Source organism: Equus asinus, chromosome 16 (assembly GCF_041296235.1).
Source record: "Equus asinus isolate D_3611 breed Donkey chromosome 16, EquAss-T2T_v2, whole genome shotgun sequence".
Classification (NCBI taxonomy): Eukaryota; Metazoa; Chordata; class Mammalia; order Perissodactyla; family Equidae; genus Equus; species Equus asinus.
This window is the reverse complement of record NC_091805.1, coordinates 26,086,809-26,158,897: the sequence shown is the minus strand read 5'-3', so window position 1 is coordinate 26,158,897 and position 72,089 is coordinate 26,086,809. Positions and strand designations below refer to the sequence as shown.

Below are 72,089 nucleotides of genomic sequence, written 5' to 3'. Positions count from 1 at the left end.
TGTCCTCAGCTCCTAGCATTAGTGCCTGGCACATAGTAAGCTCTCAGTATATTTTAGCCAAATAAATAATGCTTTATGAAAATAGAGTTTCACAGGCTTATAAAAATTAAAGGGACAACACAAAGCAAAATCAACTAGCTGGACACAACTATTTTTTAAAAGGTCTGTACATTTATAGACATATACTTCCAAGAGAAAAATAACTCTAACATTCATTCTTCCAACCAGTTCATTTTTTGAGCATCTACCATATGCCATGCACTGTGTCAGAAGCTAGAGGTAGAAAAAGAAGAGTAAGACACAGACCTTCCTGGGAAGCAGAAACTATAGCATAGAGTGGAGAAAGAAACATCTACAGCATGGTTTATTGGTGAGTAGAGGGAGAAAAGGTCAAGAAAGCCCAGGAATGCTTCCCAGAACAGCTGAGTCTAAGGCGGCTTTTCTTTTATAATCCTAATATCTTCAAGAAGAACGTTTAGAGTTCAAATCCCACACCCAATCGCTTTTACTAGATCTAGACCAGTGCTTCTCAACCAGGGGAGATTTCGCCTCCAAAGGGACATTTGCCAATGTCTATAAACATTTTTGATTGGCATGACTGGGGGTATGCTACTGCAATCTATTAAGCAGAGGCCAGGAATGTAGCTGAACATCCTATAATGCACAGGACAGCCTCCCACAACAAAGAATTATCCAGTCCAAAATATCAGCAGTACCAAGACTGAGAATCTCTGATCTAGAATGAGAGAAGAATTAGGAAATACTATGCAAATAAAAACACAAGAACATCATTTAGTCAAGGTCTCTCTAATGCAATTAATGTGATAATAGGAGTTATTTAACTCGCTGCCTCAACTGTAAGTCAATAAAGTACAAATAATAAAACAGTTAAATTTTTGTAATGACTATGAATAAAGTACTTAAGTCTCATGATATATACAATTCAAATATTTATATTAATGAGTCATATTCCTAGCATTATATATTAAACCCAGGGCCTCAGGAAAACATTGTTCAATTAGAATTCCAGATTGAAGAATGTTATACTTAAATAGAAATTGTGGGTTCTTTTATAGCTTTCAGCTTCTAGGATGGAAAAGGCTTAGCCAATTCCTTTGAGTTTAAAATTACATAGTCATATGTTCAGCATCCTTTAGCTGGATATGTTTGTTCCCTGTAGGAAGTTTATAACTTGTAAAAGGAGTTTCATGCAGAATACAAATTGGGAGTATTACACATCTACCTCTTGAGGACACTGACTTGTGCAAACAACATCACTTTATCTGACGTAGCAGCTTTGGATTGGTCTATCTGTCTACCCTAGGGTTGTCTGGAATTATAGTTCAGGGACATCACTGTCATACCCCAGCTGCTGCAGAAAGCTACTGAAAGAAAAGGAGATTTATGAGTATTTTGGTTTTACTGAACCAAGGATATAGGAGCTACACAACAGGGAGCTTGGTGGCTCTAAATTGTAGGCATTATGCAAAAAGAAAATGCAGAGTTTGGTATCAAGGGAGTCCTCCAGGAGCAATAGGACATCTTTGTAAAGTCTCTAAAGAATAAATTTAACAGTTATTAAAGAACACCACCCTGTTGTTGCAGGCACTGAACTTTATATCACAGAAAGAGATACAAGGGATTTTCAGGAAAACATCTGTCATTTAACAGTGATAGTGACCTCAGCACTGACAAGCAATTCAAATCTCAGTTGAGGAGAGTTATTTAACTCTTTGTGGGTGACCATGTTTGGAGCTCTAACATTTGCAGGTTATTAATATCCTTGTCAGTTGAGGAAAAAGTTATTGGCGATAACTATGATTCGTTCTGTTATATGAGACAGTCATGAATTATTTCCCTTCAATTATATCAATTTATTGTGTCATGACTTTGTTAATTTTGACCAAAGGCCTGTGCAAATCTTATGGAGAAACGAGTAGATACAATGTAATCTTGAAAACTTCAAAAGCTATTAAAGATCAAAAATACGTTAAAATCAATTTGAAAAAACCTAAATTTCTATATTAATTTTACATAAAGATTTACCAAGCCAATACTTTCTTTTGTCTCTTTTCTCTCAATAAAAGTAAATAAATAAATGAGCTCCACTATTTAGAAAACAGTAGGAAATCTAAAATTTTGAGAGCCAACTATGCACCCTAGACAGTGCTGGGTGTTTGTTTACACTCAATTAATCTTTGCAATAGTAGTGTAAGGAAGGTAAAATTATCTTCATTTTATAGATGAGAAAACTGAGGCTTGTCTTAATTTAAATGGTTTCCCCAAGATGGACAGAACTAGAAAATAGTACACTGGGTTAAGGGGTGGGGAACAGCAGGGAAGGAAGATCTGTTGAATCCCAAGACTAATAAGCTGTGTTACACTGTGCTGCCACCAGAAATTACATTTTTATTTGTATCAGACATGTGAATATTAAAATTCATCACTTGAAAGAGAAAGCATTAATACTATAAGTTGATCATGAGCTCCCCTAAGCTCCACGTGCATAGATCCAGTTGCTTACTTGATATCACCATTTCAGTGTCCCTCAGGCAACACGAACTTAACATGCCCGCAAATTGATTTATCATCCTCCTGACCTAAACCTGCCCCTCTTCCTGTTTCTCCTACCTCAAGGAACAGTATCAACATCTACCTAGTTACAAAGAAAAATGGATTAGAAGGAAACACACAGGTGGCTGGCCCCGTGGCCAAGTAGTTAAGTTCGTGCGCTCTGCTTCAGCGGCCCTGGGTTTCACTGGTTTGGATCCTGGGCACGGACATGGCACAGCTCATTAGGCCATGTTGAGGCGGCGTCCCACATGCCACAACTAGAAGGACACACAACTTAAAAATATGCAACTATGTACTGGGGGGCTTTGGGGAGAAAAAGCAGGAAAAAAAAGGAAATACACAAAAACTGTTAATAGTGCTATTATCTGGGCGGTTGGATTCCAGCTGTTTTTTATCTTATTCTTTATACTGCTGTTTTCCAGATTTTTAAAAACATTTACATTATAAACATGACACATGATTATATCTTTATTGTTTAAAAAGTAAAAAACAGAAATAGGTAGAGTTACAAAAAAATCACTGCTTTCCCAATGAAACTTCCCTCCTCACGTGTAAATGTTGTGTATCCTTTCAGACTTTTTTTCTACGTATACATATATTACTTTTATTTTTATGCATTTCTATACAAATATATAGTTTGACATATATTTAAATATATGCACATATAATTTTTCTAAATAAAACTCTAATACATACATTATATTGTAACTTGCTTTTTCCTCTTAACAATACATCTTGGAGATTTTTCCATGTCAAAACATACAGATCTGTCTCGTTCTTTCTAATGGCTACGGAGTATTTAATTCTTATGATTATACCATAATTTAGTTATTCCCCCTAATGCTGAATATTTAGGTTGTTTCCAATTTCTCATTATTACAAATAATGCTGCAAAGACTATTCTTTTAGATATGCTCTGTGTCAGCAATTCTTAGACATATCCCGCCCCCCCCACCCCATATTTTATCATGTCTGGTGCTGGAATACGTCTTACAATTGATGGCATCTTACCATTGCTGTCAGCCAGATGGTATTCGTTGTATAGAAACCTTTTTGTGACACCCTCTCGTAATAGTAAAAAAGCATTAGCCTCTATACACTTTAGATTAGATGAAATAAGTTATCTTTGAATTCATGTGCATTTCAGGCATTGTGATTCCAGACAAATGAATAGCTATTTAAAGTTGGGATGACTGGATCAAATAGTATGGACATTTTAAATTTTGCTAGTTACTTCCAAATTGCCCTCCAAATAAGGTGAAACAATTTATTCAGCCGTTGACCGTCTAGGAGAGGGCCTGTTTTCCTCACCAAAGGACCTATCATAAATCTTTGAGTATTTATCAGTATAATGGTTGATAAATTGGAGCTCTCTATTGACTTAATCCTTGGCCTCTTATACATATTGCAAATATTTTCTCCCCTTCTGTTACTCTTCTTTCAACCCTGTTTAGAGTGTCTTGCACCCTGCAATAGTTTATGTATCAAACTTGTCAGTATTTTTCCTTATGTCTTCTGGGATTTCTATCTTGTTTAAAAAGACTTCTAACCCAAAATTATAAATGATTTTCCTACATCTTATTTTGGTATTTGTGTTGGGTTTTTCTTTTACCTTTAATCTCTTTAATCTACTTGAAATTTATTTTTGTGTATAATGTGACATAAGCATCTGTCTTCCCACAGTGTGACTATTCTACTGTCTGCAAATCATTCATAGGCTATTTTATCTTCTACCCATTATTCAAAATGATATCTTTACCATCTACTATATATCTAAATAGTACATGAGTCTATTTCTTTAAGCTGTTTCACTGATCTATTTATCTCTGATATGTCATTGTAGTTTTGTTATTCATTTCTAGTAAAACACATAAGCCAAATTTTCCTCATCATTCTTTTTTAAAGTTGTTTTTCTTCATTATTTACTTTGCATATGAATTTATGAATTAGTTTAAATGGCATATACTACTAGTAGTACCCTAATATTCATTGTCTACAATAGAACCCCTGCTTTTTAGCTAGAAACACGGCCACATAGAAGAAATACAATTCCCAGCCTTCTTGGCTGGTATGTTCATGGGGTTGTTTTGAGCAATGGAATTAATGTAGAAACGTAAGTGCAATTTCTGAGACCTGTGTGACTTTCTTCTCTTCTTCAACTCCACTGACTAGAATATAGACAGAATGATTTCGAGATTAGAGGTTTTGAAGATGGCAGAACAACATAGAGGGAGCCTCAGTCTCTGGCACCCAGATTACCCACCTGAACTTTTATAAGAGAAAAAGACACTTCAATCTTAAGCCACTATTATTAACTTTCTGTCACAGCCAACACTAATTCTAAATAACAATATCCAACTAGAACTGTAATTAATTTATGGAATCATTTGAAGATAACTGAGATCTGGACAATATTGAGTTTTCACAGAAACATATAATGTTTACCTGATTATTCAAGTATTGTATACCCTTCATTAAAATGTAGTTTTCCTTCTGTGGATCTTGCACTTTTCTCATAAAGTTTATTTCTAGATAGTATATAGTTCAGATTTTTATTGCAAACAGGATTATAAAATTACATGTCCAATTAGCCGATACTAGTCTATAGAAAGTTACAGATTTTTATATGTTGAGCTATTAAACAAAACTACCTTTTACTTAAAATTTCGAAGTTTTTCAATGGATTCTCCTGGATGTACTATCTCCATAATCACACTGCCTGAAATAATGACTGCCTTGTTTGTTTCTCCCTAACATTTCTATTTCTTGTGGTAAAATGATTGTTGTATAGCCAGCAGGCTTCATCCTGACCTAATGTGGATGCTTGTTGAAGGTTTCTGGTAGACATTCTTAGCCAAGTTAAAAGGTTTCTTTCTATTCCTAGACAGACAAGATTTAAATCTGAAACGAGTGTTAAATTTTAGGAAATGTTTCTCCAGCATCTGTCGAGATTATTATGTGATTTTTTTCTCTTTTAATCCATCTTTTTTAAGTTACAGTAATAGATTTCCTAATGTATTGAGTTCCATTAATAGATTATCTTGTATTCTTTGGATAAATCCTATTTTGCCATGGCCCATATTCTTTTGCATTTAATTTGCTAATTTTTTTCAATGATTACATTTGTTCCTAAGTGAGATTGGTCCATAGTTATCTTTGATGGACAATATTCTGAAATAAGGGTTATGCTAGCCAAAGAGACCAAATTGAATGTTGTTTCAGATTTGTGTATAATCTGGGACAGTTTAAACAAAATAGAAATGCTCTTTCTTACAATTTTGTTGTTTCTTTTTATTTTCTTTTTTTCATTATTTTATTTTAATTTTTTTATTGCAGTAACATTGGATTATAACATTATATAACTTTCAAATGTACATCATAATGTATACTTCGAAGTCTGTGTAGATTACATCATGTTCACCACTCAAAGAATAATTACAGTTCATCACCACACACGTGTGCCTAATCACCCATTTTGCCTTCCTCCATTTCCCTTTCCCCTCTGGTAACCATTAATCCAATCTATGTTGCTATGTGTTTGTTTGTCCTTGTTTTTATCTTCTACTTATGAGTGAGATCATATGGCATTTGACTTTCTCCCTTTGACTTATTTCACTTAGCATAATACCCACGAAGCCCATCCATGTTGTCACAAATGGCGAGATTTCATCTTTTGTTATGGCTGAGTAGTATTCCACTGCGTATATATATCACATCTTCTTTATCCATTCGTCCCTTGATGAGCACCTAGGTTACTTCCAAGTCTTGGATATTGTGAATAAGGCTGTGATGAACATAAAGGGTGCGTGTATCTTTATGCATTTGTGTTTTCAAGTTCTTTGGATAAATACCCAGCAGAGGAATAGCTGGATTATAGGGTAGATCTATTAATTTTCTGAGGAAACTCCATACGGTTTTCCACAGTGGCTTGTACCAGTTTGCACTCCCACCAGCAGTGTACGAGGGTTCCCTTCTCCCCACATCCTCTCAAACATTTGTTGTTTCCTGTCTTGTTAATTATAGCTGTTCTGACCAGAGTGAGGTGATACCTCATTGTAGTTTTGATTTGCATTTCCCTGATAGCTAATGATGTTGAACATCTTTTCATGTGCCTGTTGCCCATCCATATAGCTTCTTTGGAGAAATCTCTGTTCAAATCTTTTGCCTATTTTTTAATTGGGTGGTTGTTTTTTGTTGTTGTTGAGACATATGAGTTCTTTGTATATTTTAGATAGTAACCCTTTATCTGATGTATGGTTTGCAAATATCTTCTCCCAATTTTAGGTTGTCTTTTTGTTTTGTTGATGGTTTTCTTTGCTGTGCAGAAGCTTTTTAGTTTAATGTAGTCTCATTTGCTTATTTTTTTCTGTTGTTTCCCTCGCCTGATCCAACATGGTATTTGAAAAAATGCTACTAAGACCAATGTCAAAGAGCATACTGCCTATGTTTTCTTCTAGATGTTTTATGGTTTCGGGTCTTACATTCAAGTCTTTAATCCATTTTGAGTTGATTTTTGTGCATGGTGTAAGGTAATGGTCTAGCTTCATTCTTTAACATGTGGCTGTCCAGTTTGCCCAACACCATTTATTGAAGAGACTCGCCTTTCTCCATTGTATGTTCTTGGATCCCTTGTTGAAAATTAGCTGTCCATAGATGTGTGTGTTTATTTCTGGGCTCTCAATTCTGTTCCATTGAATTGTGTGTCTGTTTTTGTGCCAGTACCATGCTGTTTTTGTTACTATAGCTTTGCAGTATATTTTGAAATTAGGGAGTGATACCTCCAGCTTTGTTCCTTTTCCTCAGGATCCCTTTGGCTATTTGGGGTCTTTTGTTGTTCCACATAAATTTTAGGATTCCTTGTTCTATTTATGTGAAAAATGTTGTTGGAACTTTGATAGGGATTGCATTGTATCTATAGATTGCTTTAGGAAGTATGGACATTTTAACTATGTGAATTCTTCCAAGCCAAGAGTACAGAATATCTTTCCATTTCTTTGTGTCTTCTTCAATTTCTTTCAACAATGTTTTATACTTTTTGGTGTACAGATCTTTCACCTCTTTGGTTAAGTTTATTCCTAGGTATTTTATTCTTTTTCTTGCAATTGTAAATTGGATTGTATTAATTTCTCTTTCTGCTACTTCGTTGTTAGTGTATAGAAACACAACTGATTTTTGCATGTTGATTTTGTACCCTGCAACTTGACTGTATTCATTTATTATTTCTAAAAGTTTTCTGGTGGATTCTTTAGGGTTTTCTATATATAAAATCATGTAGTCTGCAAATAGTGAGTTTCACTTCTTTTCAAATTTGGATCCCTTTTATTTCTTTTTCTTGCCTGATTGCTCTGGCTAAGACTTCCAATACTATGTTAAATAAGAGCAGTGAAAGTGGGCATCCTTGTCTGGTTCCTGTTCTTAGAGGGATAGCTTTCAGTTTTTCTCCATTGAGAATGATATTAGCTGTGGGTTTGTCATATATGGCCTTTATTATGTTGGGGTATTTTCCTTCTGTACCCATTTTACTTAGAGTTTTTATCATAAATAGATGCTGTATCTTCTCAAATGCTTTCTCTGCATCTATTGAGATAATCATGTGATTTTTATTCTTTATTTTGTTAATGTGGTGTATCACATTGATTGATTTGCAGATGTTGAACCACCCCTGCATCCCTGGAATAAAACCCATTTGATCATGACGTATGATCTTTTTACTATATTGTTATATTCAATTTGCTAGAATTTTGTTGAGGATTTTTGCATCAATGTTCATCAGTGATATTGGCCTGTAATTTTCTTTTTTTATGTTGTCCTTGTCTGGTTTTGATATCAGTACAATGTTGGCTTCGTAGAATGAGTTAGGAAGCCTCCCCTCCTCTTCAATTTTTTGGAACAGTTTGAGAAGGATAGGTATTAAGTCTCCTTTGAATATTTGGTAGAATTTACCAGGGAAGCCATCTGGTCCTGGACTTTTATTTTTTGGGAGGTTTTTGATTACTGCTCCGATCTCCTTACTGGTGACTGGTCTATTCAAATTTCTACTTCTTGATTCCGTTTTGGAAGGTTGTATGATTCTAAGAATTTATTCATTTCTTCTAGATTATCCAATTTGTTGGCATATAACTTTTTATAGTATTCTCTTACACTCTTTTGTATTTCTGAGGTGCCATTGTAATTTCTCCTCTTTCATTTCTGATTTTCTTTATTTGAGTCTTCTCTCCTTTTTTCTTGGTGAGTCTAGCTAAAGTATTGCCAATTTTGTTTATCTTTTCAAAGAACCAGCTCTTGGTTTCATTAATTTTTTCTATTTTTTTTTTTTTAGTCTCTCATTTATTTCTGCTCTGATTTTTATTATTTCCTTTCTTCTGCTGTATTGGGCCTTTGTTTGTTCTTCTTTTTCCAGTTCCTTTAGGTGCACTGTTAGATTGTTTACTTGGGATTTTTCTTCTTTGTTGAGGTAGGCCTGAATTGCTATAAACGTCCCTCTTAGAACTGCTTTTTCTGTATCCCACAGAATTGGCATGTCATATTTTCATTTTCATTTGTCTCCAGGTATTTTTTTATTTCTCCATTGACCAATCGTCATTCAATAGCATTTTGTTTAATCTCCACATTTTTGTGTCTTTTCTGATTTTCTTCCTGTAGTTGATTTCTAGTTTCATGCCTTTGTGGTCAGAAAAGATACTTGGTATTCTTTCAATCTTCTTAAATTTTTTGAGACTTGCTTTGTAGCCTAATATGTGATCAATCTTGGAGGATGTTCCACGTGCATTTGAAAACAATGTGTATTCTGTGGTTCTTGGATGGAATGTTCTATGTATATCTACTAAGTCCATCTGGTCTAATGTGTTGTTTAAGGCCAGTGTTTGCTTATTGATCTTCTGTTTGGATGATCTATCTATTGGTGTAAGTGGAATGTTAAAGTCTCCTAGTATTATTGTGTTACTCTCTATTTCTCCTTTTATGTCCATTAATAATTGCTTTATATAATTAGCTGCTCCTATGTTGAGTGAATAGATATTTACAAGTGTTATATCCTTTCACTGGATTGTTCCCTTTATCATTATGTAGTGCCCATCTTTGTCTCTTGCTACAGTTTTGTTTTAAAGTCTATTTTGTCTGATATAAGTATTGCTATTTCCACTTTCTTTTCTTTGCCATTTGCATGGAGTATCTTTTTCCATCCTTTCACTTTCAGTTTGTGAGTGTCTTTAGGTCTGAAGTGTGTCTCTTGTATGCAGCATATATATGGGTCTTGTTTTTTATCCAGTCAGCTAACCTATGCCTTTTGACTGGAGCATTTAGACCATTGACATTTAAAGTAGCTATTGATAAATATGTATTTGTCATTTTTTTACTTTTTTTCTGGGTGTTTTAGTAGTTCTTCTCTGTTCCTTTCTTCTTCTCTTGCTCTCTTTCCTTGTGGTTTGATGGCTTTCTTTAGTAATGTTTGACGTCTTTCCTCTGACTTGTTTATTGATTATAGGTTTGTAGTTTGTGATTACCATGAAGTTCCTATATAATATGCTATGTATATAGCAATCTATATTGAGTTGATAGTCTTTTTAGCTTGACCTCTTTCTAAAAGCTCTAGTCTTTTACTCCCTTCCTCCATGTTGTTTTTGAAATCATAGCTAATCTCTTATTTTGTGTGTGCCTATCCATCACCCTATCATTGAATAGGTAATTTTAGTACTTTTGTCTTTTAACCTTCATATTATCTTCATAGTGGTTGATCTGCTACCTTTACTATATTTTTTGCCTTTACCAGTGATTTTATTGTGTTTGACTTTGGAGGGTTTTTTTTTTTTTTTTTGATAATTTTCTTATCCCTATTTGTGGTCTTCTCTTTCCCACTTAAATAAGTCCCTTCAGCATTTCTTGTACAACTGGTTTCTGGTGATAAACTCCTTTAATTTTTGCTTGTCTGGGAAGCTTTTTATCTCTCTTTCCATTCTTAATGATAACCTTGCTGGCTCGAGTATTCTTGGCTGTAGGTTTTTTTCCTTTCAGCACTTTAAATAAGTCATGCTACTCTCTTCTAGCCTGTAGGGTTTCAGCTGAGAAGTCTGCTAATAGCCTTAGGTGCTTTCCTTTGTATGTCACTTGTTGCCTTTCTCTTACCACTTTTAGGATTCTCTCTTTATCTTTTTTTTCTTTTCCCTGCTTTATCTCCTCCAACCCTCCCCCCCCCCCCCCCCCGTACACAGTTGTATATCTTAGTTGCAGGTCCTTCTAGTTGTGGGATGTGGGATGCCACCTCAACGTGACCTGACAAGCGGTGCCATGTCCGCGCCCAGGATCCAAACCCTGGGCCGCTGCAGCAGAGCGCGCGAACTTAACCACTCAGCCACGGAGCCAGCCCCTCTCTCTTTATCTTTAATTTTGGACATTTTAAGTATAATGTGTCTTGGCATGGGCCTCTTTGGGTTTGTCTTGTTTGGCGCTCTCTGTGCTTCCTGTACCCGGATGTCTGTTTTCTTCCTTAGGTGAGGAAAGTTTTCAGCTATTATTTCTTCAAATAGATCTCTGCCCCTTTGTCTCTCTCTTTTCCTTCTGGGACACCTATAATATGAATGTTAGTGAGCTTGATATTGTCCAGAGTTCCCTTAGACTACTCTCATTCTTTTTAATTGTTTTTTCTTTTATCTGTTCAGCATGGGTGATTTGCTCTAATCTTTTGTCTAGCTTGCTGATCCATTCTTCTGTATCATCTGCTCTGCTATTGAGTCCCTCTAGTGAATTTTTTATTTCCAGTATTGTATCCTCATTTCTGATTGGTTCTTTTTTATATTTTCCAATTCTTTGTTGATGTTCTCACTGTGTTTATCCAGTCTTCTCCCAGTATCAGTGAGCATCCTATAACTTTGAACTCTTTGTCAGGTAGATTGTTTACTTCTGTTTCATTTAGTTCTTTTTCTGGGGTTTTGTCCTATTCCCTTGCTTGTAATGTATTGCTTTGCCTCCTCATTATGCCTCTTTCTCTGTGCTATATCTATGTATTAGGTGAGTCAGCTGTGTCTCCTGATCTTGGAGAAGTGGCCTTATGCAAGAGACACCTTGTAAGGCCCAGAACTGTGCTTCCCTCTCATCACCGATCCAAATGATTCAGGAGTGACCCCTGTATGGGCTACTTGTGTCCTGCTGTGACAGGGTTGCTCTTACTGCAGGTACCCATGGAGTCTAGTCTTTCACTCCCTAGCCAGCTATTTGTAAATTGGGTTTGGGAAGCCCCAGCACCATTGGCTACAAGGTCTAATAGCACACTCCTGTTGCAGTCTTCCTGTTAATTGAGCAGGTACTGAGTGTAGCTGGTTGTTAGGTTCAGGGGCTTACAGTTGCTGTAGGCCTCAGCCCTGCAAAGCTGTTGTCAGCTCTCTTAGGACTACAGCTGAGTGGGGCTGGCCTTAGGCACAGGGGCACCCAATTGTTTCAGGCTTTGGAAGGTAGGGCCAATCCCCTTTGTGGCTATTTGTGAAGCACAGGTCTTCTGCCACTGATAAGCCCCACCCCCCACAGGCCCACACACACCATCACACACAGTCCTGGCCTGTGCACACTTCCCAATGCCCTGGAGTGTACCCTTTCACCCCACTGCAGAGGCCCCCACCTCTCCACCAACACCCTCCCACACTTCACCTGGTCCTCACACAGGCCATGCCCCACAGAGGTGGACACACTTGCCTGCCTGTAGAGGATCAGGGCACCCAGTCTATGTAGGCGAACAAGTAGCCTAAGGGTTGCTGTTGGGTGGGGCCAGTCCCTAGGGCAGGCTGCCTGCCCTGGCTGAACTGTATTAAACCTGCACTCAAGTGGGTATGGCAAACCCCTGGGCACAGACGCTGGCAGATCCCATTGAAGTTCTTCCCGCTAACAGGCTAGGGGAAGAACTTCAATGGGATCTGCCAGCGTCTGTGTCAGCACTCCTGTACTAGGTGACAATGACTGCCACCAACGTCTCAGTCTCCAGAGAGGTCTCACCTCTCACCAAGATGCACCCAGAACCTACCAGGTGAGTCTCTTTTCACTAAAGGACTGTGGAGCATTCTTTCTGGTGATTTTTGGTTGCTCTCTGAGATGGGTGAATTTGTATATGGGCCCTTTAAGAGCCCAGTTTTTTTCGGCTTTCATCCGATAGCTTTTCTGGCAGTATTCCCCACTGCAGTTAATAGCCAGTGAAACCAGAGAGTATGACACTCGTCTCTGTTGTGTTGAGTCTGAAGGATGCTTATAGTGGTAATGTGCCCCTGCTAAGGTCCCCACTTCTCCAGGGAGGCTGTATACTTTAGGGTGGCTCCCACCCAGCTGGGTGTGAAGATCTGCCACTCATGAAGGTGGCTTTTTCTCTCTCCAGAAGGAATTTCTGCATCTTCCGCCTCAGTCAGGACTGTCCCTTGTTGCGAGGGGTTCTTTTAATCCAGTTTTCAGTTTTCTCTCTGGGGTAATTTTTCCAGGAATAGTTGTAACCTGGTTGTGTTCGTGGGAAGAGGTGAGTTCAGAGTCTGCCTACGCCACCATCTTGATGAGATCTACTTCTTTTTAAATCCAAGCACTACAAGGACAGTGTTTTCTCTCACATTTGATTAGATTTGAACCCCTTAAACCCCGGCCACCAAAGCAGAGCACACAAACTTAACCATTACACCACCAGGCTGGCCTCAGAAGCTCTTGGGGTTTTTTGTTTGTTTTGGGGGTCTTTTTGGTGATGAAGATTGGCCCTGAGCTAACATCTGTTGCCAATCTTCCTCTTTTATCTTGAGGAAGATCATCCCTGAGCTAATATCTGTGCCAATCTTCCTCTATTTCGTATGTGGGATGCTGCCACAGCATGGCTTAATAAGTGGTGCATAGGTCTGCACCCGGGATCCGAGCCTGCAAACCCCAAGCCACCAAAGCAGAGCACACAAACTTAACCATTACACCACCAGGCCAGCCCCCAGAACCACGTTTTGATATGGGAGTTGTAGGCACCAGAAATTTGAGGGCACTATAAATGTTCTCAAAATGCAATCTTGACCACTACCATCAGAATCACCTGGGATACTTATGAAAAATACACGATCTTCAAAGAATACGATCTAATAAATCTGCGGTAAAGTGGTCTCAAATCCTCACTTTTACAAAAATAAAAGTACTGCCCTTATGTTTCCTCAGAAAAGCCTCTTCTAACATTTAAGGTGACCTGAACGATGAACAGTACTCCAAGGAAAGCTGACAGGTTACACAAAAATGCAAAGGTGTAAAGATAGGAAAGAGCTCCATTAAAAAAACTGAAAGAAGGCCATCATGGTTGGTGAGAATGGTCTGACATAAACATGGAAAGATAGGCCAGGCCTGACTGCCAAGGTAAGGAGTTTGGATTGTATAGGAACAAAAAGAAGCAGGAAACTCGCATTATCTGAATGACATTTTTAAAAGACTATAGTTCTATGTGGAAAACTGAATCTTGCAGGGTATAAGAGTGGAAGCAAGATTAGTTAACAAGCTACTTCAACAGTCCAGGAAAGAGATGATGGTGACTTGAACTGGGCTGGTAGCAGCAGAGGTGGAAGACTGGGCAGATAAATTTTAGAAACAAAAAACACAGACTTTCTGATAGACTAGAGATAGGAGGTGATAAAAAGAGAAGAATTTAGGACAGTCCCTAGGCATCTGGCTTAAACAACTGTGTAGGCTGTAAATAAATTTCTTTGGTTATTACAACTACATGCTTAGCTTTGTAATAAAGAAAACAAATAATACTTGGATAATAGAACTTGAAAAGTTATTACAGATATTACATAAATCCTTATCACAAAAGTACTGAAAATATAAACACTAAGGATTACAAAATTTAATCTGCCTGCAAACTAAACTGCCTATCTACAAATTATCCAATGTGATATACATAAATCTGAATCTCTGAATTAAGCACAGTAACAAAATACACTTTGTTAATACCTCGCAAATAAGCTAGTCTGAATAAAAGTTTTTATATGTTTCCCACAAAAATCACTAGAGTCATGCATTGCTTAATGACAGGGGTTCTGAGAAATGGGTCATTAAGCAATTTTGTTCTTGTGTAAACATCAGAGTGTACTTACACAAACCTAGATGGCACAGCCTACTACAAACTTAGGCTATATGGTACTAACCTTATGGGACCACCATCATTTATGTGGTCCAACGTTGACTAAACATCATCTCTCATTCTAAAATATTTACTTAGAAGTTGTTACACAGACTCTGATTAAACAGGATTCTTTCCAAAAGTTTCACATCTCAATCAAACTACTAGTGCGCTCTTTAAGAAAGCACCCTACTTAGTGCCAAAAGAATCCACTAATTCTACCCCAAACGGATCTATTCTCCTTTTACCTCAGCCCTTCCACAAATATTTTAAAATAAAGAAGAAACAAGAGGGTTCATCAAGTCCTATTAGCCTTAAAATTTGAATTTCTGAGCAAAAAGGCTTTCTGAAGCCTATTTAAGTAATTACAGACTCCCAGATAGGATCCAAATTTCTCCAGTCTTCAACTGAACCTTCTATTATTTGGCTCCAAAACCCTGAAAGTGGATATAAATGCCTACTGGGTTTTCCCAGCTTAAAGATAAGCAAATATAGCCCACAACAATAAACTTATATTGGCAAAAATATATATATATATATATTTTTTTTTTTAAAAGCTTTGTTGTATGCAAAAAAGAAATTATCTGTGAAATTCTACAAATGCTATTCACCCACTTAATGCCTTAAAATTACTTAATGTACCCATATATTCATCCATTCAATGCCTCAGAATTTTGAGAGGCTAATTTCACTGAAAGAGTCCCCTTCTCAAAAGAGGCCAGAGTAAACATTCAAAGAAAGGAGAGCACTGCTTTTCAGTGACATAGATAGTCATTTGAACATAGATCATCTATCAATCTTGTCTTCTCTTTTTGAGGATGCAAGCATATGAGCTTTAAAAAGTAAAAAAAAAAAAAAAAAAAAAAGGAGAGAAATACTCAAGGGAAAAATAAGCCTTTTTTTAAAAAGGTGATAGTTAGCTTCTTGGTCCTTAACCAAACACAGACATGACAAAATAACAAACACAACTATGAAAAATTATTTGTATTCAAATGTATTGTCAAGATTTCAAGATTTGACACAGGCACAGATAAAAGGAATGAATTAAAACAAATATACACAGGTCAGTTATAGACTTACCTCTATTTGAAATATGTTAAAAAAAATATGTTAGTCATACTTTTTAAAAATATGATGATTGAGGTAAATTTTTTCTGTAATTCAAGTCTTCTCAATCATCTTGAAATACTTGTGAGCTGAACCCATACTTTAAGGCAAGTCCTGATTTTAAATACTCATTTAATTAATGAACTCTGTTTCATTTAAAATTGCTAATTCAGGGAGAGAGTTTTTCTAAAAAACATTTTATTGCTACAAAGGGAAACATGGTCACAAAAAGCTTTTAAGCGTGTCTTAACGCAAATTACTATTTAATGTCCAATGCAGTAAAAAAATACACAGAGCACAAAATACTTGCCCAATTTATCTCTTCTAGGGTAAGTATTCAAAACATTAATGCACACTTGAATATATACTCCCAAGAGCAGCATTTAAGTTCAAATGATTAGAATAGATATACTAACAATACACATCTGTTATCCTTAACACCAACAAAGTAATAAAAATTAAGCTTAAAAATTATACAAACAATTTATCGAATCTAGGTTTGGTAACTATAAAAACTAAACTAAAATAGTCTTACCTTCATTTTATTAAACAAATGCCAAACATTTAGAAATTATATAAAATAAATTTTAATGTGTGGAGTGCATGCAACATGGGTGTTAACTCTCATATTTTAAACTATTAAAATTCTTACCCTTTTCCACATTAGGACAAAAATTTAAAGCTTCTTTTAAATCTGACTAATACCTCATATTTAATTTTCTTCAGATTGGTCGACAGGGAGGCTGATAGGCTCTTCCTTTGCTGCTTCTTCCTCTACTCCCTCTCCTTCCCCCAGTGCCTCTCCTTCCCCCAGTGCCTCTCCTTCCCCCAGTGCCTCTCCTTCCCCCAGTGTCTCTCCTTCCCCCACTTCCTCTATGTCTCCCCCTTCCTCTACTCCTCCACCTTCTCCCACTTCCTCTACTTCCTCCACTTCTTCTACTTCCCCCACTTCCTCCTCTTCTTCCTCCTCTTCCTCCTCCTCTTCTTCAATAGTTTCATCAATCTTTTCTTCCTCTTCCTCATCTCCTTCTATTTGTTGATCTTGAGAATGATCTTGATTTTCAAAAGGATTCTCACCCTAAAAACACGAGAAGAAATAGCTCTGAAAATCAGCACATTCATTTTTGTATCAGTGAAATTCGTATTTGATATATCATTAAAAATAAACACTATTTGAAGCTTTTTATTTTAACTTATGACAAATCTATTAAATATTCATTGAGTACCTATTCATACCAACATGAGTATATAAATTACTGATGTCATTACTTTATACTCCATAAACTAGAATGCTTAAAGTCCACATTTTCTTAACTGAATTTCTAAAATCATATATATATACACACATATATATACAAACACACATATTTATATATGTGGGTTTTGGTAGGAAAAAAACAGATGAAGCAAAGATTTCTGTTCTACCTAATTAAACTAGTATTCAATGTACTCCTGTTGCAGGATCTCTTTAAAAAACTCAAATGAAAATCAAGCACTTTTTAAAACTCAAATGAAAATCAGGTACCTATTAGATATCATGCCCTACTTCTACTTTAAAGAAGTAGATAAATCTTTACTTCACTAAACATTCACAAATATAATTTTATTTTAATATCTTAGTTTATTTAAATACTTGAATTATGTATCTGGATAAAGTCTCAAAAACTGGACCATATCAGAAGGCTATATTAATATAGTAAGAAATGAAGAGGCAATGAATGTTATTAACCAGGGAAGTGTAAGGCTCGTGCTATACTTCCAGACAAACCAGGTAGGAATGTGCGGGATGAACTGGAGTAGCAAGAGCAGAAATGCTAGTGAGGGTACTACTCTAATAGCTTAGGAAAAGAAAGTGTAAAAGATGCAGCAACACCACTAACAGAACAGGTAAAGTAGGATGGGGAAAGGGGAAAAAGCAGGTATACGCTATATATAGTTAGAATTTCAGATGTCTAAATGTCTAATAATAGGCAGCTATAAATTTGCAACTCAAAAGAGAAGAGAGTTCAAAGTTAGACATTTAGATTTGTGCACTGCTAGCAGAAAGTGAATAGTGAAGCCAAGGTCTTAAATAGGATAGCCTGGGGGGGAGGAGGAAAAAAGGGCTGAGAATAAAACCCTATGAAAATGCCTATACATGGGGGCAGAAGTTTGAAAAGGAACACTCAATGCAGGAGGAAAGCCAGGACAGTAAAATATTATCTGGCAAAACAAAGTTTCAAGAATAAGTGATAGATCAACAGTGTCAAGTGATGCAAACAAGTAACAGTAGCAAAGAATTGAAAAAGGTCACTAGACTTTATTATTATTAATGCTGAGTGAGGGTACTTGATGGATTTATTATTCTACCCCTTTACTTTGGTACATTTAAAACAATAAAATGTTAAAATTTTTTATTTGAAAATTAGGTGACTGGTACTCTTAGAGCAGTTTCAAAAGTATGATGTAAGTGGAAGTTAGACAACAATGACTGCCCAAGAACGAATCGTCACAATTTGCTGGGCAGCTCGCAAAACACACAGGCCCATGGGGCCTGCCCTGTGGTGTAGTGGTTAAGTTCGGCACACTCTGCTTCGGCAGCCCAGATTCACAGGTTTAGATCCCAGGTGTGGACCTATACCACTCGTCAGCTATGCAGCAACCCACATAAAGAGTGGAGGAAGACTAACACAGACGTTAGCTCAGGGCTGACCTTCCTCAAGCAAAAAAAGATTGGCAACAGATGATAGCTCAGGGTTAATCTTCCTCAGCAAAAAAAACACAGGCCCAGGTCCTACACTCTAGGATTTTTATTTAGTCAAGTACTGGAGCTCTCGCTAAAAACACAAATTTCTGAATCAATTTCAAATCTCCTGAATCAAAATTTCCAGGGGAGAAGTCTGATAATCTGCACATTTAAGAAGTACTTTGAGAGATATTTATCAGAGAAACCTGAGACCCTAATTCAGAAGGTCTTAAAAAGGGCCTAGGCAGCTTCTTATTTGATTTTAGCCTCACAAGTGATTATAATTACATACAGTCATCCCTCGGTATCCCCAGGGGGATTGGTTCCAGAACCCCTGCAGATACCAAAATCTGCAGATGCCCAAGTCCCTTACATAAAATGGCACAGTATTTGCTTATAATATATACACATCCCCCATATTCTTTAAAGCATCTCTAGATTACTTCTAATACGTAACACAATGCAAATATTATGTAAATAGTTGTTATATTGTATCGTGTAGGAAATAATGACACGGAAAAAAGTCGCTACATGTTCAGTACAGATACAACCATCACAGGTCTTTTGATACAGGAATGGCTGAATCTGCGGTTGGTTGAATCTGCAGATGAGGAATCCATGGATACTTGCGGTTGGTTGAATCTGCAGATGAGGAATCCATGGATACTGAAAGTCAACTGTATCTTCAACTGAGAACTATTAGGTTAAAGAGTGAATAATACACAGGAAGTAAAGAGCACAGGGCAGGGTAACCCACCTTTTCCAGTATGGTGGTAAGAGAAAAGATAATAGGATGGGGAGGGCCAGAGTCTGGGAAAAGTTAAATCATTTTTAGTTTAGGGAACTCATAAGCATGTCTGTTTGGGGAAGAACAGTAAAATAATAAAGAGGAAAAAAAATCAGATACAAGTAAGGAAAGAGATAACTGATGAAACAATAACACAGATAAAGGGCAAAAAAGGGTATTCTCCTTCATAGATAACAATAAAGGTGAGGGAAAGACACACAAATCTAAGGCAGAAAGGAGAAAACTTACAGAGTTCATATCTTACGGTCTCAATCTCCCTAAGACAAGAGAGAATCTGTGAAGTGAGGGGAGTGAGGATGAAATCTGGATAAGTGAAGAGTAGAAAAGGTTTGAAATAGTCACTAAAGCAAGCATATTGAATTGAGTGGTAATAAGTAAAATTATGGTGAACTGCAGTGAAAATGTGGCAAACATAGCACTAGCACAATTCCACAATAGTTTTAGTAAGACAGACAGTTAATAACACCAACCAGAGACGGCACAGTGCTGGGATCTGGTAATAGGTGGAAGAACAAACGAGTAAGGAATTATAGAAGGGCAGCACTGCACTGTTCCAAGCACGTCCAGGCCAGGGAGTGAAGGCAGAACAAGATGATACAGTTGAAGAATTGGGAGAAATTGATGAACTGCTTAGTTTCATGGGACAAAGATTAAAAAGGATATTTTGTCAGAATGAGAGCACTTGGAAGTGAAAGTTTTAAGCCATGACCAGAGCTCACCATGAGCAGAGGATATTCTGGGGGATGACAGCAGGGAACAGAGCAGACAGGAATGCCAAACGAAGGGAAATCACACTAAGTAACGTGACATCAGTGCTTCTTGAATTTTAAGATGCATATGAATCAACTGGAATGTTGTCAAAATGAAGATTCTTATTCACCAGGCCTGGACATGAACTGAAACTCTGCATTTTTAATGAGCTTCAAAATGACACCTTTACTGCTGGTTCATGGATCACATTTAGAGTAACAAGGTCCTACAGAAGTTCTCCTCAGTTCAGGTACTTTCTCCACAATATGCACATAAGCAAGCCAGTCCCACCAGTGATGTCTCTCATTCCATGAAGTGACTCTAAAGAGTAGCCTGAAACTCCTATGTAGAAATTCTAACTTGTATTCTTCTCTCATTAAAAATTACTTTCATACATCAATAGCAATCATTAACTTCTCAAAAGTTTGTGATACAGCAAGGAGAAAAATCTATTTTTTTCTACTTGAGGTATAATGCTGTTATCTTTTTGATGCCTTCTCTCTCATAAAATTGGATTTCTCTCTTTTTTTTCTTTTTTTTTTGGTGAGGAAAATTAGCCCTGAGCTAACATCTGTTGCCAATCCTCCTCTTTTTGCTTGAGGAAGACTGGCCCTCAGCTAACATATGTGCCAATCTTCCTCTATTTTGTATGTGGGACGTTGCCACAGCATGGGTTGATGAGCTGTGTGCAGGTCTGTGCCTGGGATCCAAACCCACAAAGCCCACGCCACCGAAGTAGAGCACGTGAACTTAACCACTGTGCTACTGAACTGGCCCCTGCATTCACTTTTTAAAAGTAGTGTCAAGAATGTAGTAAATAGTGACAAATACGATTAACAAAGCAGAAACTAGGCCCCTAAGGAACAAGTGGAAAGAACTGATATTTATTTAGCTTGGAAGTCACTTGGTTGAGAGATAATTTAAATGGTGATTAAATACATATCAGGCTTCTTCACAGAGTACCTGTTAATCATCACGATAGCCAAAATAAACAAAACCCCTCAAATCTATACAACAGTTATATAAAAATTGAGTTACTGATGTAAATACTGTCGTGCACCACATAACAACCTTTCAGTCAACAACAAACCACATATAGACAGTGGTCCCCTAAGATTAGTATCATACAGCCTAGACGTGTAGCAGACTATACCATCGAGGTTTGTGTGAGCACACAGTGTGATGTTCAGACAACAACAAAATCACCTAACACGCATTTCTCAGAAGGTCCTGTCATCGAGCAACACACGACTATAACAAACTTCTGTAAATCTTCAACATAACATCTCTCTCCAGTGTAGGATGATTTTAAATGAGGTACTGTTTCATAAAGACTCACACACTAACCTCTAAAATTTATTTCTATTAATTTCCTGAATAATAGTTAAGTTCGTCTTTGTACGATAAGTGTTCATAATATTTAAAAAATGATTTTATGCAAAGGATTACCTAAATAATATATGGTAAAAATTCTGAGAAGCAATGGGTCAGGTATACCTAATTTTTCACATCTTTCACTCTATGAGTTTCCTAACATTAGGGGCAAACTTCCTTTCTCCTGGCCTCCTGATTCCACGAGGGAGCTTTTTCTGAAGCAACATATCTGATCTCCTGCTTTCCCCCTAAATTTTTTATCCAAGGAAGAGGAACGCCTTATCAATTAGTAGGCTTGGAAGAAGAAATGGACGTGCACAACTCCATCTCTCCTGAGTCCCCTTCTTTTGGGTCTTCCTAGTAACAGAAAGGATACATTCTAGTCTGTTCTATGTCATGTGGTACACTAGGGGAAGCCTGTTGCTGCTTAGCTGAACCAGTAACAGGCTGGGGGTATGTAAGGCTATCTGACTTGGGAGTGAAATATATTAGAAGGTCCAGATTAACTACACATCTAAGACATATCCTTCAAGTCATCCTTTTTTTAAAAAATCAAGAATAAAGCTGACATTCTGATCTTCTATCAGATGACTGTGTATCTCTCAAATGATCCAGAGCTAGAAAGAGGATGAAAGAGGAATGGCTTATTGCTTTCTCCCATCACAAATCCCAATAACTGGGAAAAAAGATGTTTTATCTATGTGCAAGATACGATGTAAAATTATTCGCAATGTTGTACTATATTTAAATATCACAAAGAGTTACTATGTCACCATTTAATTATTACAATACTACAATATAACCTAAGAAGTAAGTTTTTGTCCTAAAATCTTACCTTAACAAAACGTTCATATCGTGCCTTCACTATTGGATTATTTAAAATGCTTGTAGCAGTCAAGACACTCTCTCTTTTTATTTGTTCCTTATAAGCCTATGAAAAATAGAACACAAGGAGGTATGCACTTGAAAACCATGCCATGAAATATATTTCCATAATTAAAAAACACTGTATGCTCAATTCTTTAGATTTAAATGATTTACTTTCTGGCAAATTAAGCTATAAAGCAACAGCAGCTACTGTGACCATAATCTAAATCACCTATGGATTAAAACAATGAAGATTCAATAAGCCGACCTGCTGCAACGAAATCACTCAGTCACCAAATACTATAAGTCTAGGTCTACTAGACAGTTGCTTTCTCTCCTCTCTATTCTACATCCACCTCCCCCAGCTCCAACTACTCCAACTATTAACTTTCATGCTATCAAAACAGAAGGAATAATTTTTCATACTGTTAGGAGTAATCGTCTTCCTCTGGGCTGTAGTTATCACAAGACTGTATTATACAAAGGAGGAAAAGTAATAATATAGAATGTCTAGTTGCCAAAAAGGTGTCAAGGAAACATCAAAAGAGAAATGAAAGAACAAAGATTTTTAAAAGATTATATGTGCTCAAAGTGGCTAAAAAAAATCTGAGTTAAATGAGGTTCACATTGACACAAAATATGAATTTAAGACCCAGGTATGTTCTATCTAAAACTTAAATCTTTAGGGCCAGCCCAGTGCCATAGTGCTAAGTTCACATGCTCCACTTCAGCGGCCTGGGGTTCATGAATACAGATCCTGGGCACGGACCTACACATGGCTCATCAAGCCATGCTGTGGCAGCATCCCACATTCAAAATAGAGGAAGACTGGCACAGATGTTAGCTTAGGGATAATCTTCCTCGCCAAACAAAAACAAACAAAAAAGCTTAAGTCCTTAATATTTAAATTTTTAAATATGCTTTTCAAACTAATGTCCCACAATATAAACATTTTTTTATTTGAAGTAAATCTGACTAAATAAAACCAACCAACATAGAAACCAAAATATGCTAATCAAAAAGAAAACAGTAAATTCTTCTACAATTTCTGAGTAAATTCTACTCAAATTTACTAATATATTATATATATTATATATTACATATATAATATATATATTATAATAATGATAATCCTAGTTTTTTAATTATTTTTCCCAACCATCAGAGAAATGTATATTATAATCAAACCTTTACTTTCTTTTTTGTTCTAAAACTCACACATGCACACACTCATAAAACCATTTTTTACCAACTTAAAAAAAATGTTAATAATAAAAGGAATAGTTCAACAACAGCTATGATTTCCTGAATGCTTACTATGTACCAGGTACTATTTTAAGTGTCTTTTATATTTTAATTAACCTAATCCTTTAAAAGTCACACAAGAGTAGAATGATTCTCCATCCCCATTTTATATAAGGAAACAGATAAAGTTAATTTACTTGTTTAACACACGTTATGTACTGAAGCAGGATTCAAACCCAGAAAGTCCTGCTCCAGAGCCGACAATCTTAACCATTACACACACTGTCTCTCTAGGTATTTTTACAGTTAGTCATGTCACCCAACTAATTGCCCTGAGGAACTCAAAGGCAGGTTAGGAAGCATTTAACTGTTGAAAAGATGCAATCACCAACCACCCTGAACCAGGGCAAGCCCCACCACAAGAGCCAGGCCTATGGCCTTCCCCTCATTTTTAATGCTAAGATCTCCTCTGCTGCACCAACTCAGGACTTATTACCATAACCTGCAGTACATGTGGAAGCATGTTTTCCAAATGAGCCTGCAGAAGCGAATGCCCACCTCTCCCTATTGAATATTCGTTCCCCATCCAAAATAAAAGGCCCCAGCTTTCCTCTGTTTGAAGACAGCCATGGCTTCCTATTTGCTGCAACTAACTTCTACTTTGTGTGACAACTACTTATGGTCAAGAGTCTGACTGTAACTCGCCAAGGGGCGAATCCACTTTTGGTTCGGTAACAGTCACACATGAGATTAACAGGATTGGCCTCAAGTAGGTAGGTGTGAAGCAACAACCTTTAAACGATGATAACGGATTGATGAATAACTCAATGACTTCATTAAGATAGATCAAAACTTACCTGCTTCCCCTTGATATGATCAGGGGATTTTAAGTGCTGCTGAACTGAACTATGTAAAGCAGGGATATACACACTACACGCACTGCAGTGAACAGTCTCGACTTTCATCATGTGATCATCTGCAGTAACACCTACAAAAGAAATTCAATTATCAGTAAGAAAAGTAATGATTCATATATTCCTATTTCTGACAAATCAAGTTTTTACTATTTCACTTCCATGATTACTTATAGCCCTTCTTCCAAAAAAAGATCAGAGTCTATAGGTTTATGTTGAGTTTTCTACATCTTATAAATCTGCATATATGTATAATACATTAAAATCATAAAGTTTAATTATATTATATTGCCTAATCATGTTATACCATCATGCTCTGAGGCCTATAAGTCCATTTCGCAAAAACATAAAAGGAAACAAATGTTGATTTTAGAGTAAAATAAGAATTTCCACGATTATGATTGTGGGTGGATAGGGATGGAGAAAAGGTGTCCACCTCGGATTCATAAGCAACAAAAAATATGTTGGATCTTGAAAATGGTGATCAAGGTTTATTACAGGAGAAGGTATAAGTATATTCAAGAGAAAGATGTGAGAGAAAATGGTATTTTTTGGGAATTGCAAGTAATTCTGTATGGCTGGGGCACAGAGCATAAAGAAGGGACAAAAGATGTTAACAGAGAAAAAGAGTAGGGTCTAGATCATGAAGAGCTTTGCATGCCATGCCCAGGAATTAGAACTTCACCCTGCAGAGGATGAGGGAGCCACTGAAAATTCCTGAAGTAATGAAATCATGTAGTAGAATTAGAGACAAGAAAGACTGGAAGTAAGGAAACTAGTTAGGAAAATACTACAATTATCAAGAGAACAGATAAAGATTTGAGCAAATGTAATATTTAAAGAGGAGGTAAAGAAACAGATCTGGAAGATATTTAAAGGAGAGAACCAATAGGAGACACTGCTACAGACAGAGAAAGTAAAAGTGAGTACTTAGGATTAATTGCATACTTGTGTCTTTTATGGCGAGGCCACTTGCCAAGATAAAGGAGATACTTGTTTAATTTTTGTTTTGTATTCTTTATGGAGTGGGGCATGCTCAAGAAGAGGGTATTTTTTTGGATATGTTGATTTTGCGGCACTGCTGAAGAAAGACATCAGTAGGCAGTTGGATGTATGAGATCAGAGTTCAGAAGAGAGATCTGTGTTATAGATGTATAAGTGATTAACACATAGATGTTAATTTAACCTCTGTAGGTACATGAATTCATCAGGAAGGAATATAAAGAGAGATGATAATGGGACTAATGACAGAATACTGGGAAATATCAACTTCTAAAAGCCTGGTAGGGAAAAATAGCACAAAGAGAAAAATGACAAAGGAATAAAAAGCACATCAGGGTAGTGAGATACCACGGAAACTAAGGGAGGAAACAGATTCAGGAAGAATAGAGTTATCAGTGAAAAATGCTGCAGAAGTAAGATAATTCAAAAGAACATATTGAAGTTGGTGTTGGTAACCTCTGTCAGAGTAGTGTCAGTAGACTAATGGTAGCAGAAAGTTGTCTACTTGTGAGTAAAGCAATAAATGGAGAAGTGAAGAAACAGAGACTAGTGTGGACTATGCTGAAAGAAGTATGATTGTTTAAAAAGAAAGGCAGGTTTTAGGGAAACTAGTGTCTGTTTTTCCTTTCTTTTCCTTCGTTTTTTGGGTTTTGTTTGTTTGTTTGTTTTTTAAGATAAGAGCATAGGCTTCAGAAACAGAATCAAAAGAGAAGAAAAGATTGAAAAACAGAAGAGACGAGTTCAATATTTGAGCAAAAGTCCTTAAGATGAGAAGGAATAAGAGGGCCAAAGAAGAAGTATCTTCCACCTAGAGGTACAGCTGATTTCTCGTCTAAAACTTAAGTGAAAGATGTAAGGGTAAGTAGTGATAATTTGTAAGCATGAGAACAGAAAGTCAAAGGAATTCATTTCTGATAACCTACTCAGGACTACCACACAGAACCATGTGCTGTATCACTCTAGCGGGCATCACTTACATTCAAACGGGCTATGGTATGTAAAACGTACATGTAAATTTCTAAAACAATTTGGTTAAATACTCACCTTCCATAACATCTTTTTCAATTACTTTGACTGCTTCTGTTTGATTATTTGTCTGTTGCTTACGAATAGATGTTTTCTTGAATTTATTCACCATACATTCCTAGAAAACAAAACAGGAAGAATCCAAAAAGTTTTCAGTGAGCACTGAGTATAAGCTTAGTACCACGCTCAGCCTGTGGAAGACAACAATACCTGTTATATAAGAACTAATATCTGTTCTCAAGGAGCTTACACTTTAGTTGAAAAGATACCATAAAATACTAAGAAACTACAAAAAGTCTTCACTTTTCAAAATGTATTTCAAGTATATAGAGAAAAAGAGATCAAACACAGTTGGAACAGTCAAGAGGTCTTCTCAGGGCAGGTGAGTACTTAAGTCTTAAATGACAGCAAGGAACCAGTTAAGGAATAAAATTATAGAAAAAAATTTTAATTAAGGGATACAATTCTGCAAGGATATAGAGGAACGAATGATCACTGTATTTCTAACCTTCTAACAATTCCATTTCTTCTGCCCAAATTAATTGTATGTACAACTAGCAGGCCAGCTCTAGCCCCTTCCTTAAGCATCCCTGGCCCTAACTATCCTCCTCTTCTCGAAACCCCTTCTACCCACACTATCATTCTTGGCTCTTTCACTTAACCGTGTCATCTGTGTATGTGTGAGTGTGTTCTATTTCCTGTTATTGTTAGTTCACTGAGGGTAGTTTGAGTGTCTTCAGTATCTGCACGACACCTTCCTTGAGTATTCAAGAAAAACTGTTGAACTGATGACCACACACTGATAATACAAAGGACACTAAACAAACACCCAGCAGGCTCCCTGGCTCTGAATTCAGTAAGCAGACTCTGCCACTTACTGAAAGTCACTAAACTGCTCTGAGCATGATCTCTTGTGATAAAAAGGAGTTGTTAGCAGGCTTAAATGAAAATACCCAGCACAACACGAGGTACATAGTCTCTCAAAGGATGATAGCTGATTCTACACCAACAAATAGTTGTTAAAGGAATTCTTTTCCTGACACCTCTGCCAGAAACTACTCTGAAAAATGTAAAATCTTTCCTCAAATAACAAATCTAAACTCTATTACAGAGAAGGAATTCACATCTAATTCTGGGCTAATTTTAAAACGACTCATCCTTTAAGTATAGAGCAAATTAAATTTTTAGAAACATAAAATGAAAGAGATGGGAAACTGAAAAAATAAGAAACTGAAATGTCAGAGTGTCTTCTTCATTTCAAAAACAGCTACTTACATGCAAAAACTCCATAACTACTTTATCAAACTTGGTTTGTTTCTGAATATGATCTAATGTTTCCTGATGTGAAGAACTTTCCAGATGCAGTTCAATATCTTTTTCTTCAAATGTTCGAAATTTACAAAATGAACATGTGAATGCCATTCTATAAGGAAAAAAAAAAGTTTTATTTACTTAGAAAGAGTTCATAAGAATATAGCAATGAAACTAATTACCAGCATAAATGATTTCTTTTCTTCCATTTTCTGAAGTAATTTAGTTTAAGTCAGAAAAACAGTGTTTCTTTAAGTACCTATATGGACAACACTATCATTATACCACTTTGCATTTCTGGCCCACCCAGGAACTTCTGCGTATGAAAGAGGGAATCAGTGTTATCCACTTAATCTAGTCCTAAACTATCCACTTCAAGCCTAGACCAGTTAGAAAGCCAGAGTAAACCTCAAGAAGTAACGAGTTCCAAAGTTCCACTACTTATTTTACACTCTGTTCCATCCTCAAGCTTCCAAACCACTAAGGCAGTATCAACAAAGCCAGGTGGAACACCAGACAACCATAATTCATTCCCTTGGAGCTCCTGGGTAATTAAAAGTCCTGTCCTCTAAAGGCCGCTTGAGGATGACTAATAGGCCTGGGCTGGACAAATGCACACATTTAGAAGCTTACGTGCCATCCCAGAATGAATTTCCCCTTTTTCTACCATTTAACTGTTCCTATCTTATATATTCTTGTTATTTTCTTTTCCTTTAATTATGACAACAGTTTCCCAACTGGTTTCTCTGTCTCCAGTCTCCATTTTCTCTCAAATAACAAATCTAAATTCTATTAGATTTCCTCTATACAGAGGAGGAATTCACATCTAATTCTGGGCTAATTTTAAAACAACTCATTCTTTAAGTAAATAGCAAATTAAATTTTTAGAAACAGAAAATGAAAGAAATGGGAAACTGAAAAAATGAGAAACTCAAATGTCAGATAAAGTCCTTTTCATTTCATTAATTCCTTACACTACTATTAAGATTTATTTTCCTGGTTAAGAGTGTGGGGTCTGGAGCCCATTCTTGGGTTTACATCCTAGCCCCTTTATGCGACCTTGGGCAAGTTACTTAACTTCTCCAGACCTCAGTTTCCTCATCTTAATGAGATGAGAACCCTCACAGAATTATCACGAGGATTAAAAAAAATTAATACATATAGAGCCCTTAGAACAGTTCCTGGCACAAAATAATTATTCAATTAATTATTACTTCCAAAAGGAGGCAACAGCCACATTACTGCTCAAAAGGCTTCACTGGCTCCTTAAGTTTCCAGAAACAGTTAAAACATTTTCAATTGTCGTTTAACAAAGCTCTTAATCTCTTCTCTCTCTCTTTTTGGCTTTACCCACTAATACCTTTAACAATATCTGGCACACAGTATGCCTTCAATAAATGTTTAAATTAGATTACACCTTTTACCCCGACTGGAGTCATTTTCAATCCACACAGCTTTCCATTTCCTGAATATCAATGAAACACTCCTGTTCCTTTGCTTTTACCTCAAGTCATGCCCTCTACCTGGGCTGCCTGACAACTTTGACTGCAACCCTTGATTCCTAAATCAGTTCAAATACCAGCTCCATCCATCTCCCTGACTTCCCTGCACTCCTATTTAGAAGTCATCTCCCGTAAGAGCACTCTGCATTCTCTTTCGACCATACACTCTTCTGCACATACTGCTGTTTGTCCACATCCCTCAGACACCCATCCCTTTCCTCACAGGTTCCCTCACCTTCTTATCCTCTTTATTATATTGAAAGCATTCAAATATCCAAAAAGAACATATCACAAGAATAGTTATTTACTGTCAATCTCTTATCCTCCTAACTCAAAGTAAAACTGCTCTAGTAAATTAAAATAATTTTAGACTATTTTAAAGGATTCTTATCCTAAAATGGCAACTTAACTGAACTGACATTCTTTTGGTTGTGCCATCAGGTTTTAGAGTTATGGAGAAAACAGCTAAATGAAAGTTCAGTTCTTTTATTTTCTCCAAATCACAACATTTATTATATTAACATCGATACATCATATCCAAATCTATCATTTTTAATGGGGAAAGTATTCACAGGGTAATTAAATAGAAAAATTAATCTTACAATGTAAAATCATCTTCAGACTCCTACACGTTTGACACAAAGTGTTCATTTCAATTTATTTCCTCACCAAAGTACCTAAGCCGATTACCCCTGTCAAAAGAAGGAATTATATCGGAGGGAGAGAGATACAAGGACTAAAAATAGCTGCCCCTTAAAACTAGAACTTCTTTTTATGGGTTAATTCTTAATAAGCTTAATCCTACTCTTTCTCAGGTCCCAACAAATTAGGAGTAACAAACCAGAAAGAGCATAGGAAAAGATTATTAAAGCTGGACACAAAAGTTACACAAGTAATACCTAGCAGATTAAAATCAAAGACACTCTAGGGGACAGCCCCGTGGCCGAGAGGTTAAGTTCGCACGCTCCGCTTCAGGGGCCCAGGGTTTCGCCAATTTGGACCCTGAGTGCGGACATGGCACCGCTCATCAGGCCATATTGATGCGGCATCCCACATGCCACAGCTAGAAGGACCCACAACTAAAAAATATACAACTATGTACTGGGGGGATTTGGGGAGAAAAAGCAATTAAAAAAAGAAAAAAGAAGATTGGCAACAGTTGTTAGCTCAGGTGCCAATCTTTACTAAAAAAAAAAAAGACACTAAAAATAATGGGAATTCAGATGCGACTGAATTTTCTTTCACTATATTTCACATAATAAAACCAATGCATATATTAAAACCAAGTAACAACAAAGAGTATCCTGTTTAATACGAAAGGAAATTCATACATTTTAAAAATACTTTCATGGAAAGGTTTGCATATTCTTCTCTTAAAATGTTATCTTTTGAATTAAAATAAAGTTTTAAACATCTAGAAAACTCACGCAAGTGAAACATTTCATTCTCTTCATGCTACGCAAACAAGTTAACTTTTAAAGAGCAAAACTACATTCTGAACGGGAAATACACTGAATTTACCGTTCCAGTTTTATATTCTTTATTTTCCTGGCAAAAGCAGTACCTAAGCAGATTTCAGAGGAAAAAATATCAATTATTGTCCTTTAAAAAAAATTCCTGGCAGTCTTCTTTTTTCCTATGTATAATTTTACATCTTGTATTTATATTTTCCTATTTTGCTCACATTTTCTCCATCCTATTTTAGGCTTTATAAACCATCATTTTTAACAACGGCCCAAAAGCCCACGAATGAATGTGTCAAACCTTACATATACTTGATCAATCCCTATCACTGGTATTTGTTTTATGTTTGGAGCTATTATATATAATGTAATGGGCATCTTTTAGATTAAACTATATTTTTAGATTATTTCCTTGGAGAGATAAATGAGTATCAAAAAATTCAAGACACTTTTAAAAACTGCTAAAATGTTTCCCAGTAGTTACAACCACATTACACAGTCACCAGCAAATTATAACACTGGCCTTTGACTTTATCCTAGTTAGTAAATAAATATTTCTTTGCTCCTCACGAATAAAATGCCAAACCATTATTTAAATTTTCAGTTTATTTAACTTACAGTGAATTTCAACATTTTCCCTAAAATTGTTAACCAGCTGTTGTTCCTTTACCAAATTATGTATTGGGCATCTTGTTTTCTTACTTTTTAAAAAATTCTGGTTGGGTGATACTTATCTAACTTAGACATTAACCATTTCTCATGTTTATAATATTTTCCAAGTCTGTTTTCTTTCTAGTTAAAATTTTTACTTAAACAAATCTGGTCATCATTTCCGTTGTAATTTATTCCATAACTTTTAAGCCTAGAAAAAAAAATATTCTTGCAGAGATTAAAATACCCCATTTTCAGGGCCGGCCCCGTGGCTGAGTGGTTAAGCTTTCGCTCTCTACTTCAGAGATCCGGGGTTTCACCAGTTTGGATCCCAGGCACAGATCTAGCACCACTCGTCAGGCCATGCTGAGGTGACGTCCCACACAGCTCAACTAGAAGGACCTACAACTAGAATATATAACTACGTACTGATGGGCTTTGGGGAGAAGAAAAAAAAGAAAACAACACTCCCTTTTATCTTCCTATTATTTCCCCTTTTTTTAGGTTTTTTAATCCATCTGAATTCATCCTTGCTGGTCTAAGAAGAGGATCCAAACTATTTTTCTTGTTATTTTTCAGTTACCAAGCAATTCCTCTTTCAATATCTTCTTTATTACATAATACATTCTTATATATAATGCATATGTTTACAAGTTAATAATTCTGTTACACTGATTACCTTTTTCCTAGTACCACAGATTCTTAACTATTACAGCTTTCTAATGTTTCAATATCAGGAAAAGCTAGTACCTACTGATGTACTCTTCTTTTTCAGCATCTTCTTTGGAATCAGGACTGGGAAGATCTGACATATTTGTAATATTTAGTTTTCCAATCCAAGAATATCACTATATCTCCATGTAGTCAAATCTCAGGAAGACTATGTGGTTTTTCTTCATGTTATAACATGTATTTCTTTTCAAGAATACATTATTTCTATTTCTTATTTTTGGATTACAATTATGAATGGGACCCTTTTTTCATATATTTTCTAAGTGGTGATTACATATAAATATCAAAAATCAAAAGCATTCCTACACATCTTTGATCAAACCTTTTCATTTGATTCTGAAGAATTTTTTCACATTCCAATTCATATATTTGCCTTTTCTAGGAAACTGTTTTTTAATGAGCCCAATTTTCTGACTCTACTAAGCACAAACCTGTATCCATCTCCATATTTCTCACTGTTTTTTTCTCTTCTGCGCCTTTGTTTCTCTCGCCGAGCCTCAATTCGCCGCTTTTCCTCTTCTTCATTTTTAGGATCAGTTTTTGCTAGGATATCAGACAAAACAGTCAAAACCAAAACCCATTTTTCCATTCTCCCTTTCCAGGCCCCAGTTCATAAAGTACAGACATACAAGGTTTACTTGGTGATCGTAATCTCAACTGAACTCCCCAGAAAAATCAGAGTTTGAGATTACTCAGTATTTCTGAAACTTCATTCATTTGAACACCATCATCACGAATTTTGCCATATTTACTTCTCATCTATGTGATTATTTGCTACAAATTTTTCTTTAAATCTGCTCATTTTTTCTTATTCTCATTTTAAGCAATAATATCTATATCATGTAAAATCATCTTGAATACAACACTTCAAGAAACACTGAAATAACCTGATCTTGAATGAAAACGGAAATTCAATGAGCAATGGAGAGCCTTAGATGCAAAACCTCATATACATTATAGCAGCTCTCCCAAAATTTCTTAAAATGTATAAACCTAAAAGGTTTTTTCTCTTCTTTTAAAACATTTTTTAATGTGAATATAGTAAAGTAATATAACATATGGTACAAAATTACCATTTTAACCCTTTCAAAGAGTACAATTCAGTAGTAGTATGTATATCACAGTATTGTGCAACCATCACCACTATTTACCTCCAGAACTATTTCATCATCCAAAATGAAAACCCCATATCCATTAAGCAGTCACTCCCTACTTACCCTTTCCCCAAGCCTCTGGTAACTATTAATCTGCCTTCTGTCTCTATAGATTTCCCCATTTTGGATATTTCATATAAATGTAATCATACAATATGGGGCCTTTTTTGTCTGGCTTCTTTTATTTAGCACAATGTTTTTGAGATTCATCCATGTGTTTTACAATATATCATTATCTCCTTCCTTTTTATGGCTGAATAATACTCCACTGTGTGGATACACCACTTTTTTTTTTATCCATTCATCTCTTGATGAATATTTTCAATGTTTCCACCTCTTGGCGACTGTGAATAATGCTGCTATGAACACTTGTGTACACGTTTTTTGTCTGAATACTTTTCAGTTCTTTGACGTATATACCTAGGAGTGGAATTGCTGGGTCATGTGGGCAGTCTATGCTCAATCATTTGAGGAACCACCAACCGGTTCCCACAGCAGCTGCACCATTTTACACTCCCACCAGTAAAGTGTGAGGGTTCCAAATTCTCCACAGCCTCATCAACACCTGTTATTTTTCTTTTTTTTTAAATTACGGCCATCACTTCACATGCTGTGAAGTGGTATCTCACTGTGAGCAGGTTCTTTCTTATAATACATTTAACTGCAGACTAAAAAAAAACTTATCTACCCCTGAACTACTTCTTTTATGCATTATCATTTTAGATTACCTTTGGCAAAACATCTAATACAAAATCATGAACATCTGGGGACTCATAAATTTGACAGTAAACAAATATTTATTAAGCACTTGCTATGTATACAGTGGGATGTTTCAAAATTACATAAAATCAACACCTTAAAATTCAATATCTAGATTATTTTTCATCATTTCATAATAGCTTAAATGTACATTCTCATTTTATTAACCATTTTCAATATCTTCATTCAGTTTCCCCCCAACTCTCACTCTATGGAAAATCCACCTGTATATGACCTCAAACTAGAAGTAATTTCATTTCCCTTTCATATGCTAAAGCTACAACATAATATGTCGTACCCCCAGTCAAATGACAGAATATGGTTCCTTTCCTACTGCTTTTCAACAAATCACATAGTCTATGCTAGAGTGTAGGAAGACCTATTATTCCTGAATGTTCAGCAGATATCTTTCAAAAGGCTCACCTCACACCTGACAGTGAAAGCCCGATTTGACTACAGAATTTTTGCTTCACCCTTAGCTACACTACAGTATTCTCAGTTTAGTTAAAAAGAAAAAAAAAGTTGGGTAACATATATCTGCTTCAGTTTCTATATCAGTTCTGTATAAAACTTTGCAATATTTATTTAACTATACTTGAAAAATTTATCTTTGAAATCTGCCCCAAGAGGATCAACTGAATTGCCTATTCTTGTAATATCTAGAGAACACAATTTGGTAAATAACAATCTATCAATTAACACAGTATAAAAAGTATCCCAACAGACATTCCACTAACTTACTATCAGGTTTCCACAATTCCAGAATATTATTATTTTTTATTAAACAACATAGATATCAATTGCGCAGGAAAGTAGATTTAAGAATAGTATTTAAACCTTTCCTGAGTTTTGTATTATGGCGCATACATTTTGAGGAAAGAATCTAACATTTGCAATTGCAATTACTTTTTTCAAATATGATATAATAAAATGTCTATAATGTTATAATTAGAAAAAAGTTGTTTTAAAAGAGGAAAAAATAGTACAAAGCAATTTTCTGTTACAATCAGATGGAAATTTAAGTGAAGAAACATGGCTTTGCCATTTAGTGGTGGTTTAACCCGGGCAGCAAGTTTTTTAACAGCTCTGTGCCTGCTTCTCAGCTACAGAGGGTTTGATACACACACCTATACCTGTGTAGGTTGATGTGAGAATGACATAAGTTTAATGCACATTATGCCCTTTAACACAGTGCCTAGTGTGCCATATGAATTCAGTTAAGTGCTAGCTTACTATTATTAATAATTACTACAATCCCTCTTTTGTCAAATTAATCCTTAAGCAATTTAAATGAAGATGAAATTCAAAAGACAAAACATACTTCAGTATCCAAAAAATACAATAAAAATACCCTGCTTTTAACTAGGACTTATCTAGGTCTCCTTGCTTCTTTCCCTCCTCCCTCTTTTTTTATAATTATTTGAAGGCTATCAACACTTTTTTTAGCACCTCTGACATCAAAGGAATACAGACTCCAAGAATTCCCTGTAATGCTCAATACATCTTATTTTTAAAACTGAATTTGAAAAATATGATGGGAAACTTTTGGAATATTCATTCATTACAATTATCTAAACCTCCTCCATTCCTGATTAGATTAATCAACTATAAATTCTAAGGAAGAGAGTAACTTTTGTGCCCTTGCAATATCACCTAACTTAGAAAGACAAAACACTTCTCACTCATCAAGGCAAAAATAAATATAGAAAACAAAAAATAATTTAGTGTACAACCAAAAATGGGCAAGATATTTGTTTATATTATTTTGCTATTATATGTCTTCACAGAGAATGTGTTTAAAAAGACATTTTCTTAGCTTTTATTTATGTATATCCTTGACTTAAACTAATTTGGTCAAATGCACTTGATTTCATTTAGAGATACACTATGAAGTTAAAAAATAAAATACAATAACAGAGAAAAGTGATAGAGTAATCTGGCCTTGAACTTTAAAAAAAAAAACTGTATTGAGATATAATTCACATACCATATAATTCATCTGCTTGAAGTGTGCAATCCAATGGTTTTCAGTATATTCACAGATATGTGAAAACATCACCGTGATTAATTTTAGAACACTTTCATCAACTCACAAAAAAAGCTGGTACCCTTTAAGTATTACTATCTACATACCCCATAGCCCAAAGCAAACACCAACCTACTTTCTGTCTCTATAGATTTCTGTATGTGACATTCACATGAAAAGAATCATATAATATGTGGACTTTTGTGACTGGCTTCTTTCACTTAGCATAATCTTTCCAAGGTTCATCTAAGTTGTAGCATGTATCAGGACCTCATTCCATTTTACGGCTAAAAACACTCCATTGCACAGACACATCACATTTTATTTATTCATTCATCCACTAATGGATATTTGGGTTGTTTCTACCCTTTGGCTACTGTGAATAATGCTGTTATAAACATCTGTATATAAGTTTTTGTGAGGATGTATGTTGTCATTTCTCTTAGATATATACCTAGGAATAGAATTGCAGGTTCATATGGTAGTTGTTTAACCATCTGAGGAACCGCCTATTTTCCAAAGTGGCTGCACCATTTTACATTCCCACTAGCTGGGTATGAAGGTCTGATTTCTTCACATCCTTGCTAACACTTGTTATTATCTGTCTTTTTCATTCTAGCCATCCAGGTGGGTGTGAAGTGGTATCTCACTGTGGTCTTGGTTTACATTTCCCTGATAACTAACTGTTGGGCATTTTTTCATGTGCTTATTGGCTATTTATATTCCTTTTTTTGGAAAACTGTTCAGATGTTTTGCTCACTCTTCAATTGGGCTATTTTTCCTTTGAGTTGTAAAAATTCTTTACATATTCTAAACACAAGGACCCTAATCAGATACATGATTTGCAAATATTTCCCCCACTCTGTGGGCTCTCTTTCATTCTCTTTACAGTGTCCTTTGAAGCACAAAAGATTATCATTTTGATAAAGTTTATCTATTTTTTCTTTTGTTGCTCATTCCTTTGCTGTCATCTCTAAGAATTTCTTGCCAAATCCAAAGTCATGAAGATTTACCCCTATATTTTCTTCTAACAGTTTTATAGTTTTAGTTCTTGCATTTAAGTCTTACATTTAGCTTTCACATGTGGCTATCCAGTTGTCTCAACACCATTTGTTGAAGATTATTCTCTTCTTCTAATTTTGGCATCCCTTTTAAAAACCAGTTGACCATAGATTTATGAGTTTATTTCTGGACTCTCAATTCTATTCTACTGATCTATGTCTGCCCTTGTGCCAGTACCACACTGTTTTATTTACTGTTGCTTTGTACTAAGTTTTGAAATCATGAAATCTGAGTCTTTATTTTGTTCTTATTTTTCTTTTGTTCTTTCTTCTTTTGTTTTGGCTATTTTAAGTCCCTTGCAATTCCCTATAAATTTTAGAATCAATCTGTCAATTTTTGCAAAGAAGTCAAGTAGAAAATTCTGATAGAGATTGTGCTGAATCTGTACATCAGTTCAGGGAGTATTACCATCTTAACAATACTAAGTCTTCTGATCTCCGAACATTCATTTAGTTTTTCCATTTATTTAGGTCTTCTTTAATTTCTTTCAACAATGTTTCATAGTTTTCAAAGTATAAATTTTGTACTTCTTTTCTTAAATTTATTCCAAAGTATTTTATGCTTCTTGATGTTACCATGAATAAAATTGTTTTCTTAATATGATTTTCAGCTTGGGTCTCAATTTTTTAACAACGTAAAAATGGAAATATGATTATTTTTAAGAGTTATCATCTTCAGAAGACTAAAACCAAATTAATTTTCCAGAAGAAACAGTTTTTCCTGGTAGTAAGGACCATAAAAAATGTCTTTCCTTTGTCCTCATAAAGGGGATTCTACGTAATGTGAGATACCACTTCCACAACACCACCTCCAACAATAAACATACCCCCAAACAAGGAGTTTGAAGCAAAATTATGTGTGAGGCCTTTTTAAAAATGTAGATGTTCTGGCTCCACCCTAAATCAGGATTTAGGGAAGAGGAGCAGACAAGGGCATGTGAATTTAAAAAGTATCTTTGGGTAATTCTGATGTTCATGACTGATTAATAACTGCACTAGGGGATTCATGAATCTAATTTCTACAATTTTAATTATCATGCAGTTTGTCTATATAAACATGAAAAAAGTATCTAAAAGCACTGAATTTTAAAAAAATAAAAAGCATCCTAATTCATAGCAATTATGTGTTCTTACTTACTGGGTGATTTGCTGAGGTTCATCTTCTCCACAGGTTTTGCTAGCTTGGGTTTCTTGATAAAGGTTCCACCAGGCTTATTAAATGGTTGCATCATTTTTCTCTTTATTCCTCTTGCAGCGGTAACTGTGACATTGGTGGGTTTGTTTTGATAGTCAACAACAATTCCGGGTCTATGAATGCTTCCAAAATCACTCATATGCTGCAAATTTGTGAAATCAGGAAATATTAGCATAATATCCAAAGATAAAGTATGAATTCATACAAAATTTCCAAGTTATCTATCTACTAATTTTCACCTGAAAATTCCCCAGAATGTAACTAAATTTTATATATGCACTCTGAATAAACATATTAAAAAACTTTGTAAATTATTACATGAACTCAAATCCAGTGAATTAGTAGTTTTATTTCCAGTAGAACAAATATGGATATTTCCTATTTTCTCATTTTTACAATGCAAAATTACTTGAGATCATAAACAACATTATGTGCCTGTCAGAATATTACCACTTGTACAACTCTCTGACAACTCCTCTTCAGAGTTCCTAATTGATGTTTTCCCATGAAAAGACCTTAAAAGAAATCTTTATTTGACTAAAGCCTGGCTTAAAACTAAGATACGCAAAGAAGATCATATTTGAAGTTTGAAGTAAAAAAGATCCAGAAATCATTTAGGATTTCTCCCTGTTGAAAAAGGGAATGAGAAGGCGAGATGGAACATTAGTATGAAATAGGAGAGTTAAAGCATAACCATGCATCAACTTCCAAGACACACTTCAGATAAAGAATAGCATCTGACGTTCCATTCACATTCTTACCTAGAGAAACATTTTCTGACCCAGAAGTCCAAGCAAAAGTTTACAGATGAAGAGTCATGCAACCAAACGACTCTTTGTGTCCCTTCCTCTTCTCTTGTCATTAACAAAATCCACTACACCAAGAAACCACATGTCCACAGAAATTTATTCTGCTAACCTTACTTTTAGAAGATAAAGAATGAGGAGTAATCTGAAGAGAAGGATCCAATGGGAATTGTACAAGTGAAGATTAAAAAAGAAAGTCCTATTGGTTCATCTACTTCATTAACAGGAGGAAAGAAACAAAAGTCTATTCAGACTAGGATGGTAAATACAAAATAAAGGAATACCTGCTTTTTTATCATGAAAACAAAATTGATATTTGAAGTCTCAATAAGGAAAAAATCATCTGCCTAAAGTAATATAAAGCATGGAAAATATGTTTCTCAACTTTTTAAACCGAAATAGATTTTCAATTTCAAAACCCAAAGAGTAGTACCTCAACTATTTTCAATTAACCTACAATGATAAAATATGGTGGAACAGCAACATATCAGTTGCTTACATTTGTATATTATGCTTAGAAAACCTATCTAACCTAGTAGACTTGAATAAATTAGTGTTTCCAGGTATTTATATAGTCACATCAGAAAAATCTTCATTAATTATCCATTAAAGGTGCAATGCATTTTACATAAGTAAAGAGTTAACTGTTATAAATGCAAAATTTCTACACAAGTATGACAAACTACACTGATGTCAAAGGCTAATGAACAGTCAAAACCATGTGCCCTACCACATTTTTTATCAGAAGTACTTTCCTATGCAAAGAGATTATTAAGACCAACTGACTTAAAAAAATTCTTACATGATAGCAAAAAAGACAATATTCTTTATATGATCAAACTACATAATAACCCCACAATCTACATACCCTTACTGGGTAAAGTTTCATGTCAGTCAAGTTACCTAAAAACATAAGGCATAATCTTTACACTATATATCCTGAAATTAAACACTTCACGAGTAGTATATTTACTCATTTAAGCAATAATTTACAAAATATCACTTCCTAGGAAGGAGCCAAAAAACATGTTTGTACAGGTATGAAATTATTTCTCAATAGTAAAACTAGTGACACAGGGAAAAGAGAACACCCAGGAACAGGACATATTGTAAGAGAGTGAGTTAGCAAAATTAACTGACCACAAATCATTCTACAACCTATTATACATATCAACTTCTTCACCATGTACATGGCTAAGCTATCCTCATCTATCACCAACCTTTAGTCTCTTGTGTTTAATGTGAAACATGAAGCTTTGAAGAAGTGCTATGTGCTAGAGTTTAGCAGCAAAGTATAAACATTTTATCATACATTGCACCTTTAACCTACTCAAGAACTCCAAAAGGGTTCAAGTTACCTTTTACAATAATCCAAGAACTGTCACACCAGCAAAACTGCTAGTGTTTACAAGGAAAAATGCAACTCCTTTTAACCCCTTTTAGACCAAACCTAATATCCTCACCTTTTTAATAAAGGGAGCTTGGCAAAACTTTATAAACAATCATCTCACACTGCCACTTATTTTCTAAGGTGCTGGAAAAACTTTTACAGGCAACCTAAAATTATGCTTATGACTCAGCTTTTGCTTCAAAATACACTGGGATGAACAGTGTTTATTCTAGTTGAAAACCATGGTCTTGAAAGGGTTTAAAAGAGTGACTAGTGAAAAGAATCTGAAAAGATTCTGTTGTACTTACTCCTCGGCCTCGGCCTCTGCCTGTTGATGGTCCTCCAAAAGCATCATAGTTTCTGCTTCCAAACGTACTTTCAGGATAAGCAGGCGTTCCTCTCCCCCGAGAGCCTACAGGTGCAGGCTTCATATGGGGTGAAGAAAAACTGCTGTAGGAAGAGTAATTCTCTCTTCCTCTGTCCTCCATAAACCCAGGCCTCAATTTTGAACGGGAGTAAGGTGCTTCCCAGCTAGACCCGCCCTGGTTTCTACCTCCGAAAGAGTCAAGGCTATTCCGGTAGGAGCTCTCAAATCGACCACCATAACTACCTCCGAAGCGGCTTTGTTCGGGTTCATTAAAACCATAGCCAGATCTGTACAGATCTCGCCCACCCAGAGAAGACCTGGAGTCGTAAGACTCATAAGGTCCAAACCTGGAAAAGTTGCACAGTAAGGGAAAAAACAAAAGTAAGCTTACTAATGTTAGACAATTCAAAAGACAAATTATCAGATGACATTTATCAACTAAAATTCATTTATATCATACTGGTTTGCACAGTTCTACTTTTGTTCACGCTTGATTAGGGCTGGGCAATTCAACATGAGACCAGATAGAAAGCTATCTGAGTCTGTTTTTAAACATGAATTGAGTTAAGTAAATGTTAGCTTACAAATCTGCCTTTTAGCAGCTTTTCTATTTTATTAAAAAGAAAAAGATTTGTCTGTCATTATTTAAGCCCAGCCCTAGTCTTGGAAAAAGTCATTTGCTAAAGTTCACAAACTACTCAAACTTTCTTTGAATCCATCCCTAACACTGAAAAATACAAAACATTGACAATACTTTGGCTTTCAATAGGGACACAAATTGAAGACTACACAGATGTAGGGTCTTTGTGACACAGAAGAGATCCGTATGCACCCCAATAATCTATATCACAAAACTGCTTCATTGTGTCTGTAGTAGTCAAAATTTGGAGAATTATTTCTGTTATAAAATTTGACAGTCTGCCAAACTTTGGCTAAGGTCAATAATCAATCCTCAGTCACTTGTAGACTAGTAAATCTAACAAATCTAGAAGAATAAGCACATAAAATAGAACATAAAAGTAAAAGACCACCAACATATACCCTCTACATATGAATTTTCAAGGCAGATGAGGAAGAATACATTTTATAATGTCTTCAATTATTTGAAAAATTATTTCCTGGCAGGAAATTATCACATAAAACTACCCTAAAAAAGGGAGCTCACAGTCTCCTCAAGGTTTTAATAAAGTCAACAGAAGAAACAAATCATCTTACTTCTCACAAATCTAAAGCATGGATTACAAAAGTTGCTTTGTATCTTACAACACAGTTTTGTAAAGGCCTACAATTATACATGAGATAAATGATAACATCTACAGTTTATGTACATTACATTTACACGTAATAGGGCAATAACCAATATATTAAAACATTTAAATGTTACATTATTTCAATTATTTACAGATCACTAAATAGAAGGTACTATTTACTTCTGAATCCTAGTAACCATATAAAAATTATCCCTCTTTCCAACTATGTTTTTCAAAACATCTATAACATAAGCAAAATTGTTGAACTGTTCCTTTTCTTGATTTATCTCTACTATAAACCACAGTGGCACACTTGAAGCAGAAAGAAGGAAAGTAAGCATCACTCAGTCCATCCTTAAGGAATCCGGATCCTTCAATTTATGAAGAAGGATGATAGATAGTTTCAAATGTTTCCTAACTAGTTTTACTTATATTTAGTAGGAATCTTTGTGCCTCAAAAAGTGGATCCCCTTGCCCTGAAATGTGGTCAACCCTAAAGCCTGTAGTAGACCAACTAGGTTTAAGCTTTATACAGTATCAACAGTAAAATAAAAACACAATCTAAACTCTAGTGCATTAAAATAAGCAAAAGTATAGTATTCAAGGCTTTAATACAATGCTCCTAGTCCAGAGCACAGACATTTTTGGTGTAAGTAGTACCAGCCAATAAATAACCTAGACATGACTTAAAGAACATTTTTATTATTACAATATGCTCTTGCAACTTACTTTAAAATTAAAATAATAACTATCTTAAATGTTTCTTAGAAATTAAATGTCACTAGACTGGTTCAGTTAAGCCCATTCTAGTCAACGACTTAAGCTTTATGCTTCACAGAGCACCCACATTAGGAAAGATTTTTTAAAAATCATTAAGAAAATGCTTCACAAGTAATATTTCCAATAACATTTTTATATCATTTGTTCAGGACATTCTGATTAATAAGGAGTTAAAAGTAAAAGAAGGGAAAAAAAGGTCCACTGTTAATGACAGAAAATCTTACGCTATTGAAACGATGAGAGTTATCTGAGATTTTCCTAAAATGTTTGCGAGTGACCCTGAGATAATTTTTATAACTATTAGTTAACACCTTTAGACATTTAAGGTGATTATTCAATATCAAATAGTGCAATTCAAGTACCATAACATGCCTAAGGAATACTTAAATTAAATTAAAGTATCCAGAAATCTTATAGTCGACTAATTATTTGGCCAAGTGATTAAGCAATTTACCTGCTACCCCCACCACCACCACTGTGATTGTCCATGCCATATGACTGGTTTAGGTAGGAGTCCATGGATCTTTGACCCCCATAGGATCCATGGCCATAGTCACGATCCATCCCTATAAAGAGTTTAAAAAGAAAAAAATTAAATGACGCTCACCTTTACTGGCACTCAAAAGAAGAATTTTTAGATAAATATCCTTGAATGTCAGACCTCCATAAGATCCAGGGCCATAGTCACGATCCATTCCTAAAAGACAGTCAAAAACAAAAGGTCGGTAAGATAGATCATTCTCTCCAGGAATCTTTGCATAAAACATGAGATATTTATATCAATCATCTGACATAATAATTTGTCATTAATATTTAAGCCAAATCCACACTAGACATTGAAGGAAAAAAACATACAGATGATAATCTACTGAAAACGCAGATTTGTGAACGAAACTTAATGTTTCAAAGAAAAACATTATCAACTAAAAAGTTCTATATTAGAATTATTTTCAATTTAACCAATATTTATTTGACTAGGGAAATACTATAAAGCCCTGTATTAGTTATTAATGGGTAAATAATTAATAACAAATAATTCCCATTCTCAAGAAAGTCAGCATTTAATAATGTCAAAAAGGAAAATTTTTGTTATAAGTATAGTTTTCGGCATCTAACTGTTCTCAAAATGTCTAAAATTCAGAAGCAGCCACATTTTCAGACAGTAACTGAAATACATATTTTTAAAAAGTAAAATCACAGAGTGGCACCAATCTGTGGTACTGTGCCTGTAAGTAAAGATTTAATGAATATTTAAATCCTCAAATACTTTTAGTAAAGAAAATGAATGTGAATTTTAGCAATGCAAACACTAAAAACAATTCTAATAGAGTAAGGATACTAAGTATATTTTATTACACTGCAATTCCACCTATATCCCAACCTCCAACATGAAAATAAAATACAATAAAAGAGGTAATATAATGAATTTACTATGATTATAAAAATGAAAAAAATTTAAAAGCTTTTACAATGTGTTTCCTAGAAGGTCTTTTAAAGTCCTTCATTACCACCCTCCCCAAATTTTAGGCACAAATAAATACAATAGTATATACAGAGTGAACACCTAAATTTATATTTTTCAAAACACTAAATTTTAATTACAATTATTTAAATATATCTGGTCCTAATAACAACAATAATAATGACGATAGCAACAATTTTATAAAAATACTACTTGGAGTCTTGCAACTTTAAACCTGGAAGCAACCTATGTGATCAAATTCAGTCTTATAGTTTTATAGATTAGGAACTAAAGTCCAAAGAAATGAAATGATTTTCCCGAAATCCCATAATTATCTACACCTCTAGCTTCATGCTGCTGCTTCTACATGAAACACTCTCCTCTATCACCCCAGATGTCCGCTTATTGAAATCTTCTAATCTTTTAAAGTCCATTTCAAGTACTCATCCTTTCAAGAACATTTTTATTGATATTGTCTCAGCTGATAATCATCTTTCTTCTGAATATCTACAAGTCTGCAGTTTTTTTCGGGTTTTTTTAGTTTTTCTTTAAGATTTTAGGGGCTGGCCTGATGGCACAGCGGTTAAGTTCGCACATTCCGCTTCAGCGGCCCGGGGTTCACCGGTTCCGATCCCGGGTGCGGACATGGCACTGCTTGGCAAGCCATGCTGTGGCAGGCATCCCACATATAAAGTAGAGGAAGATGGGCACAGATGTTAGCTCAGGGCCAGTCTTTCTCAGCAAAAAGAGGAGGATTGGTGGCAGATGTTAGCTCATGGCTAAACTTCCTCAAAAAAAAAAAAGATTTTATTTTTTTTTTCTCTCCCCAAAGTCCCCCAGTACATAGCTGTATATTTTTAGTCGTGGGTCCTTCTAATTGTGGCATGTGGGATGCCACCTCAGCATGTCCTAATGAGCGGTGCCATGTCCTCGCCCAGGATCCGAACCGGCAGAACCCCAGGCCACTGAAGCGGAGCTCGTGAACTCAACCACTCGGCCAAGGGGCCGGTCTCCAAGTCTGTAGCTCTTATGTGGTATTTATGATACTCTGCCTTACATTCTGCTATTTGTGGCCTCATCTTAAATGTACACAAGTTTTGCAGTCAAGGTTTGATTTTTAGTTATTTTTTATATACCCTAGAGCAGCCATTCTCAAGGAACAGTCTCTTGACCACCGAGAGTTGCTAAAAGCCTTTCAGGGTGTCTACAAGGTCAAACGATTTTCATAAATACTAAGACATTATTTATTATTTGCCTTTTTCAGTGTTGACATTTGCATCGAAGATGCAAAAGCACTGGTGGGTAAAACTGCAGGTGCCATAGCATAAATCAAGGCAGTGACACCAAACTGTACTAGTAGTCATTGCATTCTTCAACACTGCATTCTTGCAGTAAAAAATCATAAAATAAAAATGCCATCTTCGGGGCTGGCCCCGTGGCCAAGTGGTTAAGTTCGCACACTCCGCAGCAGGCGGCCCAGTGTTTCGTTGGTTCGAATCCTGGGCGCGGACATGGCACTGCTCATCGGACCACGCTGAGGCAGCGTCCCACATGCCACAACTAGAAGAACCCACAACGAAGAATACACAACTATGTACCGGGGAGCTTTGGGGAGAAAAAGGAAAAAATAAAATCTTTAAAAAAAAAAAAAAAGTGCCATCTTCACTTAAGAATGTCCCTGATAAAGCAGTAAGAATTTATTAATTTTATTAAATCATGACCTTCGAGTACACTTTCTGATATTCTGTGCAGTGAAAAGGGAAGCACATATAAAGTATTTTGCTGCATATTAAAGTATCATAGCTCTCTCCAGGAAAAGGTATTGTACAAGTGTTTGGTTAATGAACTGAATTAATCACTTTTTACAAGGAATACTACTTTTACTAGAAATAAAGACTAACATTCAAAAACTATGGCTTTCAGACTTGGGCATTTGACAGACATTTTCTCAAAAACGAACAAAATGATACTGTCACTTCAAGGAAAGCAAGTAACACTATTTGTTGCCAATGATAAAATTCAAGCTTTCAAATGAAAACTAGAATTTTATGAAACTTGTATCTACCATCTCAAGCTTGACAGCTTCTCAATACTTGAAGGCTTTTTTGATAACACTGGTAGTGTTATTAATGAATGTAATTTTTTAATACTGTATAATAAAATCTGTCAATATTTGGGAAATATAAATAACTCAGTAAACCAACATTATCCAAATAACTAATGCCTGATATTACAGAATCAAAGGGGTAAAAAGATCCACTCAAAGTGCAAGATATACCAACAGATTTTAACATAACAGAGTATAAAAAGTTTATCAATATACAAAAAGTGTTAATGAGATATGTTACATTGCCTTTTCATTTCAATTCAGACTATCCATGCCACAAGTGCTCAACAGCCACATGTGGCTAGTGGTTACCATATTAGACAACACAGTTCTAGACTAAAAAAATAGTCAATTACTTGTCTTTAGAGTTGGTAGGTATACAATCCAATTTATTCTCCTATCTCTCACAAAAGGAAAATTTTGAGATTATAATCAAATTTTCAAAATAAAAAGCTTCCCTCTAAGACCACGTATTAAAAAATAATCTTAGCATTAGGTTGAGTCAGGTACACGAAGCTAAAAGACCCTACATGTTGTTCTCCTAGTTTCTGTTTTGAGTTAGCAGAGACTGCTTCTGGATAATAAGTCCTTTAGTTTTTTGATTCTGTTTTTATTTCACTATGAAGTCATAAATTACTATTTATTGAATATTCACCTTGTGCCAGGTACTGTGGAGTACACAAAAATTAACAGAACTACTTTTATATAGCAATGACTTTGGTTTATTGTTCACAGTACTATTACTATTCAGTTAAGTAAAAAAGAAAAGAGGAAAAGTCTTTATATGGTATAGAATCAGTGTGATTAAAGGAATATAGATTTTATAAGATGACTATATATAAACAATATTCTTTCAGGTCATCAAATAATTTAAAAATCACTTTAAAAATAAAACTGCAACAATATAACATTATGTCTTTACTATTAATATAAAATGAGAAAGTAATTCACTCAAAAATAAAACTGACCTAACATTTTAAATCAAATCTATTCTATCACTGATCACTCTATCATATAAATGATAGGCTCAACAAATGTTCAAACTCATTTACAATTAAATCACAAGAAAGGGGCTGTGGAGTAGAAGGAAAAAACAACTGATGTTTGATCAAAATAGCTACAGTCATAGATCACTTAACAACGATAAGTTCTGAGAAATGCATCTTCAGGTGATTTCATTGTTGTGCAAATATCAGAGTGTACTTAACACAAACCTAGTTGGTATAGCCCGCTATACCACCTAGGCTCTCTGGTACTAATCTTACGGGACCACTGTTGTATGTGCAGTCGGTCATTGACCAAAATGTCATCAAGCGGTGCATGACTATCTATGTGACACTAAGTCTGGAATGGGACCACTTTGCACCACCTCCACATTGCTAGCATCCTAGTGCAGGCCACCAGCATCTCTCACCTAGTTTACTGCAACAGCCTCCTAACTGGTTTTCCTGCTTCCACTTTTGCTCCCTTTCTGTTTAATTCGGAAGAAAATAGCCAGAATAATTCTGTTAAAATATAACTTAAATGATGTTCAATGCTCAGTACCTTCCAATGGCTTCCCATCCTATTTCAAATAAAAGCCAAAGCCTTAAAATAACCTGTAAGGCCCTATACTAGTGGTTCTTAACCAGGAGCAATTTTGCTCCCCAGGTGACATTTGGCAGTATCTGAAAACATTTTTGGTTGTCACAGCTGAAGGGTGGGTGCTACTCTCATCTAGTGCGTAGAGGCCAAGGATGCTGCTAAACATTCTACAATATACAGGGCATCCCCCTACAACAAATAATTATCTAGTCCAAAATGTCAATAGTACTTAAGTTGAAAAACCTTGCCCCATCCGATCCACCCCACGACATCTTAACTTCATCGTCTACTATACCCCTAGTTCACTCCACTCCGGCTATTCTAGGCCCCTTGCTGCTCTTATAAAACAGGCATACGCCCATTTTTGCACCTGCTGATCCCTCTACCTGGAAAGCTCTTCCCCTTTATCTGCACTGCTCACGCCCTCAACTCTTTCAGGTCTCCACTTTCTATTGCTCCTTAGATATAAGGAATTTGGTTTTCATTGCCTTCTGGCTAAACCTCACCACCCTAACTTTGCCTTCTAAGACTGCTCAACAAAAATCATCTGTTCTAGTCAAGCCAATCTTGTTAACTCGCTCTGAAGCACAATTCACTCAGCCCTATCTTTGCTCCTGCTTTCTCTCTATCTGGAATGCTCTTGCTTTTTCGGTCTGCTCTTTATATAAGAAGAGGTATCATGGAGTAATAAAGAAACATGGAGACACGGGAAATACAACTTCCTTCCAAGAAATGGTGTGGAGGAAATCTCTATCTTGCCACGTTTTCCAATGCCTTCTACTTCATTCCAGTTGCTGGAAAATACAATGCTAACAGTGAATTGTACCATTGGCTTCATTTGGTAATTAATTTCCTAAAGACTACAGCATTCTTTCTCTAGATAGCCTCATGGCTTGCATCCTCACCTCCTCTAAATCTATGCTCAAATGTCACCTTCTTAGTGAGTCCTTCCCCAGCTACTCTCTTTAAAATTGTAACACATACACACACAGATGTCACACTTCCCTGCATTATTTTTCTCCCCAGCAATTACCATCTAACATACAATATGTTACTTCTTTATCATGTTTACTGTCTATTTCATCCCACTAGACTGTAAACTCCACAAGGGGACGAATATTTGTCCTTTTTGTTCACTGCTGTATTGTTAGCTCCTAGAAGAATATGATACACAGTAGTCACTCAATAAATATTTGTTGAAGGGATGAAGTCAAATTATATCCTTGAAAATTAAGTTCCTCATTTATAAAATGTAGACCTCAAAGTGTTGTCAAGCAGTGGTCTTTAACCAGAGGTGCATTCCAAAATCATTGAAAGTACTTTTCATAACATACAGAGCCAGGGACCACTTGCTCTAAAATTATGACTCAAGAAAACTAGAGTATGACCTGAACAGAAATACTTTGAAAAAGCTCCCCTATGGGAGTCTAACAATCTCACCCTGAGATGAAAATCACTGTTGGAACTAAAATTAAGAGAAAAAACAAAAGTCCTAACATTAGTGATAGGAATTCTGAAGCTCTTTTTACAACACTGTACACTAAGAAAATAAACTTCTGGCCCTGTATGATTCTGCATTTCAAAGTCTTATATTTAGACATTAAATCCAACTCTCTAGCAAATCCTACTGGAGATCACGGCCTTCACTCCAAATCTCTCTCTGGTAAAAGCACTAGTCCTAGTCGCTCTAGCTTAAAATCCTAGATTCATTTTTATTCATCCCTCTCAATTTCCTACTCACTACTAGTCAGCCTGCAAGTTCTGCTAATTTTCTCTAGAAACACCTTAATATTTTAAAAACTATTATTACCTCCCAAGTTGAGTCTTAAAATCCTATACCTAAATTTATGAAATAGCTTTCTAGCTAATTTTCCAGTTTTCTATCTAACTGACATGTGGATGTAAATTAAAATTCCTTTGGTAATTTTATTATGTCACTCTCCTGCTCAAAAATATATTCTTTAGCACTCAATATATATTGATTACTTAATATATGTTGAGCCTTTTTAGCCCACATCAAATCACAGTTTCCCTAAAACTCTTAGATATGATAAACAGACATTAACTGGATGGTAATTATTCCCATAAAATAGCATAGTCTTCTTTATTTAGCAGTACGTTTGCTTCAGTTTTATTTTGTGAACATATTATGTTCAGTACAACAGTTGAATTTTGGATTTCTCTGGCAATCAGGATATTTAATTCCACTCCCTGGGGTGTGTCACATGATGCTTTTTAAACCTCTCTGAATTATCCCACATTCTTTTTTGTGTTATCATCCTGTCTGGCAGAGCCTGACTCTAACAACTATTAAAACGACATCCATTGTATTCTGCATACCTCTCAAGATCTTATCTAGCTCTGTAGTCACAACTCTAATGTCATGCTTATGTCAATAAATAATCAGCTTTCTTTATGTGTTCCTCTAGACAGCTCTTTATACACTAACACATCTGGACACATTAAAGCAAATGACCTCAAAAACAAGGTCAAAATGCATTACAGTAGAAGCCATATAGAACGAAGGCAATAATCCACTTAATCTACATTACTCAATACCAAAGCCTCTAATTCAACAAAAAGAACTCAGCTAGTTTCTTTTAACTAAACACTCAGAATGTAGTCAAGGCCTTTTGGAAAAAATTAAGGAATCACAATTCAAACAAAACAGAGTCAAGCTAATCCGAACAGCTCTAACTTTTTGTGATCCCAAATTCCTTAATTCAAATACTATATATAGTATGACAACATTAACACTGAGAAGTGATACACTGAGAGAGAAAACAACAACTGAAATGAGGCAGAACTGACTTTTTACACTGGTAGTTTACGTGTATCAAGAGAAAAACTGACATGCATTCCCTCAACATATTTAAGAGCAAATGAAAGAAGATACTCACCATTAAAGCCCTGGTAAGTACTCCTGTGTGTGTAATCTATGAAGACACATTTTACAAAAAGGAATTAGTACAGTATTGGCAAAAATCTGAAATTATATACCCATCTCTTTAAAATAAACTTGATTTTTTAAAATGTCATTAACTCAATTTTCTGCAAAAATGGGGTATAATTATAAATATTTAATATGGGAAAACATATATCTCTTTCCCTTCCCTCTCTCCCCAAATGGCAGGTTTATCATCCTAATTATGGTAATGTAAAACTTAGCTTATAACACCTGATATATAGTAAAGCCAAAAGAGGGGATCCAGTACTTATTTATACAGAGTAACAGAAGAGGAGGCAGATGGTTAAATTATGAATCAAACAATGCAAAAAGCAGGAACATATGAGAATTGATTCTATGTAACATATAAATTTTTCAAAGTTAATATTTCTTTTACCACTTAACCTGCTCTCTAAAGATTTCAAGATCTTATGTGAGAAATGTATACGCATATATGTATATGTGCGTGTGTGCTGTATCCATCCAGGATGTGGTACAACTGAAAACCACATTGGCAATTTCCCTGTCAAAAGTAATTTAGCAACTGTTAAATCCTTTACTTAATTTTATTAATAAATACTGAGAGAATGGAATTTAATGCAGTGGTTATCTGGATACAGGAGAATTCAGCTACACTACACAGGACTAGACTCAGATATACTATTAGTCAAATTCCATCCCCCAAATACAGCAGTGGAGGTGAGGGAGGGCCTGAGAGAGGGAGTATTTTATTACTGACATTGTTTAGAATTTTATCACTGACACTGTTTAGAACTGTAGGCACATGGTGATAATAAAAAGCAAACTTACTAAGTTTTATTATCATTTTTCAATTCACTACAGAAAATGCATTCCCTTATGGGGCAAGGGGACCAGTCCCACGCCTCCCCTCCAACCTTGGTAGCTTCTGCTGTACCCTGAGCGGTGGAACTGGCATCGAACTTTGACATGAAAACACAACAATATATTTTGAAATTTCAGTCCCAACTCTGGCACTTCAAATACGTACTCAGAGTTTAAAAGTATCTATCAAAATAAGTCAAAGTCCAACTAAAACAAACAAAATCACCAGTGTGCTACTGTTAACATCTGAACTTCCTATTTCAAAGTAACTTAAAAGTATCCACAAAAGGGTTATTCCAGTCCCCTTTCACATACTTAGATTTGGCAACTCTTTGAAAGTGGCATGAATCAAACCAAAGATCAAAGATCATTTAGTAAGACTCACATGCTGAGATCACACCACTTTCAACGTTAAAGATAATTGTTTTGGTTGGGTTAGAGGCTTACAACTAGTTAGTGAACTGGTTTTACTTAGAAATGCCTAGTTACTCAGGATTAAGTCCAGTTTAACCGTTCAAGCCCCTTTTCGCGTCTCCCTAATGCTGTCACTACATCCTCATTTTATTTCGACACCAATTCCTAGAAAAGTTGGGCAAGATCTGAAGACAAGGTGAAGATCAAATTAATCTTACTTTGTGAGCCTGTGAAAATGCTTTAAAGAACTGGTGTGAGACACGTCTGAAAGGGATGGCTAAAATACACTTTATTTAATCTCTAAATCCAACCCAGGCAGTTGCGTACAGGTCTGAATTTGAAGGGCACGTGATGCTGTGCCAGAATTCGGACTAAAGTCCCGTCCGTACACAATCCCGAGAAAAATGCTCTGGTTCACAGAAGTGTTTCAAATTAGGGATTAACGACCAGGTCATTTTGGTGGATAAATATCCCAGTTTGCTAACCAGAAGTATCTCACTTCCCATTCTGCGTGGATATCGGTAGAGACACTTATCACTTACAGACGCCCTTTAAACTCATCTTAAACTAAGACAACCAGAAACATCACTGTGCACAGCCTCTGAAAATTCCACCTGGCAAGAAGGAAGCCGGGGTTGACTACACGGACGGTCCGGGTGCCGCCCCGGGGGCGCAGGCACACGCGGCGGCGGAGGCCCCGCTCGCCCCTCGGCCCGGGACGGGAAGTTGGAGGCGTCGGGGCAATTTCCACGCAGCGGGGCCGGGCGAGTCCGGGCCCGAGTCCGGAGGCCGTCGCGCTCTGGGCGCGCCCGTCCCCGCAGCGAGGCCGGCACGAACTCCCGGGTCCCCGGCGGCACGGGCGGCGGGCGAGCGCCAGGCTCGCGGCGCGCGGCTCCCCACAGAGGCCGAGGCCGGGTCCTGGGCCCGCGGCGGGCGGCGGCCTCCAGGCCCGCAGAACAAAGCCCACACGGCCATCTTGAGACGGTAAACAGACCCCCGGCGCAGGCCACCCCGCCTCCCGCCCGCCGTGGCGACCAGCCAGAGGCGGCGCTTACCGTCCTCGAAGTCCATGACGGAGGCTGGGGCCGACGGCCTCGGCGGCGCTGGGCTGAGCTATAGCCGGCGGCGAGCGCCCGAGACCCGCGGTTCCACACGAGCGGTTCGCGCGACCGACAGCGGCGCTACCGGCCAGGGAGCCGCAGGCCACAGCTAGGTTGGGGGGCGGGGCCCGCCGGCGCTGCCAGCCGCCGCAGCGCGGCCTGCGATTGGCTGGCGCGGGCTGGTGGGCGGGCCCTCGGGTGGGGGCGGGAAGCCCGTCCGCTGTCAGGCTCCCAGGTGCTGACCCTCTTGGAGCCGCGGAGGAGGAAGGAAGGTAAAAAAAAAAAAAAAAAAGGAGCGGCAAAGACTGGCTGGGGTTGCGGGAAAGCGAGCGGGGCGTTCTGGAAGATCTGGCTGCGGCTCGCCATGTTTGATCCTGGCAAGAGCGAAAGGATCCAGTTAGAATACCTTCCTCCTGCCCAAACTAATAAACCACGTGCCGACCTTTTGCTTTTTATTGGCTGCTGATGACTGGTCAGAAAATGTTAAAGAACTTTAGAGTTTCTGCCGTGGAGACACAAAAGTCCGGGACGTTTTTTAGAACTCTGTGATCAGAGAAGAAGAGATTGCTAAATAGGAAATAATTACGGGAATGATGCAAGACAGGCTATTATCAAGTTCTGAATTTTAAGGTGCAAAATAGAAGTGTTGTAAAAGTTCACAGGCAGGGAAGATTTGTGGCAGGTGTCGTCCAGAACTTGAAGGATGACGGTCACCCACAAACACACATATGTGTTGACATTGTATTATTGCCAGTTTGGAGATAGCGTTGGGGACAATGGACAAAGTTATACCCACGGGGCAATATGGAAAAAGACAACTGTTTGGTCATTCTGACCCTGGAGCACCTTGAACTCCAGGTTAAAAAGATTTTTTCCATAGAGCAAATGGTGTCAACAATGAGTTGATCACAGGATAGGAAACTATGAATCAAACCATTTGCTCTTCTTCCAGGTCCAACCAGTTGCTGGAACCAAGTTCCAAGAAGGCAGCTTCCTGAAATAGGACTGGAGGAAAAACTCACAGATATACCGCGTGCATTGCTGTAGCCCCAAAGTTGGACAAGGCATTGTTTCTTTTTCATGACTTTGCTTCTCCACCCTGATTGATTCACTCAGTTCTCCACCCTTTTCTTGTTTTCTTCTTTTTCTCTCCTATACATGTTTTCTATTTGCCTGAGCTGAACATGTTGAAAACTGAACTCATAATTTCCCTCCTCAGACCTGCTCATTTTCATTTATTTGTTCGTCTCTGTTAGTGGCATGATGAGCAACCACCACTAATCCCAGCCGGAAGCCTGCAACTCATCTAGTCCAAACTCAGTCCTCCCTCACCCTCCCACCCCCATCAGTACTGAAGTCTTTCATATGCTTATTACCTCCTAAAATTTATTAGACCTGTCCTCTCCTCAGCAGCCTCTCTCTCAAACTATTGGGGTAGCTGCCTGATTAATTTCTCTGCCCTTTGGCCTTGACATTCTCAGGCTCCTCTGGGCTGCAGGGATCTAAATGCAAATCTGAACATGTCAACATGTGTCTCTATCATGGACTCAGTCAAGGCAAAGCTCCTTAACCTAGATAGAACACACCCAGCAGCATCTGGCCGCTGCCTGACCTACCATCTTCCTCTGTTTCTCCCTCCTTCTCTCTCCCACACTCTCCCTTTTGATGGGCAATTTAAGCTACTTGCAGTTCCCCAAACACTCCTATGCTTTTTCACGCCACTGAACTTGTGCTTATGTTTTTCCCTGTGCTTGGAACACCACCTGGTTGACCCTACTCATCCTCAAAACACAACTCAGGATTTACTTTCTCTTAGAAACATTCCCAGATCCCATGTCTGCCCCCTAAGCCAGTACTTCTCAAATCTTAACGTGCACATGATTCATCTAGGGATCTCGTTAAAACTCAGACTCACATTCAGTCAGTCTGGGCTGGAGCCAGAAAGTCTGCATTTCTCATGAGTTTCCAGGAGATGCTGCTGCTGGTCCAACTACACTTGAAGTAGCAAGGCTCTGGGCTCTAGCAAAAGCCCCTCCTCTTCTGAGTTCCTGGGCTAACCTCTGTGTGGCACTATCTCCCCTGCATTAAATTCTTTGTATAGATTTCTGTCCTTCCACTTTTAAAGCTCATTGAGATTAGAACCAAGTCTTCTTTGTATCCTAAGTGCCAAGTGCTTACATTTACCAAGTAAAACTGAGCTCTCCCTGACCTTTTTAAAATTTTTCTCATCATTGTTTTCCCTCCCATTTACGTTTTGGCAAAGGAACTCTTTTGTAACCTGAGATTTTCAGGTCTTGGCATGACTGGAAGGAAATAAACATTGGGTCACTATATTTGTGCGTCATGTGCATACACACGCACACACCCTTCTCTCCCCTGAGAGAAAACTGACAGACAAAGAACTCCTAACTCCAGAAGAAAGCTGGCCTCGGCACAAACACATGGAGAGCCGGAAGACAGACACAGCTCTCTTCTCCTCTTCCTTCCTGTTTCCTAGATAGGAAGTGTTCTTACTGGGGCGGGTGGCCAGACCCCAGAGACATCTCAGAGTACCTGAGGGTTTATCACGCTGTCCCTCAATTCATATATTGAACAAATGTTCATCGAGCACCAACTATGTGCCAAACATGGTTTTCTGACTTCATTGTAAGCTCTTTTCTACTCCCTACAGTCTAGCCAGGCTATCCAGCCTGTTGCCTTTTTGTTAGGCTCAGATTTTTACCCTGAGGGGCCAATGGTTTGTGCAAAGTCTTAAGCCATTTCATCTTCCATATATTTCATAATAGGTGGCAGGTTAGTAAATGCCAGACCAGCAAAGTCTATGGGAAAATAGAATAGGGTTTTTTAAGTGCAGAGGTAAAAAGGATGTGTGAGCTGAGGCTCAGAGAAGACTGAAGGAAAAGGAAGAAATGAGGGGTCCACCCAGGGCCTGATCCTGAGGGACTTGTCAAAGAAGCCCCAACATCCACTCCCCAGGACTTGAGAAGAGCTTGGCGAGTGGCCTCCCTGAGGACCCAGGGACCACTGTTCCTCATCTCGTAACCCTCTGCCTACATACCTTCTGCTCCAACGACACAGGACCATCTGCTGTTCCCCCAAACAAGCCAGGTATTTGCCCATTTCAATGCCTTTCTTCATTTTGTTCTCTCTGCTTCTCTTGTTTCCTCTCCTCCTCGGCCGTTCCTCAAGGTTCATTATCAATGTTGCCTCTTTTTTTTTTCCTAGATTGGCACCTGAGCTAACATCTGTTGCCAATCTTTTTTTTCTTCTTCTTCTTCTTCTCCCCAAAGCCCCCCAGTACATAGTTGTATATTCTAGTTGTAGGTCCTTCTGGTTGTATTATGTGGGACACCACCTCAGCATGGCCTGATGAGCTGTGCGAGGTCTGTGCCTAGGATCGGAATTGCTGAAACCCTAGGCCAGCCAAAGTGGAGTGCACGAACCCAACCACTTGTCACGGGGCTGGCCGCAATGTTGCCTCTTTTTTTTTTTTTTTTTAAAGATTTTGTTTTTTCCTTTTTCTCCCCAAAGCCCCCCCGGTACATAGTTGTATATTCTTCGTTGTGGGTCCTTCTAGTTGTGGTATGTGGGACACTGCCTCAGCATGGTTTGATGAGCAGTGCCATGTCCACAACCAAGGCTTGAACCAACGAAACACTGGGCCGCCTGGAGCGGAGCATGCGAACTTAACCACTCGGCCACGGGGCCAGCACCAATGTTACCTCTTTTAAACCTCTCCCTAAGCTCTTAATCAGAATCCTCTTCCCTCTATGGTATCTTAATAACAGTTATCACAGTTGGATTCTTGTTATAATTAGTGAGATAGTTAGTTGTATCTTTGTCCAGCTTCTTGTTGATACTCCTTCTTTGTACCCCTTTAGTATAGCCTGTATGTGTAGCCTGTCATCACTATATATTAAGGGAGAGAAGCATTAGCTAAATTGCCACTAATGAAAAACTTCATCGGACTGAAATTGAGTACCAGAGCTTCATCTGTACAAAACCACAGCATCCTACAACTATTTTGGAGAGTAAGTGACACTGGGGTTACAAAGGGGATCCTGATTTCACAATGCTTTCCTAATTTGTACCAAATAATTCTGTCTCCCATGTTCTTTAGGGAATTCATAAATTCTTAGAGAGGGAAGTCAAGAACCAAGAATCTCATAGCAAAGCAGCTACTTAACATAAACAAAGTTATTCCTACTGAGGATTCTGAGGACTCATCAAAGGAGAGGTGATTACAGAGCCACAGCAATGGAAATCTGCTGAAAACAGCTGGTGTGACAGTGCTGAATGGGTGTGTTTTATACATATGGGAAGATGCCGCTCCCTGATTTTAATATGCAACTTCAAAAAGATGCAGGTGTCTCTAAAAGCTAAAAAGAATAACAATTAAAATAATAACTAACTTTTATTAAGTCCTATATATTAATAAAGGTTCCAAAGCACTTTACACGTATTAACTCATTTTTTTTGCCCAATGATCCTATGATGTAGGTACTACTATCACCCCTATTTTAATGATACAGAAACTGAGACCTGGAGAGGTAAAGTTACTTGCCCAAGGTCACACAGCTAAGAAAAGAGTAGAGCCAAAATTCAAACCCAGGCAGCCTGGTTCCAGAGCCCAAGCTTGCATCTCTATCATTCTGAAGTGCCTACTGTGCTCCACTGAGCAGCTGTTGTGTGCCAGGAATTTTGTGTGAGGAAGATTGGCCCTGAGCTAGCATCTGTTGCCAATCTTCCTCTTTGTGCTGGAGGAAGATTGTTGCTGAGCTAACATCTATGCCAATCTTCCTCTGTTTTATGTGGGATGCTGCCACAGCGTGGCTTGACAAGCGGTGCTAGGTCTGTGCCCAGGATCTGAAACTGCAAATCCTGGGCCATTGAAGCAGAGCGTGCCAACTGAACCACTACACCACAGGGCCAGCCCTTATTGTGTGCCAAGAATTTTGATGGACACTTTACATGCTTTATTTCTAATCCTTACAGAAAGGTACGTTGTATCCTTTTCTAAATGAGGAAAATTAAAGAGAAAGTTAAGTTACTCATCCAAGACCACACAACCGGTAATTGCTGGTTCCAGGTTTATGATAAATATTATATAGTCATACTTAGGTTTTTGGTGTATGGAGCCAACCTTGTAAATCCAATATCATCACCAGGGTCCTCAGGTTAAAAAAAAATGACTTCGCTAATCTATAGATCATCTTGCATAATTGTACATAATGTGGCCAAAGAGACTACAGACCAGAAGACGTGATTATGGATGCTTCAGTGACCCCCCTTCTGCCCTGTGCTTTAGACCTTCCTCAGATTAGGAAAGCCCAACTCACTGTATGTGCATTTCCTTCCCCCAAAAACAAGGTAAAATTCCAAACAGGAAGGTGCTTTCAAAATGTAATAGTTACCTCTCTTCTTTGGGTACATGTTGTATGAAGTATATATTTCTAGAAAATTATATTTATTCCCTTATAGGGGTTCAATTAAATAGCTGAATTATTGCCACTCATTTTATCTTATTAATATGTTATAGTCCATCATAAATTTTAATTTACTAAGTAAATTGAGAGCAAGCTCTCTGCGACATCTGTCAACCCTGCTGATTGCCAGAATCAATTTGGTAGATCTGCCACATGTGTCTCTCCCAAAGCTGCACACTTCCTTGAAGAGGATGATCTTCCTGGACAGAGGAGGACCAGGATCTACAAAGAGTCAAGTTCTTCTGCTGGAATAGCCACAGCTTGTTAAGTAAGTCATCCCGTCTGGCTGGGTTTCTCCCACTAGATAATGAGCCACAACAAAGTGGAGATTTCATCTTTGTGTTTCCAGCCCCTAGCACCGTACCTGGCACATGGTAGATTCTTTAAAAATGTTTGTTGAACGAATAAAAAGGAAACAGACCCACAGTCAGCTTCTGTATTTAGATAACCTCATTCTACATTAAGGCAACACATAAATAAAAATACATGGGGCTGGCCCCGTGGCCAAGAGGTTAAGTTTGCATGCTCTGCTTCGGCGGCTCAGGGTTTCGCTGGTTCAGATCCTGGGCACAGACATGGCGCTGCTCATCAAGCCATGCTGAGGTGGCATCCCACATGCCACAACTAGAAGGACCCACAACTGAAAATATACAACTATGTACCGGGGGGCTTTGGTGAGAAAAAGGAAAAATAAGATCTTTAAAAAATAAAAAATAAAAATATAGACATACAAAATTCAAACATGCACACATACAATCTAACCCCCTTCAAGAGTCCTTACCCCATTTAATTTACAAATAGAAAAAAAGACACAGTCCAAGCATAGCCAGTAGAGGGCACCACACACCAAATATAGTCAAGATTTGGCTACAGAAATTGAGCACATGTTCCAGTTCCTGTTGGTCTGAAGTGTTTTAAATAGATACAGGGGTGGAGAATATTCCTGAGGGCCTGTGCTCTACAGGTACCTGGATTTCTAATTTGGTTCATTTGGGGATATAAATTTTCCCGTTTGCCTCATTTCACTAGATTTTGGTTTTAGAGATGACTTTTAAAGCAAGAAACAAGGGAAAACGCATATTATAATGATAAATTTGAAAAACAAGATACAAAATTGTATATGGATTCTGCTAATAGCTATGTCAGTAACTTTTTAAAAAGACTAAGCATAAAGATAAAATGGGAAGAAAAATTCCATAACATACACAGTGATTCTTTTTGTGACGACTTTTTATGGACACATAGCCTTCATATTTACTTTTACATTCTCCAAATTTCCTGCGCACTTTTAAAATGTAAAATATGTATCTGATACAAAAAAAGGTGTAATATTTATTAAAAATTGGTGTTTATAAAAAGTTTTCCTTAGTCAAATATTGTATTTCATTCTCTTTATAGGTATAGTTATTGTTGGGGGTAGTGGGAGAAGCTGTTATTGGCCATTTAAGTTAGTGGTTCTCAAGCCTGGCTGTACTCTGGAATCATCCAGGGCACTTTTAATAAGTGCCAATACTCAGGCCTCACTTTTGGATTCTGATTTAATGATGAACCTAAAACCTAAAACCAATGTTTAACTGTTTTCAAGACACTTACAAGAGATGCTATTGAAATAAGTTCTCTTCTGTTTCTATAACTTGTACTTCTTGAGAAGACGGCAAGTCTAGAAAAAAACTTTAGAGATTGAATAACCAAACATTAACTGTCGATCCACGCATGGGAAATGGTGAAACAACTACACCCTGAATCAGGGCTGGTACAGACACATGTCCATCTTAGAGCTCTAGAAGCTGGCTTGGTTCCAGTCTTCCCTCTAACTACCCTGCAGCCCTTGGGAGGTAATTAGCTAATGACAGTAAAGGGCTTTTAAACTGAAACATGTTGTATAAATGCTAAACACAGGAAACACACAGAGGATTTCCACTGACTGCCGATACTTTTCAACCAGAAATAATTGATGCATCTCTCAGCCAATTTCTCTTTTGTACCTGAAATCTTCCTAATCTTTATTCCAAGGGAAACAAAAGAAGTTCTTTTTTTTAAATGCCTTTCTGACAAATCAAAGATATAAAAAGATTACCCCTTTACTCTCTCAGAAGTGGGGCTCCTGCCTCAACACAACACCGCATGTGGTGTGGTTTGTGTGAATGAAGTTTAGGCAGTTGGCTGGTTAGCATGGATCACTGAAGGTGGGTGCTACACAGAATAGGTCATACTAGGTGGTCCCATATGAGTCTTGACACCACCCTATTTGTGCAAACGGTAATAAATCAAAGAGTATAAAAGAACTTTCGGTGAAAAGCATCAACCTTTCTTCTTCTCCTTGCTCAGCTCCAGTCCCCTCTGCAGAGGAAAACTCTGGTTTCATGTGGGTGAGATCATTTGGTGTTGACTTCCACCACACTCTATATTTCTCTTCTTGGCTCACCAACTGTGGGCAATATCAGCTGAGTCCACAGTATGAAAATGAACATATAACTCATACTGCCCTTCTCCTCCCAATGCTTCATAGCAATGATAGTGCTTTATTGCCTCTGTTGGAACTAAAGTTTTACATTTTTAAATAAGGACTCAAATTTCTATTTCTTTTTAATAGAGTATCTCTGGATTTTCTGTTCTATAAAATGAAGATATTGGCTCCTCTTCCCCTTTCTCCACTTTCTTCTCCTTTTCATTTTTGTAAGCTACATTTTATCACTAACAAAATTGTTAATATTTACATCCTTTTCTGCAATCACAAAAAATTCTTCCCTACTTTATCTATAGGTTGATTTTAGAAGGTAAAAGCCTATATACTCCCTTCCTCACAGTACAGTATGAAAAGGGGAGGGGGTGTAACTTTACATTGGAGCCTGGTAAACACTACCTCAGCCAGGTTATCAAGGTCAACAAGAGTGATAAGTCATATTGATTGTATGTACTCTTGATTTGATGTGACAAAAATGGCACTTTACCTTTGGAGTCTTCCCTCCAAAATCCATAATCCTAGCCTAATCATAAGAAAAACATCAGACAAATCCAAAATGAGGGACATTGTATAAAATACCTGACCAGTGCTCCACAAACCTGTCAAGGTCATCAGAAACAAGGAAAGTCTCGGAAACTGTTACAGTCAAGAGGAGCGTAAAGAGACAGGAAGACTAAATATAATGTTGTATCCTGGATAAGGTCTTGGAAGAAAAGAAGACATTAGGGAAAAACTGAAGAAGTCTGCAGAAAGCATGGACTTTAGTTAGTGAGAATGTATAAATACTCATTCATTAATCGTAACAAAAGGACCAAAAGATGTTGATAATAAGGGAACTCTCTACTATCTTTACAATTTTTCTATAAATCTAAAAACTAAAGTCTATATTAAAATATAAAAAATAGTGATGGAAACAAACCAACATACCACATATACTTTATTGTGATCAATATGAACATTGTTCAATGTTAGTATGCTAGGATGACATTTTCCGTGGACCCAGTGTTATAACCCCTGGGTCTCTCAAGTGAGGCTATTTCTAGCACCAATGTCAAATGGATTGCCTTTTCTCACACTCTATTAACTGCTTATATTCATGCCTGGTTGTAGTTTGCTTCCTGTGTGGTCTGTGACTTTTTGGTTTAGAATTTGTTTTTCCTCAAGTTCCTAATTGTCATATCATCTTGGATATTCTAGCCAGTGGCATTTTCTGCCCAATTCAATCATTAATCCCCTCCTTTCCCTTTTTACCTTTTAGAAATTTGTTGAAATCCCCAGCACATTGGTTTCTGGCCCCCTCCCATCATGCACTTTTTTTTGTTTTATTTCAGGGGAGTCATAGAGGGAAGGTAAGTGCATGTACACTTCCTCTCCTGTCTTGAAAAAGAAGCTTACTTCACCTTTCATATAGTTTCATCATCAATGCTTACTAAGAGTATACAGCTCAGATACGTGGTTCAAAGAAAGAAAATCTATATAGAAACTTACTCTGGCCTATATCCAGGCCTGAAAGATAAATAAGCAGTGCATTTGACCAATCAGTGGCCTTCCTGCCACCAGATATTTCTAGCAGATTATTCTGATCAAGCCAATCTTCTTATTTGTTTTTAAAGATACACGATTTAGGAAAATGAGCTGTTTTGAAAGAAAGGTGCCTAGTCTTTCTGAACAGACCTCTACAAAGAGCACATGCTGCTTTGCATTGTCCAATGACCTTCGGCATTGACCTGGATGAGGCAGGCAGGGCTGAAAGAATCACAGGAGAGGGTCACAGTTGTCAAGTCTTGAAAGGCATTTGGAGATCATCTAGCTCTAACCTATACCCTTGATTCTTCAGGTGAAGACAAAAGGCCTAGTGAAGTGAAGGTACTTGTCCAAGGTCACTCAGCTAATAAGTGGAAGCATTAGGACGAGAAAACGAGGAAGGTTAATCCAAAGAGCTTTCCGAGACACATCTCGCTTTGAGTCTTGAAGAGCTGTTTCCTCTTGTTTCTCTACCGTCTCTATCTCTCCTTCCCTGGAACCACATCCTTTTCAGGAACTCCAGGAAGAGATAGAGAGAAAGGGCAGGATGGGGTGGGAGGAGAAGAGGACTGAAGCTGGGAAGGGATCTGTCCCTGCCTTTTCCCAGGGATCTAATTGCCCGGCTGGGATCAGTAAACAAAACTTGCTAACTCTGGGGACTTACCCTTCCCCTCCACTGCCTCCCTACCACAAACCTGCCCGGGAGAGGAGGATACAGACGTGCACGTGGTCTGGCTCTAGTTGTTTGACAAAATACGTGCCCTGGCCCTTTAGGAATTAACGATCGCTTTTAACAGGAAGCAGCAGATGCTCCTGTTTACATAGTACATCATTCTCCCAATGTTTTCTTATGACCTAAATATTCCCGCTGATACAAATTACTAAGAGAAGAAAGGTCATACTTTTATGATGTTTAGTTCAGTAATTAATATAAGGCAAAAGGAACTTTTTCCCATACCCTTTAATTTCTTTGTTGTTTTTTGCTTCAGGAAACTGGAGAGGAGAAAGAAAAATGTTCATAGTACACTTGACATTTAATTTTTAAATCAGAAACTAGTGAGGAAGAGGTCCTCCTCCATGTTCTACAATTGTCTTCTGTAACTCTACTCAGGCCTTTTCCCCCCAGGGCAACTGCTAGAGTACCTCTGGAGGATGCAGCTGAGAGCCGAATAACAAGGCCATATTCAACCGGCAAAAACCATGGCCCCAAAGTGCTATAACCATCCCTCTGGATCCCATGGTAAAAATGCACCGCCCCTCCTAGGAGCCAGCTCTGTGACGCACTGAGACCTCCCCTCTGCACACCTCCACTGATTCCCATTAATGTATCTGAAAATGAAAGAAGACAGCTGTGACTCAGCAAAATCTCTTATTTATAAGGGACAGGCCCCCCTCCCCCTCCCCGTCTCCCTCAGCAACTTCTCCTCATCCTTCTAGATTCTTGTCTTTTGAGCTGTACCTTGCCAGAGAGTTAGAAGGTTCAATTCTAAAGTCTTCTAATTTTTACTTAAGAATATTGGCAAATGTGAGTTGTTTTGTTTGGTTTTTTTGAGGAAGATTAGCCCTGAGCTAACATCTGCCACCAATCTTCCTCTTTTTGCTGAGGAAGACTGGCCCTGAGCTAACATCCATGCCCATCTTCCTCTACTTTATATGTGGGATGCCTGCCACAGCATGGCTTGCCAAGGGGTGTGTAGGTCCACACCCTGATCCGAACCAGTGAACCCTGGGCCATGGATGCAGAACATGCAAACTTAACTGCTGCACCACCTGGCTGGCCCAAATGTGAGTTTAAAATGAAATCCCTACATTGAAAAAATTCTTTTTGAGGCACAGATGAAATATTTGAAAATCTCAAAATGGTTTACCCTCAAAACCAACGAATGCCTAAATAAGGATGATGAGACATCCACATAAAAGCTCTTTAAAAACAAAGACTATACGTTGAGACGTAATAACTGGTTATTATAGACCTATTAATAACAGGAAGATGCTATTAATAGGTGATAAATATTGGGGGACATGGGAAATCAGAATACGGATTGGGTAGCAAATAATTGTAGGGTGCAACAATTTAGTTACACTGCTAAGTTAATTGTATCATTGATATATAATACATCCCTTTTTTTTTTTTGAGGAAGATTAGTACTGGGCTAACATCTGCTACCAATCCTTCTCTTTTTGCTGAGGAAGATTGGCCCTGAGCTAACATCCGTGCCAAACTCCCTCTATTTTTTTTTTTTTTTATATGTGGGATACCTGCTATAGCATGGCTTCACAAGCGGTGCATAGGTCTGCACTGGGGATCCAAACTGGCAAACCCCAAGCCGCTGAAGCGGAACATGCGAACTTAACCGCTGCGCCACCAGGCTGGCCCCGTAATACATCTCTTTTAATGCACCAAAGGAAACTCACAGAATGAGTGAAGTATGGTTGGTAAAGCATGTAGAGAAACATATATCTGGGGTTTGGATCCTAGCACTGCAGTAAATTGAGTGAACTTGAACAGTTTCTTTATCTAGAAAGTGGGGATAGCAATTGTGATCAATTCATAGGGTCATTGTTGTGATGTGTAAATGAAATAACTCATTTAGCACAGTTCCTGACATATAGTAAACATTCCACATATGTTTTCATTATTACCCTTGCCAGACTTTTGTAGATTACTCATTTAAGAAAAAATAAGCTGACATAAACTGTCATCAGAGATCAAATTTTCCTTTTACCGTACATTTCCCAATTAAACCACTTAAAAAAAAAAAAGTGTTTAAGATGGTATTTAAATTTCAGTCACTGCAGGAGGAGACAGAAATATAGCAAATTCTGTTACCCAAAGCAATAAGAAAAAGAGGTGTTTTGATTAACCCAATAGTCTAATTAACACACAGTTGACAGTTTCCAAGGAATTGAAATAATATATGCACCCGATACAAAAACTACAGTAACCACTATTCAATCTCTCTTTCTCTCTCTCTTTTTTTGATGTTTAAAAAAAATAATTCATGGACATTATTAAAGTTAAGAACTTTTGCTCTTTGGAAAACATCATTAAGAAAATAAAAAGGCAAGACACAGAGTGGGAGAAAATATTTGCAATGCATGCATCTGATAAAGGACTTTTGTCTAGAACATATGGAGAACTCTCACAATGCAGTAGTAAGAAGACAACCTAATTTTTTAATGGGCGATATATTTCAACAGATACATCATAAAATAAGACATACAAATGGTGGAAAGCTCAGGAAAAGATGCTTACCAACATTAATCATCAGGGAAATGCAAATTAAAGCCAAAGTGATATATCATATGCATCCAATAGAATTGCTAAAATTAGAAAGATTAACAAGTCAAGTATTGGCAAAAATATAGAGTAGCTGGAACTCTAACACATTGCTGGTAGGAATGTAAAATGGTACAACCATGTTGGAAAATGGTTTGACAGTTTCTTAAAAAGTTTATACTCAAGAGAAATGAAAACATATGTCTACACAAAGACGTCTACATAAATGTCCATAGTAACTTTATTTGTAATAGCCAAAAACTGTAAACAATCCACATGTTCGTCAACAAGTCAATGGATAAACAAATTGTGGTACATCCATACAATGGAATACTACTCAACAACAAAGAGAAATGAACTACTGATGCAGGTAACTACTTGGAGAAATCTCAAAAACATTGTGCTAAGTGAAAGAAGCTAGACTCAAAAAAGTACATACAATATAATTCCACTTATATGAAATTCTAGAAAATGTAAACTAATCCATAGTAACAGAAAGCAGAGTGACAGTTGCCTAGGGCCAGGGGTGGGGGTGGATGTTGACTGTAAAGGGACATGGGGAAACTTTTGGAGGTGATAGAAATGTTCTATAGCTTGATTGTGGTATCAGTTACATGGGTGGATACTTTTGTCATAACTCATGGAATTGTGCACTTTTAATGAGTTCAATTTATTGTATATAAACTATATTTCAATAAAGTTGATTTTAAAAAGAAGCAATAATACAGTTCATCTTTAAAAACATAATCAGAGAACTGCTTAGATGTCACTGCAGAAATAATTATAATAGTAAAGAATGAGAAGCAACCTAAATATTCATTAACAGATGTTTAGTAAAATCAGTCATGATGAATCTATTCTATAGAATACTGTGCAGCCATCAAAAATGTTGATGTAGTTCACATGTCTGATATGGATGTTTATGACATGAAAAGTGAAAAGAAGGGTTACTCAACAGTATGCATAGTATGATCTCATTTGCATGAATTTATTCTATATACATGTGCATATTTATATGCATGAAAATTTCCAAGGGATCTATACTAGTCTATTGAGTGTTTAACTGAGGGATTAACTATGGGGTGAGACATTTAAAAAGGGATTTTTTGCTTTCCCATTTTTCAATGTTTGCTCTTTACAAGAATCTAGTTTTACAGGAATAATAACAGACACCATAGTGATACTTCCATGGGGAAAAGTAAGAGGCAATTGGGGATGGGCTGGCACCTTCCAGGCATCATTATGAACACCAATCATTTTGTCCTCTCCAAGCCAAGAAAGGCTGATTAGTGGGGATTTCTAGTTAACTGGATACCAGTAAGCATGGATTCACTATATGTTGAGAAGGAAAACATTCCAGTCAGATCTTCCACCAACTGGCTGAAGGAAGCACATCATTAAATTTGTGGAAGGAAAAATATGGCGACCAAACTTGGCAAGGTAGGGGGTTTCCATCCTAATCACTTTTCCTGTCTTTCCAAAAGAATCAGTCAATATGTATCTTTTAGTCTGGGCAACAAATTCTGAGAGCATCTGCCTTTGCCACCCTTTATGATGACATACTCTGAGAGTAAAACTGATAAAGATCAGAGCACCACAGCACAGCTTTCCCTGCAGATCCTTAGAATTTTCTTTAGGAAATGAAAATCTTGACAACCCGATATGCTCAGACAAAACATCCAAGATTCTTTCATAACAGACAACATCGGGGCAATCCCAAGAAACACTGCTCCACGTAGCATTGTTCTCAGAAGAGACATTCAAAATCCTGTCATCTTCGTGTGTCTTCTCAGCTCTGAAATTAAATATTCTCATACTGCTTCCCATAGTTCCCCCAGTCTAGACACTGTAATTATCATGACAATTTCTCCGATGTCCTAATTAACAGAGAACAAAAACCCTGGAAGAAGAAAGCCAGGACCCCAGGCCTTCGATTCAGCAATTCTATGTCCCAATGACAATGAGGGAATTAGCCAAATACAGAGGAGAATGATTCATCTCTTTCTTCGCTTCCCTATCTCCCCTTGCTGGCCCTTCCTGTATTGTTCTCAAAGGAACATATCAAAACTTTGCTTCTACTTTTCCTGTTCCCCAATTTAATCTTCCTACCCCACATGGCTCTGCACAGGCCCATCTTGGCCAGCAGAATTCAGTAGACAGTCTCTGTTGGATCAAGATATTCCAATTTGCAGTGCGTTTTGGAAAACTTTGTTTTTATGAATAAATTATGAATTCTTTCATTATGCTTCAGTACATTTTTACATGACAACCTGAGGCTACTGGAATAGGGGCCGGGTTTCCCATCTGGGACAGGAGGCCTGGTAAAGAAGTCTCTCTCCCCCCATTCCCTTTCTTTCCTCCTGAGCTTTAAGGAAGGACCTGGTGAGCTTACCAGCAAAGCCACTGTGCTGGGTCCAGTGCCCCACCCGCTTTCAGCTACCTCTGCAGTGAGTCAGGGAGCTCTGGGGGCCCAGATGCAGCTCTGCCCACAGTCAGGGCCACTTTTCATACAAAGGGCTTGATATTTACCGGCAGTGACAGGATGTTTAGTTAGGAGCCAAAATTCCCCAGCAGTTTAGCTCTGTGGGCTGAACTGCCCAGCCCTTCTGAGGAACTCACACCCAATATCTTATTCCCTCCGCCTACTCACTGTCACCTCTCTCTTTTCAACTCAGATTGTTTATTTCCTGTCTACTTGTCTCTTTCTCCTTAAAGAAATTTAGAGAGGTTAGTGGTGAAAAGGGGGCCATCAATAGAGGGGAGGAGAAGGCTCTGAAAAGATAGAAGAAGACGGTTCCTCAGTTCTCCTCTATCACTCACTTTATGCACGCGCACACACACACTCACACACATCAAGCTCCCAGAGCCTTGCAAGACCCTGAGGACCGGGAGTCCTGGCTAGCTACCCCTAGGCATCCCTTAACTCAGAGTAGCAAGAGATTCGGGCTCCCCTGCCTTCCCCATCCATTCCTTGTTCCCTGTCACTGTTGTCTTTCTAGATGAATGGCTAGCCTTTCTGAGAAGCCAAATGGGTCAAAATGGCTCGAGATTATCCCTTTCTGATAATAATATCATTCATATAGTATTTAACAGTTTACAAAGCCCTTTCACCTATACTTTATCCTTTGTAAGCCTCACTACACCTTATGAAATAGGTTTCATTATTATCTCCTACTAACAGATCTAAAGAAATCAGTGTTGACTGGTCAAGCAAAGAAGGCGTGTGATGGTGTCAGGACACAGTCTAAATGCAAGTTCCAGAGGCTGCATTATCTCACACTTGCTTCTAGTATAAACTGCCCAGTCCATAGTCCCCTGGATCAGGAAAGTTACGTTAAGCTGGAGTCTGTACACCAGTGACCACTGAGTGGACTAGAGACGGGCACCTGGCCTGAGGCAGCCTGGCCATCAGCTGGCTAATGGCTCATAAAACTGCTTTGGGCAAAGGACTCTACCTAAAGGGGCAATGTCGATGAGCAAAGTCATTTGGACTAGCTCTCTCTGGCATTTGGACTGAGGAATTGGCCTGTTAATAAAGAGAGGAAAATAGAGCAGACACATCCTAGAAGAAAGGCAGAGACCACAGGAGGCAGAGGGTATGGGCCAGGAGAGAGACAAAGAGAACCGCCCGTCCTTCAAGCTGCCTCCACCCTGATCAGCTTCCTGGTTCCAGTTCTACATCTCTGATAAGTCTTCTCTTTCCTGGGTGACCTCCGTGTCTCTCTGCTCCTTGAAACAAAGGGAGCCTTTCTACTGCCCACCTTGCAGCAACCTTTGCTGACTTATCCCAAAGCAGTGACCCCTGTCAGGGATCCAAGAGGAGAAGATGTAGGGCAAGAGGTTCTCTCAAATCCCACTATGGGAGGTGACTGGTCTTACTTCCAGATTTTCTGCTGTTCTCCTTTCCCCTCTGCCCACGAGGGGAGGATCTGGCCAAGGCAAAAACGTCAGTTCATTGCAGTCTCCCCAATTCCACTGGTGAGGCAGACAACACACAGAACATGCCACTGAATCCAGGCAGCTAGTCTGGTTCTTTGAAGATCAGCTTTACAAAGATCAAAACTTCTGAATCAGAGACAGTACTCTATGATGAGGTAAATACGTAGCCTTGATTTACAAATTCTAAGACCGTGTTCCAAGGGGAAAGATTCTTACAAAGAAAAGTGCAGATTTTTTCATTAAGAAAATACTTTTGAAATTACTCTGCAGAGCAATGTGATTGTCTTAGAAAACCTGTGTTGCAAATACCTCCCTATGACCATAAGTCATAATATTTGGAGGAAGGGAGACATCTGGAGGAATTTTCTATCTCAAGGAAAAACTTACCTCAGGAGGATATATTTTTCACTCATCTAGAACTTACTAGATGGAGGATAATCTGATACACTACCTGAAACTTGTTTTTGTATGCTTGCCTTTTTTTTCTCTTCACTTTTTCCTTTTCTATTTTTCCCCCAGCTATAATTTTTTTAAAAGTTAACCTGCATCATTTTTATTGTGTTCAGACTTTGGGGAGGAGCCACTCCCTGAGTGCTTTTTACCTGTTTTAACATGAAGCTCTAGAGAATGAGAGCCCAGGTGTTTAAATCAGAGCACTTCCAAAGGCAGCTGGCTCTGCAATCCTGAGCACGATAGCCCAGACAAATACGATGCAGCTGGAATTTGTGGTAATACCTAGAGCTTCCCAACCAGGTCTATCCTGACATGAATCAGAAAACAGAAAGTATCTGTGATCTTTCGAAACCAAAGTATGAATGTTCAAGCCCCTATTTTTTGTTACCAGGGAAGAAAGGCAGTGGATAAATCAGTTAGAGGTGTGTTTAATAGCAAATAAAAACAACAGGGCAAAAAATCACCTAAAACATCTAAGAATGAGAGATTCAGTAGCCTCTCAGGTCAGTTAAGTCAGGGCCAAAGCAGGGCTGACACGACAGCTTGACATGAACCATGAGAGAACCAGGCCCTTTCTTTACAATTCAACCTCTCCCCGTGGTCACAAGATGGCTGCTGCACTCCCAGGTCTTATGTTTAGATTCAAGGCAAGGAGGAAGTGGGCATGTGGAAAGGAGGAAAAAACAAGTGCCAGGTGAATCTGTCTTTTCAAAAAGTTCTTACTGGGGCCAGCCCCATGGCATAGTGGTTAAGTCTGGCATGTTCTGCTTCAACAGCTGGGTTCCCAGGTTCGGATCCTGGGCACAGACCCACACTGCTTGTCTGTGGCAGTGACCCACATACAAAATAGAGGAAGATTGGCGCAGATGTCAGCTCAGAGTGAATATTCCTCACCAAAAAAAAAAGTTCTTACCGAAAGCCCACCCAGTTTCTTGGCCAGAACTGGACCATTTGATCAACCATCCCGGCAAGTGACTCTGGTTAAATAAGTATTTTCTTTTTTAGCTTGTATGGTAGAGGGCAATACAGGAGAAAGCTTTTGGTAATCCAACCCCTAGTGTCTGCCACAGATGGAATAGTAAGGGGGAGGAAGTGCTGTAAAGTCACCCGGTGAGATAGGAATCTCCCAGGCTTATTGCCCCAAAGGTAACTGTCCCATTCTAGACAAGACAGTGTGGAAATAGCTCTCTGGTTAGTGCCCAATGTTCCATCTGAACAACTTGTTTATGAGCAGACAGAGGAAAGATGACTTCCAAGAAAGAGTCCACAGGGGAAAAGGCATAATCTGAACTAGAGATGGCCTGACTGAAGCTTTGCACACCTCTGCTTGGCTAACTGCTACCTGATTCTTCAAGTCTCAATAAATACAGCAATTCCTCCAGAAGCCCTATTTTAATTTCTTATACTAAATTATATGCCTTAAAATGCTCCCAGGTAAACTTGAAGTTCTCTGTCATCACATCTCTCATTTGTCAAGCTTGTTTGATGTCTTCTTTTCCCTCTAGACATGGAAGTTCTAAGAGGATAGAGTCCATGTCTGT

At 37.5% G+C, this 72,089-nt stretch overlaps 1 protein-coding gene across 6 annotated transcripts; it reads right to left on the bottom strand.

The window, feature by feature from the left end:
* Window positions 1-15,658: 15,658 nt before the first annotated feature.
* ZNF326 (zinc finger protein 326) lies at window positions 15,659-53,778 on the bottom strand. 6 transcript variants are annotated; one of them, XM_044749167.2, is made up of 12 exons: window positions 53,358-53,569; window positions 50,999-51,034; window positions 43,607-43,642; window positions 43,400-43,511; window positions 40,857-41,262; window positions 38,296-38,494; window positions 32,589-32,700; window positions 27,774-27,921; window positions 26,517-26,616; window positions 24,414-24,544; window positions 22,280-22,375; window positions 15,659-16,865 (listed from the first exon to the last, which is right to left on the bottom strand). In XM_044749167.2, exons 1-12 carry the CDS (start codon window positions 53,371-53,373, stop codon window positions 16,500-16,502), a joined length of 1,758 nt encoding a protein of 585 aa, XP_044605102.1. In that variant the 5' UTR covers window positions 53,374-53,569; the 3' UTR covers window positions 15,659-16,499. The 6 variants fall into 6 exon arrangements, with proteins under 6 accessions (XP_044605102.1, XP_070342906.1, XP_044605104.1 ...); XM_070486805.1 differs by lacking the exon at window positions 40,857-41,262 and having other exon boundaries at window positions 53,358-53,778; XM_044749169.2 differs by lacking the exon at window positions 50,999-51,034 and having other exon boundaries at window positions 53,358-53,523.
* Window positions 53,779-72,089: the final 18,311 nt, after the last annotated feature.

Bases quoted from the DNA above. Each gene is read 5' to 3' on its own strand.
- ZNF326 (XM_044749167.2), bottom strand. The intron at 43,512-43,606 runs GTCTGACATTCA...AACTCTTTATAG, and splicing joins TGGCCCTGGATCTTATGGAG to GGATGGATCGTGACTATGGC. The intron at 32,701-38,295 runs GTAAGTAAGAAC...CTGATATCCTAG, and splicing joins GAACCTCAGCAAATCACCCA to CAAAAACTGATCCTAAAAAT.